The following is a 59,417-nucleotide window of genomic DNA, read 5'->3' as shown; positions in this document are numbered from 1 at the left end:
TTAAATAAAATTATATAGATATATAACCGTCATGTATGCCCACCGCTTAATTTTTTTTTCCTTTCGTGGCAATTGAATAAATATATTATATCTTCACTATAAAATAAGGTATTGGATCTTTAAAAATATTAATAGAAACTAAAAAATATATATATTGTATGTATATATATATATATGCTTAAGTTTTTATTGTTTTATTTAGGTCCCTAAAGTTATTAATAGCAGACACTTTAATCTTTTAAATTTTTACTATTTTATTTTGGTCTCTTTCGTTATAGATAATACGCTTCTTTAAGATGTAATATTAAAAGACATTGGTCACTTAAGTTACCAACATTAGACACTAACACCAAGAACCATATTGTCTAATGCTTGTAAACTAAAAGTAACATTAAAGCTTAAAGAGACTAAAATGAAACAATTTTTTTTAAAGAATCAAAGCCTCCAACATGAAATCAAAATAAAACCAAGAAAAACATAATGAATGTAAGAAATACTTTAAAATAACTTAAGGGATCAAAGAGTAATTTAAAATTCTATTCATATACAATATTTATAATAGTATGTCATTTTGTCCCCACCTATCAAAATTTATGGATCAATCAAGGTTTTTAGTTGAGCTAGTACTTTCTTTAAGGGTCATATGTGTGCATCAATACATGTTTTGTGATTTCATTTGGTTTATATCTATTGAACTAGTTCTCTATTTCGGATCACATGGGGCATTGCTTTGACACAGTTGTGCAAATATGAAAGTTTATATAACATATCAACAAAACAAGTTCATATAACATTTGTCAAGAATTTTTTATATAGTTTTCCCAAAATAATTTGAGAAATTAACAAGGAATTTAAAGAAAACCGATATTCAAGATGAAAATCCAAGTTCGAGGTGAAAACAATAGTGTTGTTGAATGGCAAAGATCACTTAAAGCATGTTATTCAAAAAATCACAAAATAGTCCAAAGTAGGCAAGCTTCGTTGGTAAGTTAAGGGACACCAAAAGAGTTTTAAGCTGTAGGTTCGACGTTCGAACCCTATAAACTAACATTTTTTTTTTTGAAGGACCTGTAAACTAACATAACCACTAACTTTCTAACATTATCTATCCATAAATAAAACACATCACAAAAACAAGGTAAATATATACGGCGAAATTGTGTTGTCTATACTTGATCAATATCACGGCCAACACACCACAAAGGAGATGTTTTCAAGGGTGTTGAACAATTTACAAATGCTTCTAATCTATTCTAAAATGTAACTTCATTAGTCTTTAATAACAAAGGAAGAGGCTTAATCCTATTCTCTAAGCTAAATGAGAAATAATGTGGAAATTCTTTCACCTTCAAATCCCTCCCCATCTCCACACAAAGTAATTGTATTTAGTCTCCAAATTATTCTTAATAATATAACAAAATAGCAAGAGAATCCAATATTTTGCGCAATAATCGATTAGGGGTATAAACTTTTCTTCAACACTACAAGATAGAAAATGGTAGGATTAAGCCATTTCTCCACCTACCAATTCACACAACTCTTCTCCTCCTCCACCTATTATTCCTATTAGGACTTCTTCTAGAATTAAACATACTCCTTCATATCTTAAGGACTTTATTTATTGCACTCATTCTAATAATCAAACCATCACACCAACTAGCAATTACTCTAAATATCTGTCATATGCTAATTTGTCTCATTCTCATACCTCTTTTGCTTTGTCTCTTTTGCATAATGTTGAACCAAAATCCTATGCTGAGGCAAGTAAACTTGATTGTTGGAAGGAGGCTATGCAACATGAGTTATCTGCTCTTGAGAAGACTGGTACTTGGGAGATTGTGGATCTTCCTGATAACATCAAACCTATTGGTTGTAAATGGGTTTACAAAATTAAATATCATGTTGATGGATCTATTGAGAGATACAAAGCTAGATTGGTGGCTAAAGGCTAAAGGTTACACTCAGATTGAAGGGTTAGATTACTTTGACACATACTCTCCAGTTGCAAAACTTACTACAGTCAGAGTTGTCATTGCTTTGACATATATCAACAACTGGCATTTGCATCAACTTGATGTAAATAATGCATTTTTGCATGGAGAACTTCAGGAAGATGTCTATATGTTTATTCCACCAGGTGTCCCTCAATCTCATCCTAATCAAGTTTGTAAACTTCATAAATCTCTCTATGGTCTCAAGCAACCTAGCAGGAAATGGTTTGAGAAGCTCACTTCAGTTTTGCTTCAGCAAAATTACACTCAAGCTTCCTTTGATCACTCTCTCTTCATCAAACATAGAGACATCAGTTTCACCATCATTCTTGTCTTATTTGATGATGTTATTCTTGTTGGCAACTCTGTCACTGAATTCACTACTATCAAGTCCATTCTTCATGATAAATTCAAAATCAAAGATTTGGGCCAGCTGAAATACTTCCTTGGCCTTGAAGTTGCTCATTCTTCAAAGGGTATTTCTTTATGTCAGAGAAAGTACTGCCTAGACCTTATAGATGATTTAGGTTTGATTGGTGCTAAACTTGTTTCTACCCCATCTGACCCTACAGTCAAATTACACCATGATTCTAGTCCTCCTCATCTTGACATTCCATCTTCTAGGAGACTTATAGGTAGGCTATTATATTTGAATATAACTAGACCTGACATAACCTTTATCACACAACAACTCAGTCAGTTTCTCACCAATCCATCACAAATTCATTACAATGATGGCATGAGATTTCTAAAGTACCTTAAAGGTTGCCCATGATCTGGTATATTCTTCCCCAGAGATTCAGATTTACACATTCAGGGTTTCTCAGATGCTGACTGTGTAGGATGCAAAGACACCAGAAGATCCATATCTGGCCAGTGCTTTTTCATAGGCAAATCACTTATTTCATGGAGAACCAAGAAGCAGCTTACAGTGTCAAGATCTTATTCGGAAGCTGAGTATAGAGCACTAGCTTCAGCTTCATGTGAAATGCCATGGTTGTTATACTTGATGAAGGATTTGAAGATTCAGCGCACTAAGAAACCAGTGATATATTGTGATAATCTTAGTGCAATTCACATAGCACCAAATCCTGTGTTTCATGAACGCACCAAACACTTAGAGATTGATTGCCATATTGTCAGAGAGAAAGTTCAAGCAGGTGTTCTCAACTACTACCAGTTTCTTCAAAGTACCAAATTGCAGATTTTTTCACCAAGTCCCTACTTCCTCAACCATTCAACAATCTTCTATCCAAGTTGGGGATGGTCAATATATGCCAACCTCCAACTTGTGGGGGGCTATTACGCCATGAGCTTTCTCCAACCGATGAGAAGGAGACAGTTGTTTCTTGCAATATAAGTAATTGTAGTGTAGTACAGTTTCCAGTAACTTGCAGTACAAGTAACTGGAATATAGTACAATTCATTTGTGTGTGTATAGCATTGTACTCCTTTGACTCAATCTATGGAAAATCATTTGTTTCTCTAGTTTCATAATATGAATCTAAAACAAATTATTATTCTCCTACAACTTAACATGGCGGCATTGTTTGAATCTTCAGTGAGAGCAGTGTTGAGACGAAAGAAAGTGTTACATTTAAAAGCACGCGGTGAATTATGAGAACGTGGTCCTCATCTTTGTTAGAAACCTTTGAAAGCAAATCGACTTTAGAGAGAAGAACAACATGATTAGAATGGAGACTTTCAACAAGGTTGAGTTCACAGTTTAACTTAATTATGGTAGTGCGCGTTGCTTCCATCTCATCGTCTCAACATTGTTGTTTTCATCTCAATGGTGTTGAAATCGGATGCACAAAAATCAAATGCATTCATTGAACACATTGTGATAAAATCAACTATGTTGCTATAGGAATCAAATTTATCAAAACCGTCTAAATAACGTTAGGGATGAGACTGAGTCTTTTTCTACTCTTTCATTACTCTGATGCTCTTGTATCATTTATTTTCTCAAGGACAGTACTAGTGTGATTGGTCAGACAATGTACTAGAAATAATGTGTGAATTATGGGCTATAGAATATGATGGTAGTTTCTTATTGAAGCTTAATTTTAGTATTTGATTTCTACTTGGTATTGTATCTTTTTTGCTGATTTGATTCCAAACCAGATGGTGTTAGTACTCATATTAGGCACATGTCTTTGAAATAGCTTTGTCTGAATCATGTGTTGTTAATATTTGCTTCCAATACGTTTATTTCTCGGAATCATGTTGTTAATTGAAAATTTCTATTGTCTTGCATTCTCATTCTCATTTTCTTTAGATAATACGGTTTAGTGAGTATCCCAGTGAGCTTAACTCAGTTGGTAGGGATATTGCATGTTATATGCAGGATTCGGGGTTCGAACCCCGGACACCCCACTTCTCCACAATTAAATTGTGTGAGCTCTAGCCACTAGACTACTTGACAAAAAAAAAATACGGTTTAGTGAGTTAAGCTTTAGATTAATTTCTTTTGTATTCATGATTTGTGTTATTTGATTATAATGTCACCAGACATTTCCATTTATTTAATATAAAATCAAGTTAAGTGGAGATAAATCTTCATTCACCATCCATGGTGAATCCAAAAACACACTATCATGCCACTATAGAGTGAGTAGTGAGTACACTCTTCAAAATAATAAGAGAAGTCCCACATCGGGTGTTTTGTGGAACAGAGAAAATAAACTCATCTATAAAATAAACCCAAGGTGTGATGTGAAGTGTAAGTCCCAATGAATGGAAAATACGTTCAAATTTCCTTCCCAACGTTGTTTGTTTTTTTTGGCCATCTTCCTTTTGATTCTTTTGAAATACAATGCTCATGTGATTGCGTCTTTTGATTCTTTTGAAATACAGTGATCATGTGAGTGCGTCTTTCAAACAAAACAAAGGAAAGGGTGTCAAATAAAATCAAGAATGTTGCTATGCAAATCAAATTTATTTATTAGAGCTATCGAAATAACAGTTGGTTCACATTATTTTTATATAACTACACAATTTATTCAAACATAAATTTGTTCCATTTATTCAAACATCACTTTGGTATTCCATTTCGAGTAACATGACAATATGTTTGAATGGAACTCATGTCACAATTTGTTCTTTTAAAATTAAAGAAAAAACATAATTTTCAAATAACATTTTTTATTTCACCATTTATAAATGGAGTTTCTACAATTCATTCTCAGATGAAATAAAGTATATTGGTGCAGTGCACTTCCTTCTTAATTCAACGATATTTTCTTTATGAACTATTTGATTACTTTTATATTCAAGAAATACCATTTCATAAAAAAAACCATCATTTCATTGTTTTCAAATTTATAATTATGAGTTAAAAAAAATATTTCACCAACATTTTTTATAATTATGATTTAGTTAAAAAAATTAAATTTTATTTCACCAACATTTTTTATAATTAAGATTTAGTTGTTATAATTGTGAATCATAGAAAAAATAACTTATTTAAATATCAATTTATTGATTAGGTGTACAGGCACACTGTTTGAGTTTTTGTTTCAGTCTTTATAAAACTTGTTTATATTAAAATTGGTCTCATAATATTCATTGAGAAATAATTTTTTGATATTAACATTGTTTATCTCAAATACAGTGTCGTTTTTTTTTTTTTTGTTTATTTTCAAAATAGGTGTAATTTGTAAAAAAATAAAATAATAATAATTAGTAAGAGACAAATATAAACATTATGCAAATTATTTATGAGACCTAACAAATTTACACTTGGGATGCGAGCCTTTTTTTTATCTCTTTCATATTTTTTCGTTTTTGCAGTTTTGGTGTTTTAAGAAATTTTCAAATTTTTGAAGAAAAAAAAAAATTTATTGATCAGGTGTACTTGTACACTCAATGAATTTTTGTTTAGTCTTTATAAAAAATTTCATGTTAAAATTGCCCATAATACTCATTGAGAAATAACTTTTTTTACATTAACATTTTTATTTTAAGTACGGTGTGTTCGGTGATCATACCTGATCAAAAAATTACTACTGAAACGGTGTTTGATGGAAGTTGTAAGAGATTGCAACCGATTGGAACAACGGCGGTGTATACCTGTAGATACTCCGACACCCAATCAATATTGAGAATAAGAATGGGGTTAGGGGAGATACAAGACTCTAACCTTGAGAAGTGTTGAGAGTCCTCCTTTTATAGTGTGGAGACGCAGGAGCCGTTATATGACACACATGTTACGGATTTGTGGAAACAACTAATCAAGACTTCAAGCTGAATATCCAAGTTCCACTTACCAACATCAGTCAATTTGTTGGAAGGAAACCTCTCAATCTCAACTCTTCCTTGTTGAATGACCCAGTGCACATAATGACAATTCAGAAAGTTGTTGAATAGTTCCACCTTCAAAAGTAGTAGGCAGCTTAAAAGACTAAACAAACCACCAATTTGGTAACATTTGCCTATCCAGAAAAAAGAAAGTCGCAAAATCAAGGTTAATATAGAATGCAATTGTTTTGTCCATACTTGATCAATATCGAGTAAATGGTCAATTTCTCCCCTGAAATTGTAAGTTTCGTCAATTACCTCTCCGAAATTAACAAAACTTCAATTACCCCCCTGAAATTGCATAACGTTAATCAATTTACCCATCCGTCAGATTTTTTTGTTAACTGTTTACGGTTATGATCAAATACCCCCCTGAAATTTTGCACTTATGTGCAAAATGCCCCATAAACTTAAAAATTTAGATTTTTTTTCTTACCAAAAATCATACATTTAGTTTTTCAAGTAGTATATTGTACTTATTGTCATAAAAATTCTATTCACAAGAAAATGAATGAATATATGCCAAAGAAATCATGATTTTGTCATGTGCAGCTTTTTCATTCATATTTCATATTTATCAACAAGCTTTGTTTCTTCTTCCTTGTACAGATATTAACCTATGAATTTCCTTTATGGACACACAATTATCAAAGATTTGTGTACTTTATGATTGCATACTCTAACATAATTATCAACTTGTGTAAAAAAAAGTCTTCTATATATTTATATATTTAAAACACATGAGAGTAACATACCTTTCATAAAAATTTATCAGCAATGATATATGGTACGAAAAAATGCACGTACGGAAATAGACGAATGTCAAACTTGTCCAATTTTTATGAAATTAAAAACTGATATAGTATGCTTTGACGGAAATCATTGATAATGGCTAATAAAAAGCTTGACAATTATAACATGAGAAGTATTGAAAACAACCAATTTACGGAATACATGGCTGAATGGCAAGCAATAATTACTTTCGTTAATTTTCGTGTTCACCGTCCCGTACTATTTATCATTATCCAAGATTTATATGACCAATAACTGCATAAACATACATTCCATACATATTTATATGATCAATAGTTGTTAATTTGTTTGTCTTTAATATCTTTTGAGTTAAGGATAAAAAAAATATAAATTTTTAAAGTTTAGGGGGCATTTTGCACATAAGTGCAAAATTTCAGGGGGGTATTTGATCATAACCGTAAACAGTTAACAGAAAAATTTGACGGAGGGGGTAAATTGATTAACGTTATGCAATTTCAGGGGGGTAATTGAAATTTTGTTAATTTCAGGGGGTAATTGACGAAACCTACAATTTCAGGGGGGAAATTGACTATTTACTCGATCAATATCACGACAAGCACACCACCTAGGAGATATTTTCAAGGACGTTCAACAATATTGATACGATCCAATTTGAGTAGAGATTACACTCCAGACTAAACTAGAGACACAAGAAAGGAAATTGGTTAATTTTTCATGGGTTAATAGGTTTTTACCCCCTGTAATATAGGTCATTTCCGGTTTTCCCCCTGTAAAATTTTTATTTTGATTCACCGCCTTGTAAAATATTTTTGTTTTGATTTACCCACTAATAGGCCAAACAAAAACGAAAATTTCTTGAAAAAAAAATAAAATTGGTTTTTGTTTGGCCTATTAGGGGGGTAAATCAAAACAAAAATATTTTACAGGGGGTGAATCAAAATAAAATTTTTACAGGGATGAAAACCAGAAATGACCTATATTACAGAGGGGTAAAGACCTATTAACCCATTTTTCATTGATTCTAATCCACATACAATGTCTACATACACATAGAAAGATAACTACAACGGCTACATAATAATACTACTTAATAACTAACTAATAAAATATGCATAAAAGATCTCTTCTAGATTAAGATGAGTCATCACATTTATATTTCTTATTCTAAATATCCCATCAAATATACAAATGCTTCTTTCAAGTACTTGTATTTAGCACAAGTAGTTTTAGTTATGAACAAGTATTTCAATGTGCTTATTGGTTCTATTTCTATCTTTTGGATTCATGGAAATAAATGGTCAGGACCGGTCCTAAAAAAATGTATGCCGTGGTCGAGACAATGTACTTGTGCCCTTTAAATTATTCTAATATTTTTTTCTTGTATTTTTTGTTGGAAAAAATTATTTATAATTAAATTCTTTAAAATTATATTTTTAAGATTAATTTATAATCAAAGTTCTTTAAAAATTTATTTTCAATATAATTAATCAAAACGAATTAAAAAATATATATCTCTATAGTACTAATTACTATATAAAAGTAATAATTTTGGTCTAACTTTTTCTTTCGATTATACCTATATCCCAAATGTACAGTCATTGAGTCAAAAAAACAATTTGGGATGAGGCCGAATCACTTTCATTAGTTTTGTTCCTCTGCTACTCTCTTATTTGTACATTTGATTGAGTTTTATTTGCAATTATGTGAATAGTTGTAGTGAATATATTTTCTAACAATTCCATCTTTGTAATAGGTTCATTCTCAGATTTTCATTTGTAATGACTTCACTCTGTCTATTGGGCTGAAGAATAATCATGGACTCGGCGGCGAAGCTAGCCATTTTTTTATGAGGGGTCCAAATTTAAAAAAACTAAATAAAGTATATTTTTGGTTTTCTTTTATACTAGTTTTTGATAAATAAACTTATTTGCGGTAGCTAAATATTTATTATTGGGGTAGCTAATTACACAATGTACTAAAAATTTCAAATAAAAAAATATGTTTTGGGGTAGCCGAAGCTACCTCATGGTGAAGGCATAGCTTCGCCCCTGAATGGCACGGACACTTGTGATTATATACAATCACTTCTATTTTATCAAATTATTATTTGTACCCGCATCAGAGATTCAGAGTTAAAAATCTTGATTCTAGAAATTCAGAAAAAGACGACGACGTAAGCTTTGCAGCCACAGTTGTGAATTATGATATATAAGAATCATTTACTGATCTGTAATTGTAAGAGTTGAATAGGGAGCTTATAAGAAAGAATACTGCAATTGTAAGAGTTGAAATCCAAGTTTTAATATAACAGAACATAATACTTTGATTTGTTGATTTTATGCAAATGACTTTATTCATATAAAACTAATCTTACATCATGATATTTATGCAGTGTTGCAGTCAGTACCACAATTTACATTACATAACCAAAACTATCCTAAAATGTGTTGGAGATATTTTCATAGAAGAGTGAATAAATTTTCTATATACCAAATTGTACAATAAAGAATGCTTAAAGAATGAAATATATCAACCAACGCAGTTAGGAACTTATAATTATTCAGACCAATCTGACCTTGACTTCAAGTCAATACATCAAAATTAGACAATTTCAATACATCAAGATGCGAAGCATTAGTAGAAACCAATCTATAAGTAGAGAGTGTCAAATGCTGTTGATCTGCAATTGAGGCCACATCAGGCACAATGCTGCGTGATATCAAGGTTGTGGTGCGTCCGCATTTTAACATTTTGTTGTCATATTATTTTCATGGCTAACCAAGAAGACTAACTGTTTCTCTTGCATTGAATACTCTTGGATTGAAGAGGTGGAGACCAAAAGACCAAATAAAGCGTGACAGTGTTATTAGGATTCTCTTAGATTTAACGTTTTCTCTTGCATTGATCTTTTTTGTCTTATGGCTACAGCTTGGTTCTCCTTCACACTATGCATACAAACATAGGATTGTTTTTGTTATTTGATTTTAATGCCATTAATCATGTTACGAGGAGATAAATCTTCACTCGCCATCCATGGCGAATTCAAAAATACACTATCATACCACTACTTGCCTTGAGTGGATTGTTGGAATCTTCAGCGATAACAATGTTGAGAAGGAAGAAAATTTAAATTTTAAAAGCATTGTATTGAGAAGCAACGCAGTCAATAACGCAAATGTGGTCCCATCGTCGTTCAAACTTTGATAGAGAATCATTAGGAAGAAGAACAAGAAGATTAAAGACTGAAGAGAGGGAGACTTTCAACAAGAGTGGGGTAAAGAAGCTAACGGCGAATGAAAGAGTAAACACAGTCGAAAACATCTTAGTCTTCACCGCAGAGGATTTCACTATTGGGGAGATTGAATGAAACACCTGTTGGGAAAAGGAAGAATATGGGAAATAGACAACTAAAAATACTAATAGAATAGTCCCACATCGGATGTTTTCTGAAACACAAAAAATAAAGTTATGTATAAAAGCAAGGTGTGATGGAATGGTATAAGTATGAATTTCTTAGCAGTAATATTTGGTATTCGAGGCTTTTTCGACAGTACATCCAAATCAATAAATGTTATTCAACAATTGTGATTAAATTGTGTACTTTCGTTAAAGGCATGATATGAAATTAGCACTGCTGTTATGCAAGTCAAATTTATCAGCACCAGCTAAATAACATTTGAACCGAGAGAATTTAACTTTGGATTACCAAAACATACAAAAGATAAAATTTGGTTTGATTCTTTGATATTGTTTGATCTTTTTATTTTGATAATGTGAATAAATTATAAATATTAGTTTTTATCAAATTTTAATTAAACTTATTTTGATTTAGATCAAAATTATCTTTTACACTTTCATGTATAAATTATAAACATTAGTTTTTATCAAATTTTAATTAAACTTATTTTGATTTAGATCAAAATTATCTTTTTTGTAACAAACTATAATATAAATTCTTATTTTTTTTAATGACACTGACAATGTAGCATTCTTATAGGCATGTTTGTTTGAAAGCATAATGGAAAATGAAAAAGGCAGCCCAAAACTAGGCACGTGATATCAAGGTTGCGGCGCGTCGCGTCTGCTTTTTAACAATTTGTTATATTACAGCCCAAAACTAGGCTCATCTTTCCACTTTTTTTATTATACTAACGTTTAAAAATTATTAACGGTGTTTTTTTATGAAATTTTAATTTTAATTAAAACTAAAAATATATATATATTTGTTGCTTTCAAATTATAACAAATCAAATTAATCATGATTATTTATTTCAATGATACCAATAATATAACAAAAATATATAATCTAAATTCTTGTTTTTAATGACACCAACAACGATATTTATTATAGAAAAAGTAGTTTAATGATATATTTGGGATAATGAAAAAGTAAGTATAAATATACTCATCTAATTTGTTACACTTTTTAAATGATAAAGAACAATAAAATTCGACATATATATTCATATCGTGTTTGTTACATTTTTTTAGTATTTAAATTTATTCTTATCTATTTGTTACATGTGTTATTTGTATTCAATACAGAGAGCATTCTTGAAAAGAAAAATTCAACCTAAAATGACTGAAAGGGGTTGTTTTCTTTATACTTCCTCCGTTCCTTTTTAAGTGTCACTTTTGGAGAAAATTTTTCTTCCTATTTAACTGTCACTTTCAAAGTTCAATGCAACATTAAATGTTGTTTTACCAATATTGTCCTTAGTTATTTATTGCGGAGAGAGAATTATATGAAATGAGATATTAAATGAATAATGTCATTATAGTAAAGTATAGCTTATTGCATCAAAAGTAGTATCAATTGTTGATTGTCTTGATTTATATAAAAAATATCAAAATGTGACAATTAAAAAGGAACGTAGTATAAAAGTATAGATAAAACTAAGGCGTGATGGAAAGGCCAAGCCATAGTGAATTGAGGATACTTCACTGAAACTTAAATACCTAAGTGTTCTCAATCATGTCAAATTACAAATTTCCTTCCCAACATTGATGATTTTTTCAAATCAAAGCTTTGTTTGGAAGACATGGATCATTGTGCTTGTGACCATCAAACGAAGCGGATTTGATAAAATCAATATTGTTGCTATGCAAAATAAAATTATTTATTAGACCTATCAAAATTAACATTTGGGATGAGAGTCTTCTTCTATCTCTTTCATCATTTTTTTTCTTTTGTTTTTTGGTTTATAGATATTTGTTCACTTTATTTTTAAGGGTCAAGTGCAAGTGTCTCCTCAGAGACTAGTGCAATATTATAAATTGTTCAACATAAACTATCATTTTAAGTTAGGGTTAAATTGGTTGTTTGTTTAAAACTATTAGAACTAAATTGCGGAGATAAAAACGAAGAGTAATAAGACGTAAAAGCGTTGGGATTAGAGTTTGTTGATTAAGCGTCAAATATAACCTAACGATCACGTATATGGATTCTAGCTTTTTTCCGATATTATCACGTATCACTCAGCAATATCATTCATGTCTAAATGAGATTATGAGATCGATCGTATCGTTTAATTGACGATTTCTCAATCTATTAAACGATCTGAAAGCTTTAAGTTCCGATACTTTGTGTGATTACCAAAACACCAATCTTATGTCTAGAATCATTGTTTTGATAGATGAATATTCTAAACTTAGATTCAAAAGCATTTGAGATTCAGGTTGGTGATCATGTGTTTTTGAGAGTGAATCTTGTAACCGGTGTTGGACGTGCTTTGAAGTGTAGGAAGTTAACTCATCGTTTTGTTGGACCGTTTGAGATTATTGAGAAGGTTGGGGTTGTAGCGTATCGGATTGCGTTACCACCGTCTTTGTCGAATCTTCATGATGTGTTTCATGTTTCTCAGTTACGGAAGTATGTGTATGATGCGTCACATGTGATTCAAGTGGATGATTTGGAAGTAAGGGATAATTTGACCGTTGAGACTTGGCCAGTTAGGATTGAGGATCGTGAAGTGAAGCGTTTGCGAGGCAAAGAGATCGTTTTGGTGAAGGTAATTTCGTGGAGAGATAGTGCCCTTTTTTAAACTCTAAAACCTGTCTTGCTCTCTAAGTAACCTGAGTGCATTTCGTGGCCTTTTTCAAATTGTTTTCGTCAAAACCTTTGCACAACATGTCTTGAATTTTTTGGTTCGGTCTCGCTTGTAATAATCAGAACTAACTCGTAGTTTGCCGAAAACACCGGTATATGACGAATATCTTAATTGGTACACAAGAATAAAAAAAACATACTTTTAAGTACCCTTAAATTAATAGATGCACATAAGATTATCGTTATTAAATTAGTTAAATTATACAATTGTCGTATTAATAATAAAATTTAAGGAATGTGTTCTACATAATTTAAGTTATTTTATAATAATGCATAAATGTCCAGATCTTCTACGAGTGCAGCGCAAATCATTAACGGTGTTTTACATATAAAATAAAAAAGATATTTAATAGAAAAACTACATTAATGTTGATTTTTTGAAAATAGTGATGAGTTTCCAAAATATCAACACTAATGTTGTAGCATTTCTATTAAATACTCCCTCCGGTCCTTATTATAAGAAAAAGTTGACTTTTTAGGTTCATAGAATAATTAATGTATCTTATTATAAATATAGACTAGATACATCACTTACACAATGAACCAAAAAAATCAATTGTTTCTAATATAATAAGGACCAGTGGGAGTATTTTTTTTATTTTATATGCAAAACACCGTTAAACATTTACACCGCATTTATTGCAGATTTTATGTGTATATATATGAGCATAAACAAACTTTTATTCATTAATATGAGAAAATCAATATGATACAATTTTTGAAATTATGTAGAACATATTCCTTAAATTTTATTAGGCTTAATTTCACTTTTGGTCCTCGCATTTTGACCAGCTCACGAAAATGGTCCTGCCTCTTTCAAATCGAACAAAATCGTCCCTAAACTATCATGTTTTTGCAGTTTTAGTCCTACGTCCTATTTTCAACTCCAGAAACGCAGAGAAATGACAGTTTTAGACCTACCCCCTATGCTCAACCATGAAATAAACAATGAATAAAGCATGTGGGTACAAGGAATCCACTTTATTCAGCACACTAACTAAAGAACCCTAATTTCTACGATATGTTTCAAATTAGAATTTTTTGGTTAGTGTGCCACTAATGTTCTTTTTTCAATTGTTCCATGCCAGACAATGCCTCTCAAAGCTACAAAGTCAAGTTATTACCTCTGAACTGACACCTATTTGACTTTTTCATTCTTTTTGGATATGACAAAAATATTATATAACACACTTTCACTTTGACAACAAATTACTAATCAAACAAAAATGATTAATTAGGAAATTCAATTATATTTTATTTTATGATGAAAAGATTTTTATTTAATTAATACGACTATTGTATAATTTTACTAATTTAATAACAACAACCCTATGTGCATCTATTAATTTAAGGGAATTTAAAAGTATTATTTTTTAGGATTAATAGGCATTTACCCCCTTAATATATGTCACTTTTGGTTTTGCCCTCTGTAAAAAAAAAAAAAAAAAATATTGGATTCGATCCTTGTAAAAAAAATTGTTTTGGAAAACCCCTCTAGGCCAACTGACAGTGCATTTTTGCTGATGTGGCATGCTGCGTCACTTTTTTCGGCTGACATGGCGCCCAGACTGTATAATTATTTTTATTTTTTAATGGGGTACACATGGAATTTATTATTTTTTTTAAAATTCTTATAATATTTTTAAAAACGAAAAAAATATTATAAAAAAATGAAATAAATTCTGGAAAAATAAAAATGATTAAAAAAGGGAAATAGTAATGGAAAAATTAATAAAAATCTGCTAAAATGATAAAATCTAGAAAATTTTAAAAATCTGGAAAAATATAAAATCTGGTAAAATCTAGAAAATTTAATAAAATAAAATCTGGAAAAATGAAGAAAATTCATTTTTTTTTTCAAAAGTAAGAAGTTTTATTTTATAAAAAAAATGAAAAATTCAGGAACTTAAAATATTTCAAAATTTATAAATATAATAAGAATAGAATTAAAAATAAAAATTCAGATTTTTCTTTCAAAATTAAAAAGTTTGTTTTTTTTATTTTTAATATAGAAAATCAAAATATTGAAAAGTATTTTCATAATTAAAAAAACATAACATTAGATTATGAAGAATAGAATTAAGGACTTGTTATTCAATAAATTGACTTATATACCGGTGTCAATCAATATCCAATGTATCATGTTATTCATCTAGATTATATTTTCGAATAAAATAAAATTCTAGAAATTAATTTTTAAAATCAAAATAATTATATAATAATATATTTTCAATTTTTTTTATAATTTTAATTTAATTCAGATTTTTTTAATTTTTTTTGAAAATTTTGATATATATTAATTTTTTCCAAATTTCTTTTTTTATTAATTTTTCCCTAATAATTTTCGTTTTTAAAATTTTTTTAATCATTTTTCCAAAAATTTATTTCATTTTTAAAAAAATAAAATCATAAATGCCATGTGTACCCCATTAAAAAATAAAAATAATTATACAATCAGCGCGCCACGTCATCCGAAAAAGTGACGCAGCATGCCAAATCAGCAAAAATGCACAGTCAGCTGGCCTATGGGGGTTTTCCAAAACAAAAAAAAAATTACAAGGACCGAATCCAAAAAAAATAAAATTACAGGGTGTAAAACCAAAAGTGACCTATATTACAGGGGGTAAAGATCTATTAATCCTTTTTTTTTATTTGTGTGTACTAATTAAGATATCCGTCATATACAGGTGTTTTCGGCAAACTACGAGTTAGTTCTGATTATTACAAGTGGGATCGAACCAAAAATTTCAGGACATGTTGTGCAAAGGTTTTGACGAAAACAGTTTGAAAAAGGCCACAAAATGCACTCAGGTTACTTAGAGAGCAAGACGGGTTTTAGAGTTTAAAAAAGGGCACTATCTCTCGACAGGTTTGAAAAGACATGCATAAAAGTAAAAGTTTAAACGCATAATAGAGTTCTGCTTGTGAATTGATGTTTAGAACTAAATAGCAACGGATAAAACAGAGAGAGAAAGAAGAAATACACAAAGTAATTATACATGTTCCTTCCACAAACCGGAAGTAGTCATGTCCCCCTTGCACTTCCAAGGAGAGTTCACTAAAAATGTAATATCTGATCACAACTACTCACTGCTAAAACTAGCAAGAGACTTCAAATACTCAAGCACAACTGCAAGAGACTTCCTATGCTCTTGAACACAACCAAGAGACTTTTAATGCTCAAGCACAACTGCAAGAGACTTCTAATTCAAACAGAATTACACAGAAAATTGTTTGAGGTTGAACATTTGATATACAATCAGTGGTGTTCACAATACAAATCAGATACAAACTCTTAATACTCTAGAATTTCTAATGTATGAACTTTGATAAGAAATTCTAAGTGAACTTTTGATGCAGAACAATTTCAACAGAGTTTTGGCGCTTTCAAATTGTTGTAGAGTCTTGTCATTCTCTAAGTCTTCACTCCTTTATATAAAGGTGTGAAAGAGACGTTGTGAATTGTCAGCATATCAACTTTGATCAATCAACAATGATCTTTTGCCTGATATGGTTATTGTTCTATGAAGGATCAATTTCAAATCCATTCCCAGTATGTAGGAACATTGTTGCAGGCAGAGCTATTATCCTTGCCTTGTAGCAGAGACACAAACTGAGTAGTGGAGATAGTGATGGTACACTTTGTACAATTGTACTATGTCAACGCTCTTCAAAGAACAAGCATCCAATGTTTTCAAATCCTTTCAAAATAGTTGTTGCTTCACTCCAATGATCTTTTGCAATGCTTGGACGAGATTGAATCCATTGAACAACCTTTGAAGTTTTAAGTCTTGCATCTCCCGATGAACTTCAGCTTCTGATGAGATGCTTCTGATGAACTTGCTTTTGATGACGTCATCACTTCAGGAGCACTTTTGACTTCAGGAGCACTTCTCTTCAGACGTTCTAAGCTTCCTTTTTGTTGATTCCTTAGCTCTTAATTTTCTCTTTCAGAACCTAATAATGATATCAAAATTTTGTCTATGGTCTTGTACACCTGAACAAATATTAGCATGTCCAATTGACAATTTTTAATACCTTGTTATCATCAAAACTCTCAAAGGGTAATGTTAAACATATTTTGTTCCAACAAGGTAAAATGCATTGCATAAAAGTAAAGTGGTCCGATAAATCAATTTACATACATTATGTATAACTCGTTTCCCTATGTGTCAGTAGTTTGAGTATTGTAGAATTTCTATAAATGATTTGTGACCCGTTTTCCGACTGGGAAACTCTGATTTATGTATACATAAAGAAAATAATTAGTAAAAGCCTGATCCAATGATCAACACTTTCTCCATCTTGGACAACCGTCTGTCTCCACGTTTCCACTTCAGGAAACCGTCTTTGATTTGGATTTGAATCTTCCCGCTTCGATTGCCTTTGCTTGACTTCGACGACATTGCGCATTTGGCCTTGTCTTGTCGAACTCTGAATTCTTCATGTTAGGCTTGTGTCTCGTCGAAACTCTCAATTTAGAATGATGCAACTTTCGATTCCTGCAAAAATAAAAGTCAACTAAATATTGACCATATTAAACGAGTCTGTCGAAATTGCAGGCTAACAACCGGTCCATGACAAATTTTATTTATGAATATCATGCACACACATTTTTTACCATCCTTAATTAGAGTATTGTTGTTCACACATTTGATTTGGCTGAGAAACACGAGTAATTTATTCAAATACCCTTCGACAGTTAACTACCGAAATTTTAAAAAAATCGGCTGCATTTAACTGCCGAGGAAAACTTCGGCAGTTAACTGCTGAGGAATTTCAAACCTGAAATTAAATAAGGAAATACACCTAAATTTTCCCTTAATTAAATTTAATTCTTTAATACATGATTCTTTTTATAATGTTGTTGATTTTATTCATATAATTTTGTTGCCATAAATGAAGAAATATGAGATCCTAGAATTACATATTCGATCATGTTTCTTATTAGTAATAGAAAAGAGGTTTTATTTCTAAAAAAAAAAAAAAAGAGGTTTTATTAATAGAATAATTACAAATATAATTCTTTCAAAAAAAAAATTACAAATATAATTATTTGAAAGAGAGATGAATAATATCTAAAATATTATAAAGTAATAATAGGTTAGTCAAACCTATGAATAATGACAGACATCAATGAAATTAATTACAAATATAATTATTCTATTATATATAATGTTTTTTGTTGTTGCATTTTTTTTTATTGAATCACCATTTTAAGTCCATTAATTACCGATGACTAACATTTTTCTTTGTTGTTGCATTTTTATTTTTTGTTGTTGCGTTTTTCATGTTAATTAAAGTAATAATATCTAAAATATTAGTATAAAGTAATAATGGTTAGTCAAACCTATGAATAATGACAAACATCAATGAAATTAATTCTTGTAAAAAAAAATCAATGAAATTAATTACTAATAATTACAAATATAATTATTCTATCATTTGTAACGTTTTTGTTGTTGCATTTTTTTATTAAATCATCATTTTAGGTCCATTAACTACCAATTGCAGATATTATTCTTCTCTCATATTTCTTCATTTATGGCAACAAAATCATATGAATGAAATCATAAAAAATAATTATGTTTAATTCCTTAAAAGGATTAAAGAATTAAATTTAATTAAGGAAAATTTAGGTGTATTTTCTTATTTAATTTTAGATTTGAAATTCCTCGGCAGTTAACTGCCGAAGTTTTCCTCGGCAGTTAATTGCAACCGGTTCTTTAAAATTTCGGCAGTTAACTACTGAGGGGCATTTGAATAATTTACTCGTGTTAACCAAATGTGTCAACAACAATTCTCCCTTAATTATATGCTTAATACAAACAACGGGTAAATACACTAGGTATTAGTATTGAAAATTAAGATAGGTGTGAGAGAGAACACATACGAGAAGAATAAGAGAATTGCTGTTCCCACATTACAAAAGGCTATGCCACACGAGTAAATGACGTTTTTGTCCCTGCGACAGTTAACTACCGATGTTTGGAACCGGCTGCAGTTAACTCCCGAAGTTCCTTCGGCAGTTAACTGCCGACGAAAAAAGTAAAAAAAAAAAACCTCGGCACTTTACTGCGGAGGAACTCATCAATTTTTTTTTATCAGCAAAGTGACACTAGCCTCATCAATTTCTTGTAGATACATCAGATATCTTTTGCTTTTTGTGAGAAGATCTTGTTGTCCTAGAAGTTTCCTCTGATTTAACAGTTTCAGACTTTGGCTCAGGTGTAGGTACTTTAGATCCCTTTTGCATTCTAGTTTTCTTTGTAGCTTCCTTTGGTTTCACAGTTTCAGATTTTTTGATTGTCACTTTGTAGCTTAGTGTCACTTTGTTGATAAAAATTTTTTTTATGAGATCCTCAGCAGTAAAGTGCCGAGGTTTTTTTTTTTTTTTTTTCGTCGGCAGTTAACTGCCGAAGGAACTTCGGGAGTTAACTGCAACCAGTTTCAAACTTCAGTAGTTAACTGCTGTAAGGGCAAAAACGTCATTTACTCGTGTGGCACAACCTTATATAATGTGGGAACAGCAATTCTCGAAGAATAACTATTGATTTCAATCAAAACTGTTCATTACTGTACAAGATATCCAATGGCTTGCTCAACACACTTTTTTAAAAAAAATAAAAAAAATTACTCCAAACACGTCTACCGTAGCCAGGACCGTATAGCACAAAGGAAAGGAAACTAACATACATTATTACGTTGTATCAATATTCATCGATTTGTTTTGAGAGTTTTGGAGGGGAGGGAAGGGGAAATTTTTAATTTGAAGTGTTTGGTTCAATTTTTAGAAGGGAGAGGAGGGGAGTAAATTTCTTTAAAATTTTATTGCATTGCCATAATCATCCTTAAATTAATTTCAAATCTCAATATTAACCTTGTAACAACTTTTATTATTATTAAATTATATTATCTTTGTAACAATCTTATTATTATTACGTTATCTTATTCTTGTAACAATTTTTATTATTATTTTGTTATATTTATTTTTAACAACTTTTATTATTATATTATCCATCATTCTTATTCGTTAGATCTAAAAATCACTCATACTACTACTTTGTTAATGTCAACGGTCTTATTATTATTATTATCCTATTTTAATTCAACTTATTATTGTTTGTTGTTCCTTTTTTTCAATGTTAATTCACTTATTCATGTCTTGTTGTGCAAAATATATGAACCAATTTGAGTAAAATAAGTAGCTTAGATCCGTGCTTGTCATTTGTCGGTCTCGAAAATCGTAAAATCAAATAATTTCTTTTATTTAATTAAAAATAATTTTAAAATCCTTTCCCATCCCCCTTCGTTAAAATCCATCCCCTTCCTTTCCCTCCTAATTCTCTAAACCCTCAGTATCACTTCACGAAGAAAAGAAAACGAGTGAACCTTAGATCTGCCACCACCAAACCACCGCGGCACCACCGCACTCATCCTCCACCGTCCACTCTGTGTTGCCTCACGCTTCTCTCTCTACCGTAACTCTACTGTCACGCCGTCGCACCCCCACACCGCAAGCTTCATCATCTCCAATTCTTGGTGAGTCATCTTCTCTATTCAATCTTACTTTTTGAATCATGTTCATACATTACTACTTTTTGGTAATATTAATTTTTTGTGTATACGAAACCCTAACCCTACTCAATCAGCTTTTTCTTCGAGCTCTCTCTCTCATTCATGGCTACGACGTTGGTCAGCTCAGCCGGTGGCATGTTGGCCATGCTCAATGAGGCACATATCTCCCTAAAGCTTCATGCACTCTCCAACCTCAACAATCTGGTCGATAGCTTCTGGCCAGAGATCTCCACCAGTGTTCCCCTAATGTATGATTTCACTCTTTTTTTGTAGTCAAATTATATTTGCAAGAGTTTATTTTCAATCGTCTAGGTTCAGTGACAAAATTCAACAATTCAGTCTTGAATAGTGTTGACGAATAGCACCACCATTGTGTAGTAGAATTTGTTGGAATCTTGTTTCTTTCTTACTTGGTTGAATTAGTTTTTTAGTGTTGATGAATTAGCAGCACCATTGGGTTTAAACATGTGTGGTTTGTATGTATGTGTTAAATAGTGAGAGTTTGTACGAAGAGGAGGCCTTTGATCAGCACCAAAGGCAACTTGCCGCACTACTCGTATCCAAGGTAGTATTGTTCTGCTCATTATTTGAACTGTCACATGTTCTATTGGTGACTATGCGATGCTGTTTTTTGCATATATGGAGTCTCTTTCTTCATGTAGCTGTTATGATGTGTTTTACATGATATTTGAGATAACAAATAAGTATTGTTGGCTTTCATCCTTTTTTATTGTACCCGGCTTCTAAACCAATCACCAGAGTCCTTATGTTTTTTCATATCCCTATATTATTATTCTTAGATGCTGGATTTCGTGTCTCATGGTTTGTGTTTTTACTATCTAATTTTTTTTCGCTCCTTTATCTTAGGTATTTTATTACTTGGGTGAGCTGAATGACTCACTATCCTATGCCCTTGGAGCTGGTCCTCTGTTTGATGTGTCACAGGATTCTGACTATGTTCATACTCTTCTAGGTGAGAATCGCTATTTGGTTTTATTCTATTTAATTTAAAGCTGTATGCAGATCTTTCAAAAATACTATGATCTCTATGAAAATGGACCGCAGTGATAATATTGGTTCAGTTAGTGTTACTTGTTAGTGGTTTTATTCATTTTGGTATAATTTATAAAATCTTACGTTTTCAGCTAAGGCTATAGATGAATATGCTAGTTTCAAATCTAAGGCAGCAGAGTCACAAGTGGACCCGAGACTCGAAGCAGTTGTGGAAAAATTGTTGGATAAGTATGTATAAACTATAATCATTCTTATGTTTTTTGCATCCTTAACTTTGAGTTTCCTCAATTCTCAATTTTCGTTGCTTTTCCTCAATTCAGGTGTATTGTGGATGGAAAATACCAACAAGCTATGGGAACTGCCATTGAATGCAGGAGATTGGATAAACTTGAGGAAGCAATTACAAGAAGTGAAAATGTTGAAGGAACTCTATCATACTGCATTCATGTCTCTCATTCCTTTGTGAATCTTAGAGAATACAGACAGGAGGTAAGGGAAATGAGATCTTATAGTTATATTGAAGTCTATACGCAGAATATATCCGGAAAATCTTCCCTTCCTTTTTCATCCCTTTAATTTTAGATATTGAGCTATATTCCATTGAAATTTTTATGATTTTAATCATCTTTTAAACGTCTCTTTTGGTGTTGACCGTTAAATAGTTAATAGGACTCTCAAATCTTTAGCAACTGTTCTCAAATGAGACAAATGTTTGTGCTGGAAATATTTATGAAGAATTTTTGACAGCGGTGGTCTTGACAAAAGTTGATATTACTTGTTTTTTTTGTTTTGTTCAGGTTCTCCGCCTGCTTGTTAAAGTATTTCAAAAGCTTCCTTCACCAGATTATCTGAGCATTTGTCAGTGTCATATGTTCTTGGATGAGCCAGAGGGGGTTGCGAGCATATTGGAAAAACTTTTACGTTCTGAAAACAAAGATGATGCTCTTTTGGCACTTCAAATAGCTTTTGATTTGGTCGAGAATGAGCACCAAGCTTTTCTTCTAAATGTCAGAGATCGCCTTTCATTACCAAAGTCTCAACCTTTAGAGTCCGTAGAGCCAAAACCCAGTGATGCAGATTCTACTCTGAATGCTGGTGTGAATGGACCAGATGATGTTCCAATGACGGATGGGGAATCGGCTTCCGCTGTCAATGTGCCTGAGGATCCAAGTGAAAAAATGTATGCTGAGAGGTTAAACAAAATAAAGGGAATTTTGTCCGGAGAAACTTCAATACAGCTGACTCTGCAGTTCCTTTACAGCCATAACAAGTGAGACTGTTTTCTTTAATAATATTTTTTTTAGATCATCATTTATTTGTTGGTACTTGGTAGTATGTTGGTTCTTATACTGATTGGATGTAATTTGCATTCAGATCTGACCTCCTTATTTTGAAGACAATAAAGCAGTCTGTGGAGATGAGAAATAGTGTCTGCCACAGTGCTACCATTTATGCCAATGCAATAATGCATGCTGGAACAACCGTGGATACATTCCTGAGGGAAAATTTGGTGAGTTATTATCGCATAGTTTTGTTTTCCCCCTCTTTCCCTGTAATTTCCCATTCTTAAGGTTTTTGTCCCTTTAAAATTTTAGGATTGGTTGAGCAGAGCTACTAATTGGGCCAAATTCAGTGCAACAGCTGGACTTGGTGTTATCCATAGAGGTCATTTGCAGCAGGGAAGGTCACTGATGGCACCCTACTTGCCTCAGGGTGGGACTGGTGGTGGTAGTCCATACTCAGAAGGTGGTGCTCTTTATGCCCTCGGTCTGATTCATGCCAACCATGGAGAGGGCATCAAACAATTCCTCCGTGATAGTTTGCGCAGCACTACTGTTGAGGTGCTCATAAATATAGATAATTCTCCCGTCAAAGAAAAGACTATTGCTATATCTAATGTGTTGTTTATGGCCAGGTCATTCAACATGGTGCATGTCTAGGTCTTGGATTGGCATCTCTAGGAACTGCTGATGAGGATATTTATGAAGAAATAAAAAATGTTCTCTACACTGATAGTGCTGTTGCCGGTGAGGCTGCTGGTATCAGTATGGGCCTACTCATGGTTGGAACAGGCAGCGATAAGGCAAATGAAATGCTCACTTATGCACACGAGACACAACACGAAAAAATTATAAGGTAAAGGTGCTTCACCTGGCAATCCGTTAAACCATGGCTTCTCTGGCTCTGATATTTATTGTTTCTAAATGTTTCAGAGGGTTAGCTCTGGGAATCGCTCTTACGGTTTACGGAAGAGAAGAAGAGGCGGACACTTTAATTGAGCAGATGACTCGAGATCAGGATCCAATATTACGTTATGGTGGCATGTATGCGCTGGCTTTGGCGTATAGCGGAACAGCAAACAATAAGGCCATTCGTCAATTACTTCACTTTGCTGTGTCTGATGTGAGTGATGATGTCAGGAGGACTGCAGTCCTAGCATTAGGGTTTGTGTTGTACTCTGATCCAGAGCAGGTTAGTTCTGTCCTTTTCTTTTTATATTTCCTCTTGTCCTGAGTTACTTTTTTTTGTGGCTGTAGTCTGTTTTGGCTGATTTTTTGTGATTTACAATGTTACTTTCCTACACCGCAGACTCCGCGAATTGTTTCCCTCCTATCAGAATCATACAATCCACATGTTCGTTACGGAGCAGCTCTTGCTGTGGGCATTTCCTGTGCGGGTACAGGTCTTAGTGAGGCCATATCCTTGCTGGAGCCTCTGACTTTGGATGTCGTTGATTTTGTTCGTCAGGGTGCCCTCATAGCAATGGCTATGGTCATGGTTCAGATTAGTGAAGCTAGTGATTCGCGTGTTGGAACATTCAGGTAAGGAAAGTATATTATTTGGATGTTGAAACAATAAATCTGTTGATTTCTGACATGCCGTGTATTCCAGGAGACAATTGGAGAAAATTATCCTTGACAAGCATGAGGATACCATGAGCAAGATGGGTGCAATTTTGGCCTTTGGAATCCTTGATGCTGGCGGAAGAAATGTGACCATAAGACTACTTTCTAAGACTAAGCATGATAAAATTACTGCAGTGGTTGGTCTTGCAGTTTTCAGCCAATTTTGGTATTGGTACCCTCTCATCTATTTCATAAGCTTGGCTTTTTCACCAACGGCTTTAATCGGTCTGAACTATGATCTGAAATCTCCAAAGTTTGAGTTCTTGTCTCATGCAAAGCCTTCACTTTTTGAATACCCCAAGCCTACCACTGTTCCCACAACCACTTCAACAGTGAAACTTCCGACTGCTGTTTTGTCAACATCAGCTAAGGCCAAAGCGAGGGCTAGTAAGAAAGCTGAGGAACAGAAGGCTAATGCTGAAATTGCATCTAGTCCCGACTCTACATCAGCTCCAAGTGCTGGAAAAGGAAAGTCTTCCAGTCAGAAGGATGGAGAAGCCATGCAGGTAATGCATACATTATCACATTATAAGTGAAGATTGTTTTATTACAGTTCTCTTAGATTCATGACTTGTCAGATCACATTATTATTTCTGTTAAAATATTTGATTTCTACGTGCAACTTAATAACATTTCGAATCTTTATTGTTTTAAAGGTTGATAGCCCAACAGAGAAGAAATCAGAGCCCGAGCCTACTTTTGAGATTCTAACAAATCCAGCAAGAGTGGTTCCTGCTCAGGAGAAGTTCATTAAATTTTTGCAGGACAGCAGATATGTTCCAGTTAAGTTGGCACCTTCAGGGTTTGTGCTTCTTAAAGACTTGCGTCCTACCGAGCCTGAAGTTCTTGCTATCACCGACACACCTGCATCTACCACATCAACTGCTGGCGGGCCAGGACCAGGATTGCAGAGTTCTTCATCAGCAATGGCTGTGGATGAGGAGCCTCAACCTCCTCAACCATTCGAGTACACATCTTAAGTTTGGTTCTTATTCTCAAAAGTTCAAATCTTCGTCAAGGTGCTTAGAAAATTGGCTCTCTTGAGAGAGTAGCTACATGAATGAATTGTTCAAGTCACTACTACTTGATCTATTGCCCACTTAAAGTCAAATTCCTAGGCGTGAATTTCTTTTTCCTTAAAAGACTTTAGTGTGGTATTTGCTCTACTACGTGGTTAATTGTGAATAGGTTCTCATTATATGTAAATCAAAGTGGGGCATAGAAGCTGCATGCAGCCGATCTGCAGCGTTTAATTTGTTTTTATCGTATCAATTTTTTTTTTAAGAACCTGTCCAACTTATGGTCTCACTAAATTGGCCAAGGTAGACTGTAGAATAGTAACTCCGTTGAGGATTTTCATTTAGAAGGTTGTAGTTCTTTCATGCTAACAATTTTTAGTGTTCATAATCACGAATCTCTGAAGTGAATTTAAGCTTTTGTATTGCTGATTAATTGAGTTGTGCTATCATAGAAGGAACTAGGCGTTAAAAATCAACATTTACTTTTTGTTTCTATGCTTTTAGAGTCTTCCTTCAACCTTAAAAGTAGATAAAACTTGAAAATTGAAAATAACAAGACTTGCATGTATAGTGCTTCCATCACTAGTTTGATTTCTCATATCAAAGTAAATAAATCAAACATGTATATTTCATTATAACTTTCTCATGGTGCTTCCATCAGTAGTCGATTTTCTCATAACAAAGTAAACAAATCCTCAGTTTTGGAATAAATTACACAAACTTATTGACATTTGTTGTTTCACATCGTCAAGTTTGTGTTGCAAAATGTACATGTGTTCGAGAGTAAGATTCAAATTAATTTAACAAGGTGTTAAAATTGGAATTGTAGAGCAGTTAGACACATTTCTCATGCTGTGCAATGTACATACTAGTATGTGTTTGGACATGGATATAATCTTCTCAAATTTTTTTCATCCATTTTTTTTTTCAATTTTCACATCCCAACCTTTAAACGACCCTTCATTTTTTTTTAAATAACGATGTTATCCTTCCCAGGATCTCCCATAACAATATCTGGAACTTTATCAGAAACAAACACTGCCAGCTATGAAAGGTAAAATGAAAAAAAAGGATAATGAAGTTAGATCATCAAATAAAGAGAGGAAGCCGAATTAAGATATCATTATGAAACTGTATTAGCCTTCGCAATAGGTTTAGCGAGAATTGAGCATACCTCTAAACCTTTGTGTCTAGACTTCTCTGAAAAAAGAGAGAGGACATCATCGAGTATGGAACGAAGGTCAAATGGAACCGCTTCCAGCTCTAATTTGCCAGCTTCAATTTTTGCTCGGTCAAGCACTTCGTTTAATCAGAGCCTTCCCACATGCTTGAGCGGTCTGAGCATAGTCACGTTGGGTTGAGTTCAATTCCGTGTAGAAGCAGACCAAGCATTCCTACAATCATACAGAGTTTTGTTTTGTGATAACATTATTAATGAGAAAGTGAAAGGTATGAAAGCATATGTTACATTTTAGGCAGAGAGAGAGAGAGAGAGAGAATCTTGGAGTTACCTAAAATGCCATTCATAGGTGTTCTAATTTCATGAGAGACAGTAGCTAGAAACTGACATAAAAAACAAAATTTCAGTATTAGTTATTGTTGCGTAATCAAAGAAAATATCGAAATATGCCAAGTGCCAACGACATGTCAAGGAAAAGTACCTGTGACTTAGCAACATCGGCTGCCTCTGCTCGAACTTTTAGCTCCTGCATTTCGTGGAAATCATCCTCTACTTTGACAATATAATTCCCAGCACCATATAAAATGTAACCGATTAATAGAAGAATCACAAAGAATAGGATTGCAGTAGAAAGTGCTGTCCAATTTGGCGGTGCCTTCTGGTGATACCTGTACAAAAGTTTGATCATAAGCATCTTTCTGCTGACAAAATGCCGAAAGTCAGTTCCAGAAAATGTAATGTACAGTAGCCAGAAGAACCTACCTACATATCATTTGATGTTTCCTGTATGGATCTCCAAAATCAAGCTTACTTTCATGGACAAGAGAAACATCACCTTCTTCGTATTGGTTGCCATACATGATTAGGGGATCAGTAGAGTTCGTGACATCATATACATTTGAAATGCTTACAACAAAATATAACCAAATACAAGCCTTGTAACAGAAACAGTTTTCTTCAACTCAATGATAGAAGCTGTGTCGATAACACTAATGGTGGCATTGGTGGATTAACTGTTGCTTAATAAAATGCTAATAATGTACCTAAGATTTTTATACTAAACACAACCTTCATCCTCTAATTACTCATATGAAACATAAGAAAAAAGATTCTAAAAACAAAAGGCTGACAATTAGTGAAATAAGGATATACCCTGCGGTCGCTTTAATGAGCTCTTCTGTTGTTGGGTTGGGAGGGAACTTAGATTTGTAAACAGGAAATGTTAAAACCACACCAAGATGATGAGAACCCAACAACCTAAAAGGGCTAGTCATAACAGCTTTCCCAGTAGCTCTAGCTCTCATTATGTTCTCTCGATCCTCCTGCATTGCAAAAATGAGAAATTGTAGTAATATAAGTAATCCTACACAAAAAAAAAAAAAAAAAGCCGTGGAATGGTTCACATGTCGTTCTTTACCTCTCCAGACATCATATCAATAGACTCAAGGTAAGAGACAGTTTACTGAGCAAATATGACCGGTGCATACTCATCCCTAACCGGTGAAGCCTCACTTTCCATTGTCTTTATATAACCACTCCATGCTGCTTCTGAAACCGCTCTCTTTCCAACGTAGGGTGGTTTGTGAAACATAGAAATAAAGTTATCTATAAAACCAACGTGTGTGACGAAGAGGCTGAAACAAATGACTTTACATTGTAACTTTTAAAAGCATTGCGATGAAAAGCGAAGAACGGTCAATAACGAGAATGTGGTGCTCGTCATCATTAGAAACCTTTGAAAGCGAATAGACATTATGGAGAAGAACAGAAAGATTGGAACCGAGACTTTCAACAAGATGGAGTTTACAAGAATGAGGTAAGCAAGCTTAAACGCGAACCAAAGGTTAAACACTGTCGAATGAAACACCTGTTATGAAAAAGGAGAGAAAATAAACAATTAATAGAATAGTCCCACACCGGGTGGTTTTGGAAACAGAGAAAAGATACAAGTCTATAAAAGCAACGAGTGACGGTAAGGGATTAGCATTCATTAGAGGATACTTCATGGTGTAATTAAACATCGAAGAACATTGTGGATTTTATCACAGTGGAAATAGATTGTTTCAAAAATCAATGTAACAATTATTTTCATCAACTTTGTTGCTATTCAAATCATACTAGAACACCGACCCGTGCGATGCACGGGTACATATGGGTCTTTTAGAGTTGAAGGTTATCAAATTTTTTAACCATTGATATTTTATTTTTATTAATATTAAATTGTCTTGTACTTATATTATGTTTGCAATGAGATTATACAAAAAATAATGATATGCTTCCTGACATCATTATATATCTTAACTATGTATTTTTTTCGATTGACCAATATTTCTCAATGTTATGGAGACTCCAACTTTCAGCTTTAACTTGCGATTTAAAATTCTAAAAGAGATAATTTTTTCAAAAATTCAAAGTGTCCACATTAACTGCGCTTAGGGACAAATTACTATGTTGAAAATTATATTAATGAAAAAGATTAACTCTCAATTAAGAATTAAGTCACATATAGGAATAGGTATTTTAGTGTAAGTTGAGGTGTCTCGTAAACTTACTTATAGTGTCTGTTTGGCAACACGTTTTTCTCCTCAAAACGTGGTTTTTCTTTACCAAACTCGGTTTCCAGCTTTTTTGTTTTGTTTGGGTACAGGAAAAGTGCTTCTCTAAAACGCAGTTTTGGTGCAAAACGCCGGTAGAGATGAAGCTGAAATTCCTAGCTTCTCCGGTAAAGCAAAAGCAAGTTTGGATTTTCATTTTTGGTGATTGATACACTTTACTAAATTACCCATTACTTTCTTCTCCATCTCACCCAGATCTTGCACTCCAACCACCTGCTTGTAGCATTTTATCTTTGAAACTCACAAGTACCCAGATTTGAATTTTCCTCTGCAACTCATAAACAAATAAAATCACGAAACCATTAAAGAAGGGATTTTAGTTTCGAGATGGAGGAAAAAAAGAAGGTATTGAGAGATAAAGGAAGACTGTCGAGAAAAGAAAGATACAGGCACAAGAGTGTAGAAATCCGTTGTTGAATTGTAGTTTTTTCTTTATTTCTTGGTTAATATGTTTTTTGTTGAAAAAAAAAATTCACACTTTTTTTTTTTTTTGTTGAAAGTTGGGTTGCGCTGGTGATTTTTTATCACACATTCAAATTTAGCCTTTGCAAAAGTGATAAAGAAACTTTATGTTTGGGGTGTTTGGTCATTTTACATTTAAAATCAATTTTGATTCAAACTATCCAAACAATATCAACTAATAAAAATCACTTTTAATTGAGTGTATCCAAACATAAATCAATTCACATTCAACTCACTTTTTAGCAAAATCAATTCTCTCAAACTAAATTCTATCAAAATCAATTCTCCCCACCGCTATACCAAACACACACATAGTAGTAAGAAATTTGTACATGAATAAAAATTGAACAGTATTAAAAAAAGATTACATATTGTATCAATTTTTGAAAAATCTGCCTAGAAATTGCACCTAAACTTTCAAACTTAGCACACTACATAAAAATTGTTTTCACATTTTGATAAGCAAACAAATCTATCCGTGTAGATACTCACATCCATGGAATAACTACTCCCCATGTATTCCAAAAAAATTAAAAGGATTCTTGATTTACTGCATAGCATGATCTTGAAATTATGTGAAAACCAAACATAACAACCTATCTGTTAGTTCCAAATTATGTAGAAACATTACAACAAATCTTCCTGCTTTCAAAAGCCTATTTGCATCTCCATTTCCACTCCAACAACATAAGCACTAATCCGTTGAAACTGAAACAACTTTGAAAAAGCAGAAACAACCCCAATTCCTAAAAAAAAAAAAAAACTTACCATACTTTAGTGTGTAAACCATTAGGATGATAAGCATATAAACCAATAAATCTTCAAGAAAGCTTGTGAATACTAATTCCGTTGTACTACTAATACCAATAAATATTTCTATGGCTACGTGTACTATCATTGGCTTTGGAATATGCTATCAATTGTACCATACGCTAAATAATAAAATGAGTGACTATTCCTACATATATCATACTCTTCTTAATTTTCACTTGAATGTCAATGAATCATTGGGTTAAACATACATTTTTATGAAATAAGTTTAATCACTAAGAGATTTAAAAAAGAAAATAGAGAATGGGGAGTCAATCTTCCATTTGCGGGAACCCACACATGCCACCGAACCAAGCTGCGACCACATTATCTTGTGTTACAAATGCACATACAACAAAGAAAGGCATAATAAAGAACTTGAATCCACAATATTAATATTACTTTCAAAACCGAATTATCATTATACTCTCAAATCTTCATGTACCCAATTAGAAAAAAGGACTTAAGAAAAGAATAGAAATTTAGAAGACTGCATCAAAGAATATAAACTAAAAAAAATTATGAATGAGAGGCATTTCAGTGATATCAATTCATTGTTTCTCCATTGTAACCAAAGAACAAAATTCATTGTATCTCCATTAATATTAAATTACACCGACCATTGTCAAGACTGCATCGGAGAATATTAAGCATTTTAACATAGAGGACTTATAAGAAAAGAATAGAAATTTAGAATAGTATGAAATTTGATTCAAAAACATGGATTCTTTTAATTTGTTTATGGGTGTGAGGGTTATTGAATTCATGGAGGAGTTTGGATTTGGAGAGGGGAAATGGTAGTGAGAGAGAAGTGGGATTGAAATTGAAATTGAAATTATGTTAGAGAAAGAAATTACGAAAGATGAGTCCGAGAGAAAAGAATAGGAGAAAAGGTAAGGAAAATATAGAATGAGAAGAATGGAGATAATTAGACTTTGCAAAAGGTAGGTTTTGTTGAGAATTGAAAATCTCTCGTAGGAAGCACTTCGCATTGAAAAATAACATTGTCAGCAGCCACATATTGGTACCTAGACATTGAAAATGTAACATTGGAAAGAAGCAAAAAATCCTAAAAGACCATTTATCACGGTATACAACATACCTCATAATTTTGAAGAGAATTAAATGCTTGTACAATGGAGGGAAAATATTAGGGTTAAATTAGGGTATGAGATAGCTTGACCAGACAAGCTTTAGTAAGAAAGATTTACAATGCAACAAACATAAGTTTTGGAGTTTGTTTTGGAATTTTACGTTGTTATCTGAGATATTTGTAAATGATCCATTATCAAATGTGTTCGTTTTTTCTTCTTCTTTCTTGAACAGATAAAACTTGGTTCAAATATGCTTTTAAATCCTATAAATATAGCATTTTTTCAGTCTTTTTAATTTTTTATATATTACATTAATCAATTTCAATATAAATAAATTTTACAAGAACAAAAAAAATCACAAAGTTCAAAAGAAAATAATTTAATTATTTTAGAATTTTTTAGTAGAAAATGATTGTATAAACAATTGTATAATATATAATCGCATGAAGGTATGAGTGACTTTAGACACCACGAAAAAAAGCTTGTCCTTTTTTTTTTTTTTTGAGGTAGGAAAAAAGCTTGTCCTGAAATATACTTTCAGACTACAAAATGAAAATCAAATAAGCTAGCTTATAGCTTGTTGGACTAGCTTATAAGTTTGTTTTAATAGAATGTCATGTGTTTGGTAAAAAACTTTTTTCACTAGCTTATAACGTTTTTTAATAAGCTAATCCAACTAGCTTTTTAACTTATAGCTTTTAACTTTTTACATTTTCTTCCATTTTTAACCTTTAACATTATTTTATTAGTTTTTAGAAAGAAAAAAAACTGGCCACGTTTAAAAATATGCTACCCACGTTATTATTCTTTTAGGGATAGTAACTGCTGCACTACCTCATTGCTATTTTTTATTGATATATGTTTGAAACGGTTTCTGTTAAATTCCTATTACCTATTTAGCTTTTAATTTTCTTTTTCTTTTCGCATATTTACCATATTAAATAAAACATACAAATTTGACCAAAAAAATAAAAAATAAAAATACAAATTTTTCAAAAGTAAAAAATAAAACACACAATTTTTCATAAAAAATTGAAAGACATGATTATGAAGTTGAGCAAATTTAGTTAAAAAATATCTCAATGAAGTTCATATTTCATATTTATAATTTTCAAGGGGAAAAATACATAAATATATTAGTTAAAAATGTTTATACATTTTTTTAGGTGAAAAAATGTGTATACATATAACTTATATAAATTAAACATACGTGTACTTTTATGTCATTTCATATTTACTAATTACTTAAAAAGTTAGTTTTACCAAACACTTTAATTTCAATCAGCTAACTTTTCAGCTATCAGCTTTCAGTCATCAGCTATAAGCTAGCTCTTCAACTATCAGCTAGTTTATCAGCTAGCTTATAGCTTAATTTTACCAAACACATCCCAAAAGATACACCTTCAATGGGAAAATGAATATTGCTTGAAACTTACAGGACAAAATTTGAGCTTAGTAGCTTAATCCAAAATAGACAAAAAGTAGAAGATATTACTGGTTAAGCACGAATTTAAAGTTAGTACTCTATAGCTTAATTCAACGAGTATTCAATTAAATTAAGCAGAGTCTCTTAAATACATGTTTTGTGGTTTCATCTGGTTCATATCCATTGAATTGATTATCTATTTTGGATGACAAAGCATTGTTAATGTTCTTCCTGAATGATTGGAGCAGTTAACAAGAAATTTTAAGAAAACTGGTATTCAAGACGAAATTCAAGCTCCATGTGAAAACAATAGTCAATTTGTCAGAAGGAAAACTCTCAACTTTTCTTTGCTAAATGGCCAAAAGCCCTTAAAACATGGCTATTCATAAAATAACTAAATAGTCTCAGTCTGCATCTCGGTTGGTGAGATAAGGAACACCAAAAGAGTTTTAAGCAGGAGGTTCAAAATTCGAGCCCTGTAAACTAACATAACCACTAATTTCCTAACATTATCTATCCATAAAAAATAAGTCACAAAAAACAAGGTAAATATACAGAGCAATTGTTTTGTCTATACTTGATCAATATCACGGCCAGCACACCACAAAGGAGATGTTTTCAAGGGTGTTGAAGAATTTACAAATGCTTCTAATCTATTCTGAAATGTAACTTCACTAGTCTTTAATAACAAAGGAAGTGGAAAACACACACCCATTTCTACACACCGTTTATGTCTAGGCTTAATCCTATTCTCTAAGCTAAATGAGAAATAATGAGGAAATTCTTTCACCTCCTTCAAATCTCTCCCCATTTCCACCACAAAGTAATTGTATTTAGGCTCCAAATTATTCTTAATACTATAACAAAACAGCTGAGGAAATCTTCGGAACATCGATGTAGTGTCACGGCGAGAGAATCCAATATTTTTAAAGTATTCAATTCGGGGTATAAACTTGTCTTCGACACTACATGATAGCAAATGGGTGTGCTTGTTTACCTCTTCTATGCCAATACTTTGGAGGAAGTACATAGTAGGACGAAGTTGCTTATCAACATTGCAAATAATCAACCGAGGACGGCGATTTATTACATGCTTGATATTTGAGCCACTTACACGAACTTCTCGGTGAAGGAACGTGAAGACGGGTATAATGTCTGAGACTTTGGTGGTAAGAATCTCCGGGCACATGCCAACCAAACGCCGAAACTCGATTGTAGAGAAATCCATTCCGGTAATGTATTTCACTGTGGATTTTATATCGTCAAGTGACGCAGTAACCAGCTTCGGATGATTTTCAATAAGGGAGAAAGAGTCAATACCGATAGATTCTAGATACAAGACCTTTTTTTGGAAACCGGTATCACTGTTTGGAGGTAAAGTTTGATTTGGACATCGCCATTTTACAACCTGTAATACATCAGAAGCACAGGAAATTTCAAGCTGACGATAATTAATTATTAATCACCAATTCAACATGCAAGCAAATAGTTAATTCCCTTAATAAAACATGAAATTAATGTGCATTTAACAGGAGACGAAAAGACCAAAGAAAGTGTTATTGACACAGTAAAGTCTACCATGTAACGGATACTCAGTATTGGATGGATGGGATGAAAACAATATGCATATCAGAGGTTAAACCAGAGAACAAATATCACAAGGACAATTTGTCACTGCTATTACAGTCTTGTCACTAAAATTAGTTCTTCTGTCAATATCCTAAGTGAACCATTGATCAAGTTTTTGACTCCCCTATAGCTTCTTGGTCTAATGGCTACAACTTGAACTTGTTACATGCTATAAAAACATATGTTGAACACATAACAAATAAAAACTCATCCCCCATCGAAAGTCTAAGGGTTGCATCGCTACAGAGCATAAAACTAAGGGATTGTTTGCATTAGATGTTGTACAATTCCAACGATAGTTAAGCAAAAGGAGGAATAAACTTCCTATATACTATCTATCAGCACAAAAAGTGCACCGGAAATCAACCTATTCCATTTACATCAGTTAATAAAATCGTAACCAAACACACCGTAATAAACAGTCAATTTAGTCCTTAGACTATCACTTCCTTGTCAATTTGGTCCCTAAACTATTAAAATCAACTAAAAGATCCCCTTCAGTAAGGATCTTTTAGTTGGTTTTATTAGTTTAGGAACTAAATTGAATGTTTGTTCAATTCAATTAGTAAAAGGTCTTGTGTACCATGTAACTATCCTGATAGCAAGGAATCATGAAGCGCTTAAAATCCAAAGGGTAGAAACTTTGTCCAAAATACAATCATGTAGGAGCAATTTCCCCAATCAATAAGATTTAAGAACTCTCAAATGAACAACCCCAAACCAAAATAAAAAGAAAAACCTTAATCCTTCAAGAGGCAAAGAACACCACATAATTCAACAATAAATGGCAAGACTCAAAAACATAACTAAAATTATTGTAAATATGAAATAGATATTATTCAATATCTTCAAACCTTGCCAAGGATAACCAACAATGTGTTAGAACAATGGCTATTGCACAAATAAGCAAAAACAAGTAAGAAAAACCCAAACAACCAAACTAAAGCCTATGAAGTCAGACACCAGACAGGACACGGACACTTAACACACCATTAATAATTTGAGAAAATGGCATAAATCAATGTAATTATATGTGTTGGTGTTTGTGTCTGTCTCCGAGGAGATGTGTAACGCAAATACCCAAAGCAGGAAGAAAAATCTAAACTACTGAATTAATAAGCATTGACCCAGTAAGCAAATTTTGTACTTGAACATTATTAAGCAGAAACCCAGTAATAAAAACCTAAACTTGAACATAATTAAGCATAGACCCAGTAAGAAAAAGGAAAAGTTGAAGATTATTGAGGTTGAAAGGCTCACCGTAGCTCTGACAAAAAAGGTGGGTCGTGAGGAATGAAAGGAAATGGAAGTAGGAACCCTAGAATGAAAGGGTTTGCAAAGACGAGTGAAGGATTTGGGAATGTGGTTATCGGTAGAAAACAAGGGTGTTGTAGCAGTAGCAGAACACATTTTGGTTTGGTTGGTTAAGGATAGAAAAATGAAGAAAAGGGTATCTTATCAATGAAATTAAGAAATTGAATGAGATGTTCTGGAACGGAGATTGGAGAAGTGATGGATGAGGAGATAGAGAGAATGCATGCGTGGCATTTCTTGTAGGTCCACTGTTTTTCTAATCCAACCCATACATATACATTTCTTATATTTTATTTTCATTTCAATCAACAATTAAATAAATTTTTCACCTTCTACCAAAAGATATTTCATTAAAAATTACCAATTTTGTTCATGATGTTAAATCAATGTGTATTTTCAAATGAATTATTTCAAAAATATTTAAAATATTATAACAAATTTATCCAAAAGAGTTCATAATAATTTTGTTAGTTTTTTCTTAAATTTTAAAAATTATATTTTTTAAAGATAATAAACCAATTTTAAAAAACAACGGAGACTAAAATCCAATATAAATATGTCTTTGTGACCTCAGTTCAGTTAGTAAGGACAATACATAATATATACAAAGTCAGAGGTTCAAACCCCGACCACCACAAAAAATCCAATATAAATATAAATGATGGTTTGTGATATGAAAAAATATTTAAGTTAAGTTAACAATATATCAAAATTATTCTGGATTAATTAAGTAAATGATGTCTATGAACCCTCAAAATTTTGTTTTTAATCTCTATAAAAAAATTATATTTTTTAGTCTCTATAACATTTTCCTTTATCATTTTAGGGATTAAAATGTTGACGAAAAATATTAAAAGAATTAAAAATGTTGATAAATTTTTTTAAAGGGACTAAAAATACTAACGAAATTTTTTACAAAGATTAAAAGTTTGATCTTATTTGGTAAAGACTAAAAATAAAATTATGAATATTTTTTTTTTGATCAGAAAAATTATGAATATTTATGGTGATCATTTATTTAATTAACTCATTATTCTATTTATGAAATGTACATCTTTTTTTTTTTGAAAAAATAAATAAATATTATGATATAAAATATTTAATTTTATATGAAAATAATTTTGTTTTAGTTTTATACAAAAAAAAAATGTGTAGGTGAATTCCTATTTGAAAAATTGTGATGAAACTTTATTTACAAGCAGTTAAAAAAACCAAATATATATATATATACTATGTAGATAAATTGGATTAACCTATTGTAAGATCGAGTCTCTCTATCTTACTAAATGAGGTAATTTAACTTCTTAAAAAAAAAAAAAAATCTATTGTGACAAAAAAAAAAATTGGATTAACCTACTATGGTAATCACATCCTTATTTATTAGGTTTCAAGATAAATTTGAACTTTTTTTTGGTGTCACACGTATGTTTGACAGCATACGGCCAAACCTAAAATCTTCTTCACTTCTCTTCACTTCCAGCTTCGACCCACACAAGAGGACCACAGTCACTCGCTACCGTAAACCACCGTAACGACATGGAACTCCACCGCCTGCACCACCCACTGTCCACCACCCTTTTGTGAGTTCTCCACTTTCTTCTTCTTATTCTTTACTTTTTGAACCCCACTCTTTGAAAATCTTGAATTTTTACTCAAACAATGTCCAATAATAACAACCCACCCAATTTCTCAAACCCTCAAAACAATCACCGTCCCCAAATGGGTCATCCTGGAAATTATCAAAATCAAAACTTTATGCAACAACAACAACCACCCCCTTTCATGCCTCATGTTGGTGCCGGATTTGTTCCTCAAAATAATGCTACTTTTAATCCAATGTTTCCTGTTCATGGACAAGGAGGACCTCAAATTACGCATAATGCTCAAATTTTAGCTCAAAATATTCTCAATTTGCTTCAACAACCTAATATGAATATGCCAAACATGAATGTTCCAAATGCTCAATTTTGTGCACCTGGACCATATCCAATGCAGAATATGATGAACCAACAGTTACCTCCTATGCAAATGCAGAGACAAAACCCTACTCAACAACCTTATGGTATGCAACCTGTTCAACAACCTATGTTTGGGTTTCCTAACCAAGTTCCTCATGCTATGGTTCCTCAAAATCCTATGTTTAATGGGAATCCTCAGTTTGGTATGGTGCCTGGAAATCAAATTAGGCCACAGATTGACCTGAATGAGAAGAATCGGGTTCCTGCGGGAAATGGGAATGCAAATGGTTTTGTACCAGGAGGGCCTTTTCCACCTCAGCAGTTACAAGGAAACAACGGTCCTGTGCCACATAATGCAAATAATGCTCAAGGTTCTGCATTTAGGAATTCACATCCTCAGGTATTTTTGAAATTGAACGTGTTTCTGTCTTTTCAATGTTGTGTAACTTGTGTTGTCAAATGGCGTAGTGGAAGCACTTTAACATTATAGACTATAGAGTAGTGGAAGTTTAACAAACTGCCATTATTCCGCAATATGCATTTTAGTACAGAGTGTTGTCAAATATCGGTTATGGTTGTGTAGCACTATAGTGTAGTGAAATTTGAAGTTGAACAAACTTCTATTTTCCACGATTAACAACCTTGTTCTGTTTCAATTTGTAAAAGGGTGTGATTCAATTTAATGCAACTCTGAATTTTGCTGCAGGTAAATCCTAATAGCAATATGAATACGAATTTTGCAAACTCTAACTGGAAAGGATCACCAAACAAAAACTTCAAAAATAAACAAAATAGAGGGGGATCTCAAGGAGGGTACGTTATTTTCTTATCTATTTTTCCACCCTTGGTTTATTGTGTTGACAATTCGACTACGTACATACTACAAAGTTTTCCTGTGATTATAACCAGTGTCCAATTTATGTAGGTTCCAGAAGTCTAAATTCAATGATACCAACAAAGGAAAGAGGTTTTCAAAAGAACATAAGGGAAAAGGTTTGAGTTCTACTTCTTTTTTTTTTTGACAAAGTTTGAACTCTACTGCTTGGTACCGAGATGAAAACAATTCTCTGTGGTTAGACTTCGACTAATGCTTGTCAAACGCAGGTCCCAACAATGAGAGAGCTGGACATTTTGGTTTGAATTCTAAGCAGGAACCGAAAAGGTAACATTGCTAGACTTTCCAATCCATTTTCGCCAATCTTTTACTTGATATCGTTGCCTTAATTGAAGATTGAACTGGTTTAAATTGTGGTTTCTTCATAACAAGCTGATTATTATTAAACGGCCTTTTGTTAAATTGGTTAGTTCATTGGAGATGGAGTTTTTTAAGTTTTAGATAGGCTGATGTTTGTTTTTTTTACGTAATTGTTACATTGCAAAGTAATGTCAAGGAAAAACCATCTGCCAATGTACTTGTTCCCCTTTAAATAGGACAAGAAGTCTCAAGTCTGCTCCTACTACATATTATTAAGATGTAACATTTTTCTTTAAAGTTTTAAAAAGTTAATGGGAATGTTAAAACAAGTTTGTAGAACGTTCCTGCCGATCTGTTTGAGATTTTGGCATATAGTTAAAACAAGTTTGTAAAACGTTCCTGCCAATCTGTTCGAGATTTTGGCATATAATCCTTGGTGCTGTGGCCAAATACCGAATGGTATATTCTGTTACTGGTTAGTATGTTCACTTCTTAAGGTATTCACATCATAAATAATTGGAGGGGGATACTGGATAGGCTAAATTGACATTACATTTCCCCCCTCTGATATGTGACCAGGTCCTATAAAGTGATGCTAGTAAGTTGCTCAGTAATTTATCTTATTCAAAGGTAGATAATTAGGAATAGGAACAAGTAATTCATGAAAAATTAACCTGAGAAAAAGTTAATTTGTAAAAAGTGATAAATAATCACTAAGGATACTAAAAAAAAGGACAAAACTTACATACATTGCTATAAACCGCTTCCTCTCGGTGGTGAATAAGGTGGGAAGATGACTCAATAGGTGGAAATGCAAGAATTTGTCTATTGGAGGGCGAGTTGTCTTTTTGCGTTCGGTTCTTGCAGCGTTACTGATATTCTATTTGTCTCACTTTAAGGCTCCGTCAGGAATTATCACAGATAGAAACTCCTAACAAACAATTTCTGTGGGATGGGAGTTGAGGAATCTAGGAAAATAAATTGGGTTAAATGGGACAAGTGTCTGCCGACAAAGAGTTTGAGGGTCTGTGTATAAAAAATTTGAGGGCCTTCAACATAGTTCTCTTGGGAAAATGGTGTTGGAGAGTGAAAAATGAGAGAAATAGCCTTTGGCTTTCTTGTTTCAGGAACAAATATGGAGAGAAGTTGGGAGGAGTGGAGGGACGGGGCAGGAGTAATTCTTTGTGGTGGCGGGATGTGCAGGCGGAGGAGAGAGGGAGCAAGAGCTTTAACAAAGAATGGTTTGCAGAGTATTAAGAAGGCAGTGGGGACCGGCAAAAATACATATTTTTGGGAGGATGTTTGGAAAGAGGGAGAGGAATGTAGTAAGAAGTATAGCAGGTTGTTTTCTATATCGTTGGGTAAAGAGAGTAAGGTGGCAGACTTATATGTTCAGGTAGAGGGGAGAAAGGGAATGGAGGCTTAGATGGAGGAGAGAGCTATTCCAATGGATGGAAGATTTAGCGAGGCAACTTATGGCGGAGCTAGAGGAGAAGAATATTAGTGAGATGGACGATGGTAAATGGGCGTGGGTGAGGGATGCATCAGGTAGATATTCGGTAAAATCGGCATATAAAATCATAATGAAGGAAGGACCAAATAGGGTAGAGGAGATAATCACGGAAATATAGCACGAATTGGTTCCTCTGAAGGTGGTGGTTTTCACTTGGTAGGTTATTCAAGATCAGATACCAACGAAAGTCAACCTAGTGAAGCGAGGAGTCTTAGTTATCGAAGCTCAGAATTGTTGTAGCGGGTGTGGAATAGCGGAGTCGACTCAACGTATATTCTTCGAATGTCCTCTTTTCTCAAGTGTTCGGCATGGGATAGCGAGGTGGTTTGAAGTAAATATAGTGTTTGTTTCATAATGAGATAAAAAACCACTTTTTGAATTTTGTTGGTGTGATTAGGAGTGGAAGGATCCATGAGGAGAAACTTTCAGTTATATATATGGTTTGCTGGTATGTGAATTATTTGGAAAAGCAGGAATGCAAAAGTATTTCAAGATAAAAATTTAGAGGTAGAGTCTTGGTGTAACAAGTAAAACTAACAATGTGGAGGTGGATTAGATCAAAAGCAAAAAGGATTCAGTAAATGAGAAGATTCTTGTTCTGTTTTTTAATTGCCGGAAGACAATTCAGCATCGGATATGGAACTTTGCTTGCCATTAAAGGTTGGTTCTGGACTATTTTCAAAATAGTGCAGGGAGGCTGTGTTTTCAGACTGGTATAAGTGAACCTGCAGAATTTTGGACAAGGGAGTCGACTTGGTCAGAGATGAGCCAATACGAGGGTTAGGCTTCTCTGTATTCAAGTAGGGGACAAATTAAGTCTCTATCCAAATTCCGAACTATGGTGTAGTTGGCGTGTAGCAACTTGCAAGTATATGGTGTGGATTGTTTTGGCAAAATCAATGCTTTTATTCAATTATGTAAACCGTGATGCACGAAGGGTTTGTAAGGTGTGGTTTGGTGGTTGTGTAAGTGTTAACTTGCAATGGTAGGAATTCGTGATGGTTGGGGTGATAGATTGGGGTGGGGATATTTACCATGATATTGCATGATAGGAGTTGTAGTTGGGTGCTGTATCAGATATTATCTACCTTTTAATTATTATTAAATATGGTTGCTTCATTGGAAATGGAAAAAAAATTTCTTAGTTTTTGATACGCTGATTTGGTTTGTTTTTTACTTGTTCCCCTTTGAACATGACTGGAAGTCTCAGTTTGCTCCTAGTAGATATTATTAAGATGTATTTTTCTTTTAATCTAAATTTGCAACATATATAGATTGACGTATAAATTGCTGCCACAGTAAACTCTTTGAACCCATTTGAATCCATCAAGTATGATAGTCTATTAACATTTTTATAACAAACACACCCTGCTCATATTGAGTTAACAGGGTTGAGATCATAGTTACCGGGTTTGCAATACTCTTTTGTCCATGTTATGTGTTAGTGGTACGTGACCATACAAAATATTGGTACGTTTTGGGGTATACATACATAGTCGGAATGCTATTTGGTTCTTCCTATGAGGGATGGCTGCTGAGCCACCATCTGTGACAGCTCTTTCCTTGAGTCGCTGGTGGTTGAGGAAAACATGGAGGCCCCAGAACATGTAAAAGAGGGAAAAGCTGAAAGCCGTCTTCTCATAAGTGCTGCTAATCGGTGCTCAAGTACCAATTTACAATTTGCATATGGGAGAAGTGAATTATGCTTCATCGGTTGCGTTGAGAGCTTTCACAATTTTGGCGCCGAACTAAATTTTAAACAACAATCCATATGAAACATAGATCTCATTTGTGGTGCTAATTTTAGAAATCATGTATTATTTCGTCATCAGTTTATAGTTTGATCTTTCCTTTACTACCTTTGCCCTGCTAATGTCTTAGCACCTGTTTTACTTTTTTGATGGCTAGATCCTTTTCTCTGACTTATTCTGAGCAAGAAATTCAACAATGGCGTGAAGCACGGAGGAAGAATCATCCTTCCAGAGAAAAAATTGAGAAGGTTTCAAACAAACTACTATTACTGCTTGAATTATTAAAAATTATTGTCTAATATCAATGTTTGTGACTAATAATAACTGAATTACTACTTGCAGCAGCAGAGTGAACAATCAAAAGACTCCAAGGTCATTGATAGAGAGCTCTTACAACGAGAGGTATACTTGTTAGAGTGATGTTATTTTTAGCATATAGTACTTTCCAGTATGAAATTGGAAACAGATACGTCAATACTGCTTTCCACCGTCTGATCGAGATTGTTTAAACAGCTTTTATGGATTTGTCATATGAACTGTCCGATTTCAAACTAATGCTAAGATTACTCACAGCGTGTAGCTACATGATTCCCCTACAGCAGGGAATCCCAATTCGAAGAAATTATTATGCCTCGTTTACTATGTGAAAACATTTTCTATTTCCATTTGCTAAAATGTGTTCATTTTAACCTGTGTGAGACTCTTGAGTGGATCATTGTGAGGAGATGAAATGCAAGTTTGGGATGATCCATTTCTGGAATTAATGAAAACAATTTTTTGCCATTTTCATTGTTTCCAAACAATGTACACAATTGTTTACTTCAAGAGTCTATTATCTCCTTTGTTAGAGAGTAAAACTTAACTCAAAATTTTGAAATGAAATTAGAAAACGTTTTAACAAAGTAAATGGGGTCTTGTATTGTTACATTTCATTTTGTTATTCTATTGACCATTGAGCGGTAAGCGGGTAGTATATTTTAGGATGAAATATACAAATGATAACAAATAAATCTTCCTTAGACTAACGGTGAGTAGGTTGCAAATCTTGAATTCAGTATATTTTTTTTTTTTTATCTTTGCAGCTCAAGGAGGTTTTAGCAAAGCAAGCTGAGTTGGGAATTGAAGTTGCTGAAATACCTTCATACTACCTGATGAATGGTACAAATCAAGGCCTTCAGAGTGAAGATAAGAAAAACTCATTTACCGACAAAAGAAAATTCAAAAACAAGTTAATGAGGAATCCAGACAGAAGAAGTCGGAATAACAAGAAGCAGAAGTTTGCTGACAGAGATTTACTAGAAAACAAGAAGAAACCAACTCTATTACAGAAACTCTTGAGTGCAGATATAAAGAGAGATAAAAGCCACCTGTTTCAGGTTTTCAGGTTCATTACGGCTAATTCATTCTTCAAAGATTATCCCGATAAGCCACTGGTATATCCACCAGTTTCGGTCAAAGAAATGGGATCTGAAGTTTATGGTGGAAAAAAACATTTGCAGGGGGGAGAAGCTGTTCTTGAACATGGGACTAAGGAAATAGTGCAAAAATTTGTAAAAGGTAGTGATAATGGTCATGATAATGAAGATGAAGAAAGTGATGAGGGTGATAATGAAGATGGAATCAATGAGTTTGATGAAGAGGAGGGGGAAATTATAGAGTAAAACTTGAAGTTTGCTCATTTTTGTTGTTGTTTCAACAAAGCTTTTGAGTAGTAAAGATTGTAATGTTTTGTCTTAAACCATTTTTGTTTCCATCATTGTTTTAACATTATACATGTGTTATTACAGTGTAGAGGGGCATTATGGTTCACTGAAGTTATTGGGAATTTTATATTATCGTACAATTAGATATATAGTTCAGTAGAAGTAGCTTATTAGTAACATAGATTGCTTAACCATGCTTAGTGAAAAGTACTTGAAAAGTATAAATTCTCAAAGGCGCAAAGGAATTAAGTAAGAAAGTGTAGAGTAAGCAAAAATCACCAACTTCATGATGCATTATAAATTGTAGAATTAGCTTTAATTGACATTCAAAAACAATGATTTACTGCTTTAGTTGCTCACATCATTTTACTTGATGCATGTTTTTAAATTCTCGATTGTTAGTTTATAACATATTGATCATCCATATAAAATTTTACACAAATATAAAATAATTTGATACGTAGTAGACTCCTTGAAATTAACAGTTTATGCGTTTTTATTTAACACCGTTCATCTTGATGATGGACTTCAATAACATGTCAAATGATTTGTTTAAAATTTTACTTGCATGTCAATATGATATAACTGATATTGAGCGGTGTAATATTATATCGATGTAATTTTAGAGCAACTTCCAAGATGTGGGTTCGTAACTGAATGCTATCACTAAGGAACTGAATTCTATTACCAAGAAACCAGCAAAATGCTGTCAAAACACTTAAATGTTTTTGTTAAGCAATAATGTTTGTGTGAATGCCATGAGACAGAAGAAGGAAAAAACACACCATACTACACTAACAAAGTTCTTTGTCTACAGTTGCAGCAAGAAAGGAGATTGTAATGAGCATATGGAGGGTGGTTCTACAAAGAAAAGAGCACGTGAGCCGCGGGAGGAAGACGTTATCGGTAGCAAGTTACCTGAATCAGTGATAACTAGAATTCTTTCTTTGCTTCCAACAAAAGAAGCAGTTAGGACTTGTGTGTTATCCAAGAGCTGGATAGATAGATGGAAATCTATCACAAACCTTCAACTTGATGATACTGATTTATGCAATTATACTAACATTTGCACTTTCTGCAAAACAGAATGTATTAGTTGCTTCTACTAATGAGAAAGTATGTTTTATTCTTGCACTCTTCTTCTCTGTATTATATATTTTTTATATAAACCTAGTCTGTGATTTTGGATGTAGGATGTTTGGACCGCGTGTATTTCTTGTCGTTCTGAAGAAGATTATAGGTGGCGTTTAAAACTAGACCAAATTTTCATTGATTTTGAGAGCTGTTTGAAAATTTTAAAAGGGAAAAAAGAGGAATGCTTTGTAAACTTTCTGAACAAGGTAACTGATAACACTTTAATTTTTTCAACCATTGGATTGGAAAACTTTTCTTTTGTGATCTATAACAAACGTTGTGTATCACTTCAAAATACATGGATCTCTAGCATCTTCAAAAATCTTAGGATCCATTCATATTTTTATAAACTCCCCTTTTCTCCTAGTACATCCGATGATCTTTTCAGCTCTTGTTCATTACAAGAATTAGAGTTGCGGCTTAAAGTGTATTCTACCATAAAAGTTCCTACTACCTCCCTTCATTTTCAACAGCTGAAATTCCTCAACTTGTATGGAGTCTTTTTTGACATTGATCCCTCTAGTGACTCTATGAACCTTAATTTACCGCTTGTTAAAAAGTTTGAGATCAGTAACTGCCATTGGTCAAAATATAAAGATGTTTTTGTACAAGCTCCCTTACTTGAAACTATTTCCATAGGACAAGAAGCTGATTTCTTTATGGTGAAAACGCACGATCCATGTGCCCAATCAATCAAATTCAATGCCTTACATGTTAAAGAATTCAACTACTGTGGTTATGGTCTGTCACATAAAATTCATCTTCCTGCTTGTGATTCTGTAAGTGTCACATTTTTAGAAGTTAGTAAAGTAGAATCAGAGATACGACGCATTCCTTTTACCCGTCTCCTTTTCCAACAATTCCATCAAGTCAAATGTATCAAATTTGAGGACTTCCCCTTAGAGTTGGAGGTAGGCATATATTTTATATGATTTTTTCTACTACATGGAACTGTCTTCATTTTACTTTTAGAAAATAAGCGTTTCTTTATGTCATGCTCATGCAGGGTCTACCAGTAGGCCATTTACCTGTATTTTCAATGTTGAGTCATTTGGAGCTTGGCTTAGTTACTAATATTGAAGTCATTATAGGCTTTCTTCAAAACTCACCGGTTCTCAAAACACTAGTTCTCAAGGTTAGTAATAGTAATCGATTTTTTTTAAATGAAAGTAGCAATGCAACTTTTGCTGTACTGTTTTCATACAAGTTTTGCGACTAGTTGTTGGTCAACTTGGATGTGGGTTATTTTGATCTTAGGAAAATGCCAATGAATATTGTGTCTTAAAAATCGTGAATATGGGGAATTGTATGGATACATGTGTTTACTGTATCAATAGGGAATGATTAATTATCACAACTTTTTTAGTGTAACAAAGCAAAGGGGATGTGGATGGAGGCTGGACTGTGGCAAATAGTTAATGAGAGAATCGATAGGAAGGCACTTATCTTTGAGCAACTCGATTTTCTGTCACAAAGTAAATTGGGCATGTTTATCACAATATTACGTAGCATTTGGAGACGACCAAACGACAAATTGTGGGAGGATAAAGAAACAAGGCTTGTTGAAGCTTTTTGTTTTGATTTATCCCCTAATAGGTCAAATAAAAACGAAAATTTATTAAAAAATAAATAAAATTGGTTTTTGTTTGGCCTATTAAGGAGATAATAAAAACAAAAATATTTTACAGGGGTGAATCAAAATAAAAAAATTACAGGGGTGAAAACCAGAAATGACCTATATTACAGGGGAATAAGGATCTATTAACCCTATTTATTATTTTATTCGATTATTTCTCTTGCAATAAATATGTAAGGGTATTATTGATAAACCAATAATTAATGTTGCATTGAAACTTGAAAATGACAAGTAATGTGAAACAAGTTTTTTCTCCAAAAACGATAAATATTGTGAAACGGAGGAAGTATTAATTAGATAGAGGGTCCAACAACGGTCGAGCCTTATCTCCATAAATAAAGTTGTAAAAATCTTTTTGGACAATTATTACAGGACAGAGTATAATTTAACATTGACTTAATATATGATTTGGTCCCTTAACTTATTTTTCGTTTTCAATTTGGTCTCATAACGATAAAGTATCTCAATTTGGTCCCATAACTTTTCTGTAGTTTACCATTTTGGTCCTCTCCGTTATTTTTTAACCTTAAATGTCTAAGGTGAACCAACTTTGTAGGTGGTCCACCATGGATCTTATAAATTCATTTAATTTTAACCCTTTGATATTAAAAAAAAAAAAAACCGTTGGATCATATATGTCTGTTGTATCATACGGTGAACAATCAACACCTAATTTTTTTCTCCATTTCTTCATCTTCTTCTTTCATCTCCTTCATCATCTTCAACATCACATTCATACTCCTTCATCAATCTTCATATAACCCAGAAGAAAAAAATTCTCTTCATCAAAATCAAATCATTTTCACACAATAAATAATATCATAATTAGAGTCAACCTAAAAAATCAAACAACAACAACCCTTCAAAGCTATAAATCAAACTTAACCCAGAAGCCAAACAAAATTCAACTTCTGACTCAACAAAATCAGGCACCGTTAAATCAAACAAGAGAAGGAAGAATAAAATTCACATCAAGAATCGAAAGAAGGAGATTATTAAACTGGAAAAATGGGTTTTTTAAGGGAAAAATTGAGGGAATTAATAGGAAGGAGCATCGATGCTTCACTATGATTTTCATCCAGGTTTTGTTAATTAAATAACCATTTTAATTGATTTTTTTTTATGGTTTAGTGTGATTCAGTTTATTATTAGTACTTTTTTTTTAAGAAAGTGTGATTCAGTTTAAAAGTGTGATTCAGTTCATTATTATTGTTAAGTTAACCGTATATTATTTTTTCTGGGTTTGTTTTTTCAAATTTTTTTGGGTTTATATGAACTTGATATTTAAGATGATGAAGATCAATAGGAAGAAGAGGGGGAGGAGAAGAAGAAAAGGGAAAAAATTAAGATGTTGGTGGTTCACTATTATAAAAATAGACCTGCAATCGAATGGTTTAAATCGTATCAAAATTATTAGACATAAAAAAATTAATAGAGAGGACTAAAATAAGTAACGACAAATAACATAAGGGACCAATTTAAGTCATTTTTTAGTTAGAGGACCAAACTGAAAATAGAAAATAAGTTAAGGGACCGAATGATGTATTGAGCCTTTAACATTTGAGTAATCCTGAGATACTTTTCATCAATACCAATCGTCCTTTGCCTCCATAAACCTTGACAAATGGTAAATACGCATCGCCTTTACCCTGATAAGAACATCAAATTTGTCACAGATGAGAAAGGTAAAATGAACAAACTACAGCCTTCCCGGTCCCCAAACCAACCCTAAAGTAGGATCGGATCCTCTCCTCCTTGGAAGGCATTCAGAGATTTTGAAAATTAAAAGTACTCCCTCCGTCCCATAATAACTGAGCCATTTGCAAAAAAAAAAAAAAAGTGGTCCAAAATAACTGAGCCATTCCACTTTTCAATACAACATTAATTACTTTTTTTCCCTTTATAACTCTAATTAATACTACTTTCATCATTCTCAATTCAATATATTCCACTTTACATGTATGATAGTGGAGAATGCACCAATACTTAACAAGTGCACTTAAAACTATTTTTCTCTCTCCTTCATTTATAATTTTTTCTTAATACGTGTGAAATGAGTTTTTGGCTCAGTTAATCCGGGACGGAGGGAGTAATACACAAGAAGAAAATACAAAAAAGGAGAAACTACTTACTTGCACATCAGAATCTCTTGAGACCAACTTAGAAACATCAATAGAAGTCATTGTATAACTTACTAACCCATCAGTAAAGCCTGATTAAATAATTAATACAAAAAAAAAAAAAAAGTGTCATATAAACATTTGTTTCACATAGGAGCAGTTTCTCTAAACACATTACGACGGCTATGGCAAGAATAAGAACCTGGTGCATTAAAGACAGCAACTATTTCCCCAACATTAGCCTCTTCAATTACCTGCCAATTTCATAGAAGTATCCCAGTTAGAATTTTAAAAGACATTCGATTGAATGGGAAGATCAAATAATCATGGTGAAAATCTTAAAACTAACCTTAAACACATCATTACACTTCCGAAACAAATGAGGAACCTGCATTTGCAGAAAACAAAGGCTTTAGCCACAAAATCACCAATCTTAAAGTGCAATAAATGAAAGCAGAGACATGAAAATGATCTTATGAGCTAAAACTAGTACTCTCTTTGTCCTAGCAATATTTTTAGAAAATAGTATAAAATGATGTAAAAAGACTTGAATCCATTAGAAGTATGGTTAAACGGATACTATTCTGTAGGATAAGTTTCTTGAAAAAATGACGTGACAAGACTTGAATCCATGCACTTAGTGTTAAGACTTGAATCCATGGACTAGAAAGAAATAGTTAAAGCCTGTTTGAAACAATTTTTGTTTTCAGTTTTTGAAATATACAAATCCTCTTCTCACAATAGTTATCCTTTTACATGTTTTAGTTTTAATCCCCAAAACTAAAAAATTCAAAACAGTTTCCAAAACTGTAATTTTAAAAATAGTTTAGCAAAAAAGTTTTTAATCTTCCCACAATTTTGTATATCTTTGTAACTTATTCTTCCCATTACATCAATTAATTTCATCAGAGTTTGAAAAACATATCATAAATGCGATCTTGAATTGAGTCGTACATTCATAAAAAATGAACAAATTATGCAACAAAAAAACAAGATTAGGTAACATAGCAAAAAATAAAAGCAGATTCACAACGCAAAACACCATGTGCACAAGACCAACGCAATCAAACAAGAATAGTGAGGAGCCTTAAACTTACCTCAAACGTCTTGTCAGTGTTAGCGTTTGTAATAAAATCCCCCTTTCGAACGACACCCTCATAGATTCTTCACCCAATAAAAAAAAGATCAACATTTACATAAGACAACAATTTGAAGTAAGATTTAACCATATTTGAAGGCCAGGGTACCTTAGATATGTTACTTGACCATACTCCCTCTTCATTGTGATAGACAATGCCACAAGGGTATTCTGTTAAAATAGCCCAATAATATTCTTTTTAGTAGATCAAAAGATAGCATAAGAACCATGTTTATCAAGATTATGCAGAACACTGCAGTATTTGCTATATTGTGGTGCGCAGGAATAAAGAGTGTAGAAGTGTGCAGTCTTTTATACATAGAACCCTAAGTTTGTCTCGGAGATTACAAAAATGAACATTGGGAATGGCTTTGTGAGAACGTGATCAGTCTGAGTCCCAGCAAGAACATGCGTTACAACAAGAGAATTGACACGAACCTTTTCTCAAACAAAAAACAAATAAAGTTCCGTATGTTTGGTTCTTGAATGCCGAATCAGGTTATGACTCAAAGCAACAGTGCTTTAGAGTAAAGACACCATTATCATAACATACTTTAGTATGTTCACATATATTGATGCATTCAATTTGGATTTTGTTTTTTTGGGACGTGCAATAAGCTTATAATGTCATTGCAAATGTATTAATAAGTCAAATATTGATATTTCCTGTTTCTAGTGAATCTAATCTAAATATTCAAGATTCAAGAAACTGATGTCAAGAATAAAAACAAAACAAGAAACTGGCTGCCAAGTTAAAACCTCAAATTGCAATTTCTGACAAATAAGAAAACAAAGGATAAAGTTTCTTTAAATCTGGTACCTTTTCCCCATGCTTAGATTGGTCAAGAGTATAATTACTAGCTTCAATTGGACACGGCAAATAATTAATTACACCATCCAAAAGTAGTTGTAGCCCCTGCACTAGCAACATCAGAAAAATGAAAAATAAAGAACTAATAAAACACAATATTACGAGCTGGCTTGTATGCATTATTCAAGCCAAAATCAATGTTATCAAATAGTCTTTTAAAATCTAAATCCAATAAGCTTGCATTCAATATAGAATGTTCAAGTTTGATCATATTGATAATTAATTAGTGTTCGGAAATGCGTAAGTGTGTATGCATGTGAGAGAATATTATGGGGGGTTTTCAAATTGAAAGAAAGGATGATATCCTTGAGGAATGGAAAAGCTTAAAAAATAGCTAGATTTTCAAAACAGCAGAACTCTTAAGATTGCTCTTTTATCATTTATGGTTTATCAAACAGCATGAGTCTGGCTAGATTTATATGACACAGATTTCCCTTTAATCATTTATTGCTTAAGTCTATCAAGCTCTTTGTAGGCTTGTACTATGTTCTGGGTTGGGACAAAAGAGTTGACCAGAGTGACCTGACAGTTATGATTGGTCATGAACCACTGGTGGCCATCATCGCACTAAGACCCAAACTAAATTACATCATACTTTAGAAGAAGCCAAACGAACCCACCAAAATTGCCATCAGAGAGAATCTAATCTGAGACCTTGAGAAGAGTACAATCCAAGGTCCCAAGCCAACAAGAAGAAAGAAAAGGTAGACAATGCACATATGAATTCAAAGTTAAAGAAAAAGAGAACATACAAGTATACAACACAAAATGCAAATATGAATTCAAGGTAATTCAACTATTACCTTATTATATTGGAAAGCATTACCCATGAATACTGGTATAAACTTCCGTGCTATGGTGGCCCTACGAACTGCGTTCTACACACAAAATAATAGCAATAAAAAACTATTTAAAAAAAATAATCGGGGGTGGGAGAGAGAAGCAACTATGTAACAGGATTTAAGTATTAGTGAATTAAATTATTTTAAAATATTAGTTTTTTATGTCGGTTTACTATTTTACCTCTAATGGTTGTACTTAAGCTTGCCTTGTGGCTCATATGAAATCAATCAAACATTTCAATAATTATCTTCTCTCTAAAACCCTAAAACTCTTACTCTCAAATGTTCATAACAATTTATTAATTGTATCGGATTCTATTCTAAATTATTAGAATCCCTACACTTGAGATTTTGATTTTATCGGTTCGTCCATAGAATCTATATTTACCGTCTCAAACTATTGGTTTTCATATATTCCAACTTGTAATTCTCAAATTGCTCTAATGAAAAAAGAAGAAAACAATGTTAAAGAATCATTTCATGAAGAAATAGAACTGACTGTGAAATCTCCATTGGAGATGTCTTTAGGGTATATTTTGCAGTCCATCTCACCTTGGTAGAAAGGAGTCTCTCCTTTAGGGGTGGGTGTTGGTTCCCAAGAAGATTGGTTCTCAGAAGGGGTAGTCAAGATTCTGAGGGATGGTTGCACTACCACCTTCTGGGACGATGTTCGGGTAGGGATGTGTTTCTTAGGGTAAGGTTTCCTAGGCTTTATCAGGTTTCCCTTCGACAATCTTTGATGGTAGGTGATATGGCTTCTTGGGCAGATACTGGGTGGAGTTGGGATCTGTTGTGGCGCCTTGATCATTATTGAACATTGCAAACATTGTGAATAAAGTACTAACTCTATTGAGAAGGGAAAATCCTTGGAGGAAAGATTTCTCTCGTATTCTTTCCTATCTCTTAATAAAAGAGTTCTTTCTTGGAATCCAGTTCTTGGGTTCCAGACAAGTGGCCTGACACTATCGGATCTTTGAGAAGTGTTCGTGTTCTTGGAGATGGAAGCATTGCAAATGGTGAATTTGCCAACTTTTACGAGGACAAACCCCGTTGGATGGCTTGCAAGGGTTGAAAAGATTTTTGAGGTGCAAATATTTCATGAGTTTGATCAGCTGCAATAGGCTTTTCATGAGTAAGGATGAAGAAGTCATGCGTTGGTTCGGTTGTTCATGTCAAGAGGATTTTGTCTGTGAATCTTTTTCCAAAAGTCTGATTATAAGATTTGGAAATCAAGAACCATATAGAAAGGTCAAAGGTGGTGTAACATGCATTGATGAAGTAGCCTAAGCAGGAAAAGAAGTGAATATGGTATTTGATGCAAGCGGGTAGCATGAAGAGGATGAGCTAGATACAAAATCGGAAGTTTGGAACGTAGAAGCGAATGACAATAATAAAACGTTATAGAAGCCACAAATGGGTCTCGAGGGAGAGTTGATGGTCCGATTTGGTTAAAACACTAAGAGCAATGAGAAGTGGAAGTATGGTAACAACGAGGCACACCTTGTGTTGTCATCAAAATCACAACAAAGTTGTTGGAGGCAATGAAGAAGAACCAAGCTTTGAGATAATCGGCTTGCTTAAGTATGAAGCAAATAAGAAAGAAGTCGATGGCATGAGCTAAAGCACAATTATAAGTATGCCCTTTGCTTATATCTTAAGCTTCAATTTTTGTTTAGATTAGATGCCAAAACTATATGTTTAGAATTTGTGTAACTGGTTTTTTTTTTTTTTTTTTTTTTAAATTTTGAATACATTCACTGCATTTTGTTTTTGGATTTTTTAGGACTTTTATGAGTGAATCGTTTAACTTTAACTTTTTGTTAGAGTGTGAATTGTTTCACTCATCATTCCAATTAAACTTTCTGTTTGTGTGAATCGATTCAGTCAAATAGAGTGAATCGCTCCAGTCCCCTGTTTTTACAAGGATGTTGAAAAATAACCTGAATCATTTCACCCCTTATTTTACTCATTTTTAACAACTTCATTTACTACATTCTAAAAACTTTTTAAGTGACATTACACGTTTTTTTTCTAACTATGAAATTTTCACAAATACACCAAATGCCCTTTATGAAATTTTCATATTCTCCTATCTCATACACTCATCTTCTACATTCATTTTTTAAAACTCTTAAGACATTGATTGTGATCTTGGGAATTTTGAGAATACTTGGATTAGGGTATCTTTGAGCATTAGAGTGTGATATTATTGGGTTCTTCAATTGAGGATTTTCTTCATTTATTCCGTTCATCTTCAATTGACATTTTGTCAAGAATCAAATGAGGATCAAAGGTCAAGTAACTTATACGATCAAAGGAGGTTCAAAGGGTTGAGTAGCTCATCCTATCAAAGGAAACTCAAGGATTAAATTGCTCGTCACATTGCTTGGACAAGTGTAATTGATTTCAAGGGTTGAAAGTTGATTCTTAAGAGTCAAGAGTCTAGTCACATCAAAGAATTGGTGAAGGATTGCGGTTCTAGGTAGAAACTTCAAGACTCGGGGATCAATACTTGCTGTGAACATTGTATCAAACACTTGGTTTTCAATATGTTCAACAAAACTTCATTGACATGTCTTTAGGAGTGGAGTGGCCCACTAGTGAGGACGGTGTGGGTGAATCATTATAAATCTCTGTGTTCTTTCTCTCTATCCCTTAACTCTTTTAATTTCAATTGTTTGATTGATTCAATTTTTGGTTGAAAATTGTTTTTCCAAAAACCTAATTTTTGATAGGTTTGATAAAAACCCAATTGAAGGTTTAATCGTATGGAAAATTCAATTTTATCAAGGGTTCTAACAATTCATCTCGTTATCCTCGATCGTCACCTAACCCGCCAGATAGTGATCCACGTGAGGCTGCGTTCCGAGATGAAAATCATTGACTTGCAATCAACACTTTAAGACAATATGTTGATAAACTATTTATTAGAAGTAAAACATATGACGGATATCTTCGCAAAACGTAAACCGGCCTAGTGATTAACATGTAAAACTCCTATAAAAAAAATAAAAAATTGTTAACAACACACCTCAAGATCAGTTGCTGATATGGGCTTATCACTGCAAAAAGCTTCAGCAAGTTTTTCGTCCACCTTTGACACAGTTTCTATGAGTTCACGCCTCTTTTCTGAGACCAAGGCTTTCATATCTGCAGGAACTTCTTCAAAAACTTCATCAACGGCAACCTTTTCTCTGCAATAAGCAACACTTGAGAAGCTTGAAGAATAAACACATGAAAAACCAATGTAGAAGTTTCAGAAACAAACCGATTTAACCCATGAAAATAATAGGCCTTTAATTGCACAAGATCAACAAGTCCCTTAAAATCCTTTTTTAAACCTATTGGAACTTGGACTGCAGCAGTGTGATGTTTAAGCTTTGATCTTGCCTGAAAAATAATGCAAAATGGTCGAAAAATAAAAACAACAAGTTGAACTTGAATTATATAGCAACACTGAGTAAGAAATATAGAAAGAGAAATGCTAGCAATACTCTCTTTTGAGTACTCTCTCTAGCACTCACTCTTTTATTGGGTGAAATTAGTGTAGGACCTACACTTTGGAAGAGTGTTGCTAGCATCCCTCAATATAGAAAATCTCCAATAATATTAAGTTTACCTGATCTAAAACTTCCCAGGGATTTGCTCCATTGTGGTCAAGTTTGTTAATATATACAAGTCTTGGAAGTTTATATCTTCTCATTGTCTTATCAAGAATAATAGATTTGGTTTGCACCCCACCAACACTACAAAGAACAAGAATGCCACAGTCAAAAGCATGCAAAGCCTTCTCAACCTCAGGAGTGAAATAAGTAGCAGGATGAAGTGTGTGAATTATGTTAATCTGCAAGAACAAGAATTATATTTCAAGTATGAACTTAGCCTTCAAAACATAATTTGAGACATGGGAATCTTGCAAAAATGTCAATAAAATTCAGATAGTATATTATTACCATATTGTTTTTCCAGCGAAGAGAATTGATATCCGACCGCGTCTCATTTATATACCGCCAAGTCTGTTCCAAAAAATTCAGATGGTCAATCTCGTCAATCTCCTCCGTACTCTTACTAGTCTTTTCGCTCTTACCGAAAACCCTAGGTTGACTAGTTTTTTCTATCTGAATCTTGCGGCTATCTTTGGGCCTCCCTTCCACTAATCTATTGCCACTGAACAACGAGATCCAGATATTACGCTGCGGCTCTGCTGACTCCGAAAAGTGACGGAGGTAGAAACTGGAGGAAGATGCTGAGGTTGTGGAGGTGAGGAGACGTGCCAAGGAGGACTTCGAGAAACGAGCCATCGTGATGGTCGGTGTTAGTAGAAGAAGATATTTTGTTTGCACCGTTTTTGTAGAATGGGGATACACGTAAAACCCTAGTGAGTGCAAATATGGCGTTAAGCAAGGTAGCCAATGAGTTTATAGCATGTGATGTATCTTTTATTTATAAACCTATTTATTTATAAACGGTTGCCCTAATTTCACCATCTTCTATTTATAAACCTAACACCGTTGCCCTAATTCCACCTAATATTTAACCTAAAAAATTGTAACCACTTTTCTTTTATTTATTTATAAACCTAACACCGTTGTTCTAATTCCACCTTCTTTTATTATTTATAAACCTAACACCGTTGCCCTAATTCCACCTAATATTTAACCTAAAAAATTGTAGCCACTTTTCCCTCCTTCATAACCTAACCATATTTCATGATTCCCCTCCTCCAAACCCTAATCATGATTTCCTAATTTCCCTCATCCTAAAACCTACCTAATTGATTTCCATATTTTCTTTTGCCATAAGTCCAACAAGTTTGAAGTATTGGTCGACAAAGTAAACAGAGCATATTTTCTCACAAGGGGATGGAAAGCGATTCGTGACTTTTACAGAATCGGTCTTGGTGCCTGGATTACCTTGGTTTTTGTGGGTGACGGACAGTTTGATATACGGTTGACTGATAGGCTTCACAAGAGTATCCCCTACCTGATTTTTGATCCCCCTATGCATTTCCTTCTTGGCAAGATGAATTTGCAAGCAACTTTCGATGACTATCTCCCCCCAATAACATCTCTTCTTGCTTGTCGTCACAATATCAGTGACATGGTTCTTTATTTCGGAAAAAAATTAACGGAGTATGATGTTACTAAAGGTTGCATGGTATGATACACTTTTCGTGTCCACCTTAACTTTTTTTGTTCCTTTTCCGTTTAGTTGATATAAGTTACATGGATTTCTAATTTTGCAGATTCTACTTTACACCGGCAATGTTCCGCAGATGCTTGATACACTCTTAACAACTGTGAACATTATTGAAGATTGCGGTAACATATGGGTGTGTGAGCTAACTTTTGCAACTATTCCTTATGAACACTTCAAGATAGGAGGGCGTTGGAAAAGGTTTGTGGAAGCTCGCAGGCTCCGTGAAGGTGTGAGAGGGGGTGCTCCGATGGTTGGGTCACATTATACCATTTACCTTGATGTTCTTTACAATTAGTCCATGTTTAGATAAATTGTGCAAGACTTTTCCAGTTTGAATTTTAAGTTTTAGTTTCTTTGAATTTAGCAAATGTCCCTTGAATTTCATAAATAATTTAGCCTTGCTTTGCTTTTTGATTTATATATTTGTGTTTGTGCTGTTCAAAAAATTTAGTAACGTGAATTTTTCTAACAAGGGAAACTTATATGTGTGTGTATGTTTTTGTGATGCTGAATCAATTTAGTAGCATGGCTGTGTTACTGAAACATTTTAGTAACATGGCTTTTGGTTACATTATTAGTAACAATTACTACCTTTTGGTGACACTTTTACTAACATTATTACTAACAATTACTACCTTTTGGTGACAATTATTTCCTTTTAGTAACATTCCTGAAAGAGCATATTTTTAAATAATTAATTGTCTTGTTTGTAATATGTTAAACTTAAAATGGGAATTTTTAGTCAACATTAGAATCCTTTAAAAATGTATTGCAAACCTTTTCCACCAATGACAAAAAAAAAATTCTTCCTTTAAGGGGTATGCGCCCTTCCTTTTTTTTTGTGACAATAATAAATTGAAGCCTAATTTCTCTCATTCATGTAGTTAAGAAATAACATTCACATCTCTAAAATATCTTTTGGGTGGAAATAAACTAAAATCCTAATTTCTTTCATTCAAATAAGTAAGAGATTTATCCACATCTCTAAAGTGTGTTTTGGGTGGAAACAAACTAAAATCCTAATCCTAATTTCTCTCATTCAAGTAACTTAGAGATTTCTCTCATTCAAATAAGTAAGAGATTTCATCCACATCTCTAAAATATGTTTTGGGTGGAAACAAACTAAAATCCTAATCCTAATTTCTCTCATTCAAGTAACTAAGAGATTTGATCCACATCTCTAAAATATGTTTTGGGTGGAAACAAACTAAAAATCCTAATTTCTCTCATTCAAGTAACTACTACATTTCACCCGAGTCAACTATCCTAATCATTTGTTCTGCGCCCCTAAACCCTATTTACAAGTCAATTCTTAAGTCAAACACACTGCCCCATCAAGAATATTAATTTCATATTATTTGTATTTATCTTTATCCTAAAATGTTGGACATTTCCTAAATTTATTCCACTTCAAGTGCATCCATTTGTTCTGCGCCCTCCCTATTTACATGCCAATTCTTAAGTAAAAAAAAATGCCTCATCAAAAATATTAATTTCATTTTATTCATATTAATCTTTATCCTAAAATGTTGGGCATTTCCTAATTTTGTTCCACTATTTTGTGCTTATCGTGATAAGTAATACTCTTTATTGCTCAACCATCATATCTTACTCACACGTATTGTTCGAGCGATGGTTTAAAGATATTGATTAATGACGAGGACGGCGATGATACCGATGTAGCATCAAATGTGGTCTACAGAGAAGTTTTCCGTAATGTGTAGAACTTTTTTGTGTACTATTCATTTTCTTACTTATTGAAACTATTTGCATGTCAACGAACTTCAGTTTCCCTTTTAAAATTATATGTTATGTTAAAGTAACAGGAACTGCGTCTTAGAATTATGGAACAATAACAAAGTCTATCGTAATTGACCTTATGCTTTGATTCACGACAATTTTTACATTCAAGCGAACTACATTGTTTTATTTTTACAGTGAATATTTACTTCTTAAAATGACCCGTGCGTTAGCATGGGTCAATGGTCTAGTATAAGTTATCTTTTAGCGGTTAGTTAATTGAATTTATAGTGCTCAGTAATTTATAAATATAAAAAGACAAATAATGTATATTTAATTTTTTTCAATAAAGATCAAATTGAGATTTAAAGTGATAAGCTATAAATTATTTGAA

The 59,417-nt window shown here is 33.0% G+C and overlaps 7 protein-coding genes across 10 annotated transcripts; 3 read left to right on the top strand and 4 right to left on the bottom strand.

Annotated features, from left to right (window-relative positions):
- The first annotated feature begins 12,703 nt into the window (after positions 1 to 12,703).
- LOC112419415 (uncharacterized) lies at positions 12,704 to 14,306 on the top strand. Its single transcript, XM_024777070.1, has 3 exons — positions 12,704 to 12,856; positions 12,932 to 13,078; positions 14,265 to 14,306. Exons 1-3 carry the CDS (start codon positions 12,704 to 12,706, stop codon positions 14,304 to 14,306), a joined length of 342 nt encoding a protein of 113 aa, XP_024632838.1.
- Positions 14,307 to 20,512: 6,206 nt separating this feature from the next.
- On the top strand, positions 20,513 to 26,126 carry LOC25486962 (26S proteasome non-ATPase regulatory subunit 1 homolog A). 2 transcript variants are annotated; one of them, XM_013608795.3, is made up of 14 exons: positions 20,513 to 20,718; positions 20,829 to 21,002; positions 21,250 to 21,319; positions 21,622 to 21,727; positions 21,900 to 21,996; positions 22,089 to 22,257; positions 22,566 to 23,038; positions 23,143 to 23,278; positions 23,364 to 23,609; positions 23,684 to 23,904; positions 23,982 to 24,240; positions 24,358 to 24,590; positions 24,661 to 25,180; positions 25,331 to 26,126. In XM_013608795.3, exons 2-14 carry the CDS (start codon positions 20,857 to 20,859, stop codon positions 25,652 to 25,654), a joined length of 3,000 nt encoding a protein of 999 aa, XP_013464249.1. In that variant the 5' UTR covers positions 20,513 to 20,718; positions 20,829 to 20,856; the 3' UTR covers positions 25,655 to 26,126. The 2 variants fall into 2 exon arrangements, with proteins under 2 accessions (XP_013464249.1, XP_024632245.1); XM_024776477.2 differs by lacking the exons at positions 20,513 to 20,718; positions 21,250 to 21,319 and having other exon boundaries at positions 20,868 to 21,002.
- Positions 26,127 to 27,006: 880 nt separating this feature from the next.
- LOC25486961 (histidine kinase 4) lies at positions 27,007 to 27,791 on the bottom strand. Its single transcript, XM_024777507.2, has 4 exons — positions 27,636 to 27,791; positions 27,355 to 27,541; positions 27,205 to 27,256; positions 27,007 to 27,087 (listed from the first exon to the last, which is right to left on the bottom strand). The coding sequence occupies exons 1-4, from the start codon at positions 27,731 to 27,733 to the stop codon at positions 27,041 to 27,043; spliced, it is 384 nt and encodes a 127-aa protein (XP_024633275.1). The 5' UTR covers positions 27,734 to 27,791; the 3' UTR covers positions 27,007 to 27,040.
- A 5,919-nt stretch (positions 27,792 to 33,710) lies between these two features.
- LOC25486960 (transcription termination factor MTEF1, chloroplastic) lies at positions 33,711 to 36,476 on the bottom strand. 2 transcript variants are annotated; one of them, XM_013608793.3, is made up of 2 exons: positions 36,170 to 36,476; positions 33,711 to 34,688 (listed from the first exon to the last, which is right to left on the bottom strand). In XM_013608793.3, the coding sequence occupies exons 1-2, from the start codon at positions 36,317 to 36,319 to the stop codon at positions 33,852 to 33,854; spliced, it is 987 nt and encodes a 328-aa protein (XP_013464247.2). In that variant the 5' UTR covers positions 36,320 to 36,476; the 3' UTR covers positions 33,711 to 33,851. The 2 variants fall into 2 exon arrangements, with proteins under 2 accessions (XP_013464247.2, XP_039686572.1); XM_039830638.1 differs by lacking the exon at positions 36,170 to 36,476 and adding an exon at positions 35,493 to 35,757.
- A 1,150-nt stretch (positions 36,477 to 37,626) lies between these two features.
- On the top strand, positions 37,627 to 44,505 carry LOC25486959 (putative uncharacterized protein DDB_G0286901). Of its 2 annotated transcripts, none has more exons than XM_013608792.3 (7): positions 37,627 to 38,581; positions 38,888 to 38,994; positions 39,107 to 39,174; positions 39,286 to 39,343; positions 42,798 to 42,888; positions 42,986 to 43,042; positions 43,723 to 44,505. In XM_013608792.3, exons 1-7 carry the CDS (start codon positions 37,883 to 37,885, stop codon positions 44,299 to 44,301), a joined length of 1,659 nt encoding a protein of 552 aa, XP_013464246.1. In that variant the 5' UTR covers positions 37,627 to 37,882; the 3' UTR covers positions 44,302 to 44,505. The 2 variants fall into 2 exon arrangements, with proteins under 2 accessions (XP_013464246.1, XP_013464245.1); XM_013608791.3 differs by having other exon boundaries at positions 42,983 to 43,042.
- A 4,161-nt stretch (positions 44,506 to 48,666) lies between these two features.
- On the bottom strand, positions 48,667 to 51,279 carry LOC25486957 (elongation factor G, mitochondrial-like). Its single transcript, XM_039831071.1, has 7 exons — positions 51,192 to 51,279; positions 50,481 to 50,542; positions 50,331 to 50,397; positions 49,583 to 49,621; positions 49,436 to 49,487; positions 49,246 to 49,325; positions 48,667 to 48,762 (listed from the first exon to the last, which is right to left on the bottom strand). Exons 2-7 carry the CDS (start codon positions 50,513 to 50,515, stop codon positions 48,667 to 48,669), a joined length of 369 nt encoding a protein of 122 aa, XP_039687005.1. The 5' UTR covers positions 50,516 to 50,542; positions 51,192 to 51,279.
- Positions 51,280 to 55,658: 4,379 nt separating this feature from the next.
- Positions 55,659 to 56,385, bottom strand: LOC25486956 (elongation factor G). Its single transcript, XM_039831070.1, has 2 exons — positions 56,038 to 56,385; positions 55,659 to 55,928 (listed from the first exon to the last, which is right to left on the bottom strand). Exons 1-2 carry the CDS (start codon positions 56,383 to 56,385, stop codon positions 55,659 to 55,661), a joined length of 618 nt encoding a protein of 205 aa, XP_039687004.1.
- Between the last annotated feature and the right edge of the window lie 3,032 nt (positions 56,386 to 59,417).

This window comes from Medicago truncatula, chromosome 2 (genome assembly GCF_003473485.1).
Source record: "Medicago truncatula cultivar Jemalong A17 chromosome 2, MtrunA17r5.0-ANR, whole genome shotgun sequence".
NCBI classification, from domain to species: Eukaryota; Viridiplantae; Streptophyta; class Magnoliopsida; order Fabales; family Fabaceae; genus Medicago; species Medicago truncatula.
Note: the sequence above shows the minus strand (reverse complement) of the source record. Positions and strands in the feature narration are given on the sequence as shown.

Bases quoted from the DNA above. Each gene is read 5' to 3' on its own strand.
- LOC112419415 (XM_024777070.1), top strand. From the start codon at position 12,704: ATGAATATTCTAAACTTAGATTCAAAAGCATTTGAGATTCAGGTTGGT. The intron at 12,857-12,931 runs GTTGGGGTTGTA...CATGTTTCTCAG, and splicing joins CGTTTGAGATTATTGAGAAG to TTACGGAAGTATGTGTATGA. The intron at 13,079-14,264 runs GTAATTTCGTGG...GTTCCATGCCAG, and splicing joins AAGAGATCGTTTTGGTGAAG to ACAATGCCTCTCAAAGCTAC.
- LOC25486962 (XM_013608795.3), top strand. From the start codon at position 20,857: ATGGCTACGACGTTGGTCAGCTCAGCCGGTGGCATGTTGGCCATGCTC. The intron at 22,258-22,565 runs GTAAGGGAAATG...TGTTTTGTTCAG, and splicing joins TTAGAGAATACAGACAGGAG to GTTCTCCGCCTGCTTGTTAA. The intron at 23,905-23,981 runs GTAAAGGTGCTT...TAAATGTTTCAG, and splicing joins CAACACGAAAAAATTATAAG to AGGGTTAGCTCTGGGAATCG.
- LOC25486961 (XM_024777507.2), bottom strand. From the start codon at position 27,733: ATGTATGGCAACCAATACGAAGAAGGTGATGTTTCTCTTGTCCATGAA. The intron at 27,542-27,635 runs GTAGGTTCTTCT...ACTTTTGTACAG, and splicing joins AAACATCAAATGATATGTAG to GTATCACCAGAAGGCACCGC. The intron at 27,088-27,204 runs GTAACTCCAAGA...GTATGATTGTAG, and splicing joins ACCTATGAATGGCATTTTAG to GAATGCTTGGTCTGCTTCTA.
- LOC25486960 (XM_013608793.3), bottom strand. From the start codon at position 36,319: ATGTGTTCTGCTACTGCTACAACACCCTTGTTTTCTACCGATAACCAC. The intron at 34,689-36,169 runs GTGAGCCTTTCA...GATGTATTACAG, and splicing joins CCTTTTTTGTCAGAGCTACG to GTTGTAAAATGGCGATGTCC.
- LOC25486959 (XM_013608791.3), top strand. From the start codon at position 37,883: ATGTCCAATAATAACAACCCACCCAATTTCTCAAACCCTCAAAACAAT. The intron at 38,995-39,106 runs GTACGTTATTTT...CAATTTATGTAG, and splicing joins AGAGGGGGATCTCAAGGAGG to GTTCCAGAAGTCTAAATTCA. The intron at 39,175-39,285 runs GTTTGAGTTCTA...TGTCAAACGCAG, and splicing joins AAAAGAACATAAGGGAAAAG to GTCCCAACAATGAGAGAGCT.
- LOC25486957 (XM_039831071.1), bottom strand. From the start codon at position 50,515: ATGAAGAGGGAGTATGGTCAAGTAACATATCTAAG. The intron at 49,488-49,582 runs GTTAGTTTTAAG...TGAAATTGGCAG, and splicing joins AGTGTAATGATGTGTTTAAG to GTAATTGAAGAGGCTAATGT. The intron at 49,326-49,435 runs GTTCTTATTCTT...TTATTTAATCAG, and splicing joins TGCTGTCTTTAATGCACCAG to GCTTTACTGATGGGTTAGTA.
- LOC25486956 (XM_039831070.1), bottom strand. From the start codon at position 56,385: ATGGCTCGTTTCTCGAAGTCCTCCTTGGCACGTCTCCTCACCTCCACA. The intron at 55,929-56,037 runs GTAATAATATAC...TTGTTCTTGCAG, and splicing joins TTCGCTGGAAAAACAATATG to ATTAACATAATTCACACACT.